This window comes from Microcebus murinus, chromosome 3 (assembly GCF_040939455.1).
Source record: "Microcebus murinus isolate Inina chromosome 3, M.murinus_Inina_mat1.0, whole genome shotgun sequence".
Lineage (NCBI taxonomy): Eukaryota > Metazoa > Chordata > Mammalia > Primates > Cheirogaleidae > Microcebus > Microcebus murinus.
The window spans coordinates 73,570,388-73,631,335 of record NC_134106.1 but is presented as its reverse complement, the minus strand read 5'-3'; the positions used below and the strand labels follow the sequence as shown (position 1 = coordinate 73,631,335).

Here is a 60,948-nt window from a genome sequence, read left to right as displayed (position 1 = left end):
GGATCAGGTGGTCATCCTAATGATACAGAAGAGGCTCAAGGACATTTGGAGTGTAATAAAAATGAAAACACCAATTTACAGTAATCTTATAGACAGCATATATAACCTGGAGAACATAGACATCCATTGGCCCCTAGCTTACTCCTCACATGTGAAAAATAGCACATGATGCAATGATATATAAAATCATAGAAGGCCCCTGTGAGTAGCAACACTTACAGATGATTGGTCTGATCCACACCTGGTATGCAGACATGTTCTATAGCAAATACTCTTGCATTTGAGGAATACAAAGCTCCAGGGCATCATTCACTGAAGACCTTGGTTCCTTTGGACCTTTACTAATTTGTGCTATAGAGGGCCTGATGGACTGAGAGAGGAGAGATTCCAGGGGGCAAATAATATTCTTAGAACTATGCCACCAAAGATCACAACTGCAGCTAAAATAGTGGGGTGGGATGTTTCTCTGTTGAGCTGCTTTGGGGCTGATATCTTCTGACTCAGCAAATGCTAAAGGGCAGTGGCTGCTTCCTGAAAGTGCATCTGAAGACACTGTCCCATAATTCATGAATAATTGGGTATGGGAACAGAAGATGCCATCCCCAGAGTGCTGAGAACAATGGTTGTAATTAGTTCATGATAATAAAATATCATCTCACTTCTTAGACTCTTGGAAAAGTTTAGAAAAATAGATTCTTACTAGAATAATGCATGTCTATGGTTAAAGACATTCTTTTGCACTAGTCTTATTTCCATTAAGCAACTTCTAACTCTTTTTCTGCTGTTTTCCTATGTGTCTAAATATATACTATATATGCTTTTACTTCTATTTCTTGAATTGTCAATTTTGGACATTATCTTTTCAACCAGACAGATGCCATTTACAGTTCTATTGAGAAAAAAAATCTATGTTCTTTATATATTATATTTCCTACAAGTCAATAGTAAGTCAAGCAAAGTTGTATTGATAGGGAGTCAGAGTATACTTAGATGGGTCTGTTAGACAATGCTGTAGGATGGCATTGAAAAGGCACACAATATTCTTTTTGCCTTTTCCACAAAGATTTAGATAATTTTTCTTAATAAAATCATATCCTTCAGCAGTTTCATTTTATGAGTAAGGAAAGGGAGGTACAGGGAGGGGGTGTTACTTGGTGAGAGTGGCACCAACATTTAGTAGCCAAACTGGAAATTATGATACTCTTGATTTTTAGTCTTTCATTTTCTGTCTCCTGAAATTGGGATGTTATGAAACACTATGAGAAATCAACAACAACTACTCTCAGCATGACGGCAGAGCAAAGTCTGAGTCATGTCACTCCTATTATTAAGGTTGTCCCTATCTAGCAGGGTGTTGGCAGATGACTCAGCCCCAAGTGGAACTCCTGCAGCCACCAAACATTGTCATGAAATGACCTAAGTGCTGAGATGTTTTGCACATCTCTATTTCCCAAACTAGAAACATTAGAATCATTTGGGTATGCATTGAAAACCCAGGTGCTTGTGATTACCCCTCATGTAGTAAATTAGAACCCTCTTCCCTAAAAATTACAGCTTACTAAGTTTATGGTGAAAATGGAATCAAAGGTATCCAAATAGGGGCAGAAGAGATCAAACTTTCACTGTTTGCTGATGATATGATATTGTATCTAGAAAACCCCAAGGATTCAACCAAGAAACTCCTGGAACTGATCAATGAATTTAGTAAAGTCTCAGGATACAAAATTAATACACAGAAATCAGAGGCATTCATATACGCCAACAACAATCTAATTGAGAACCAAATCAAAGACTCAATTCCCTTCACAATAGCAACAAAGAAATTAAAGTACCTAGGAATATATTTAACCAAAGAGGTAAAAGACCTCTACAGGGAGAACTATGAAACACTGAGGAAGGAAATAGCAGAGGATGTAAACAGATGGAAATCCATACCATGCTCGTGGATCGGCAGACTCAATATCATCAAAATGTCTATACTACCCAAACTGATCTACAGATTCAATGCAATACCTATTAAAATCCCATCAGCATTCTTCACAGATATAGAAAAAATAATCTTACGCTTCGTATGGAACCAAAGAAGACCCCGAATATCAAGAGCAATTCTAGGCAACAAAAACAAAATGGGAGGCATTAATATGCCAGATATCAAACTATACTACAAAGCTGTAGTAATTAAAACAATATGGTATTGGCACAAAAACAGGAATATTGACCAGTGGAACAGATGTGAGAATCCTGATATAAAACCATCCTCATATAGCCATCTCATCTTTGACAAAGCAGACAAAAACATACGCTGGGGAAAAGAATCCCTCTTCAATAAATGGTGCTGGGAAAACTGGATAGCCACCTGTAGAAGGCTAAAACAGGACCCACACCTTTCACCTCTCACAAAAACCAACTCACGCTGGATAACAGACTGAAACCTAAGGTATGAAACTATTAGAACTCTAGAGGAAAAAGTTGGAAACACTCTCCTAGACATCGGCCTGGGCAAAGAGTTTATGAAGAAGTCTCCAAAGGCAATCACAGCAGCAACAAAAATAAATAAATGGGACATGATCAAACTACAAAGCTTCTGCACAGCCAAAGAAATAGTCATGAAAGTAAACAGACAACCTACAGAATGGGAGAAAATTTTTGCATCCTATGCATCCGATAAGGGACTGATAACTAGAATATACTTAGAACTCACGAAAATTAGGAAGAAAAAATCAAATAACCCCATTAAAAAGTGGGCAAAGGACTTGAACAGAAATTTTTCTAAAGAAGACAGAAGAATGGCCAACAAACATATGAAGAAATGCTCAACATCTCTAATCATCAGGGAAATGCAAATCAAAACCACAATGAGATATCACTTAACCCCAGTGAGAATGGCCTTTATCAAAAAATCTCCAAACAATAAATGCTGGCGTGGTTGCGGAGAGAGAGGAACACTCCTACACTGCTGGTGGGACTGCAAACTAGTTCAACCTCTGTGGAAAGCAATATGGAGATACCTTAAAGCGATACAAGTGAATCTACCATTTGATCCAGCAATCCCATTGCTGGGCATCTACCCAAATGATCCAATGACACTCTACAAAAAAGACACCTGCACTCGAATGTTTATAGCAGCACAATTCATAATTGCAAGGCTGTGGAAACAGCCTAAGTGCCCATCAATCCAAGAATGGATTAATAAAATGTGGTATATGTACACCATGGAGTACTATTCAGCTCTAAGAAATAATGGTGATATAGCACATCTTATATTTTCCTGGTTAGAGCTGGAACCCATACTACTAAGTGAAGTATCCCAAGAATGGAAAAACAAGCACCAGATATATTCTCCAGCAAACTGGTATTAACTGAGTAGCACCTAAGTGGACACATAGGTGCTACAGTAATAGGGTATTGGGCAGGTGGGAGGGGGGAGGGGGCGGGTATATACATACATAATGAGTGAGATGTGCACCATCTGGGGGATGGTCATGATGGAGACTCAGACTTTTGGGGGGAGGGGGGAAATGGACATTTATTGAAACCTTAAAATCTGTACCCCCATAATATGCCAAAATAAAAAAAAAATTAAAAAAAAAAAAAGAATAAGTATTTTGCCAAGAACCCTAGGGAATATTGATTATTAACCAAGCCTGGGAAATACTGTTCTGGACCATGCCAGTAGAGTTTTGTGTGTGAAAATTCTCAAGTTAATCATGCTTGGTATGACCTGTGTGCTTCTACAGAAATAAAAGATCCATAAAAATGTATACTTCTTGGGTTTTTTCCAGATTTATTTATATATTTGTTTTTTATTTCAGCATATTATGGGTGTACAAATGTTTAGGTTACATATATTGCCTTTGCCCACCCCAGTCAGAGCTTCAAGCGTGTTCATCCACCAGTGTGTACCATACCCATTAGGTGTGAATATAGCCATTCCCTCCTCCACCATACCTCCTGTCTGACACCTGATGAATGTTACTACTATATGTGCACATAAGTGCTGATCAGTTAATATCAATTTGATTGGGAGTACATATGGTGCTTGTTTTTCCATTCTTGGGATACTTCACTTAGTAGAATGGGTCCAGCTTTATCCAGAATAATACAAGAGGTGCTAGATCACCATTGTTTTTTGTGGCTCAGTAGAACTCCATGGTATACATATACTGCATTTTATTAATCCCCTAATGTATTGGTGGACACTTGGATTGTTTCCACATCTTTGCAATTGTGCATTGTGCTGCTATAAACATTCGAGTGCAGATGTCTTTTTTTAATAGAATGTCTTTTTTCCTTTGGGTAGATGCTCCGTAATGGGATTGCTGGATTAAATGGCAGTTCTACTTGTAGCTTTTTGAAGTATCTCTGTATTACTTTCCACAGAGGTTGTATTAGTTTGCAGTGCCACTGGCAGTGTATGAGTGTTCTTTTCTCTCCACATCACACCAACATTCATTGTTTTGGGACTTTTTGATAAAGGCCATTCTCACTGAGTTAAGTGATATCTCATTGTGGTTTTGATTAGCATTTCCCTGATGATTAGAGATGTTGAGCATTTTTTCATGTTTGTTGGCCATTAGTCTATCTTCTTGGAAAAGTTTCTGTTCATGTCCTTTGCCCATTTTTAACTTCCTCCTAAAGTGTGATGAAAAATCTCTGAATAACATATAAACAGCTCCCCCATAGCTACAGCTCAAGCAACTCTGAAGCATTCTTTCTTAAGCTCACTGATACCTGATGCTCCTCTCACCCCTCCTAAAGTAGTAACAGGACTCTAGGAACCCTTGGGAGTAGCAGGAGATTCCCTAAAGACTGAGATACCTGTATATCCTATCTGGAAGCTTAGAGAGCAATACAAAGGACTTGGATTACCTTGATAATTGACTCCTTCTTGCAAACCACAGGTAACAAAAGAGAGAGTAAACTCAGAGCCTAACATAGTGCCTCCCACATCAACCTAGTGGTTGATAGCAGACTTGCTCTTACAAGAGTGATCTAACCCCTGGGTGTCTAAGCAAGGAACCCAAACCCACTAAACTCTGTAGACAGAAGGTGAAGATATCAGATCAAAGATAACCCAACATGCTCAAATTCCTCTAAGATGATACAGGGCCAGAGCACATATCCCCAGCTCTGCCAGGATCATTCCTTTGGAATCATAGAATTTAGCTCACAATCCAGTCCCAGCACCTCTGGTCCTCAAAAGCACCCAGATGAGAAAGAACCAGTGAAAGATCACAGGAAACATGAAGGATCAGAGAAAAAAGTCACCTCCAGAAGAAAATGCTTGATCTCCATCAACTGATACCAACTTACATGATATGATTAAACTGACAGAAGAAGAATTTCGAATATGAATAGTTAGAAAACTCAATGAAATGGAAGAGAAAATAGAATCCCAACATAGAGAAACCACAAGAACAATTCAGGAAATGAATGAAAAATTCTCTCAAGAAATTGAATTAATACAGAAAAATGAAACAGAAATCCTGGCAATGAAGGAAACATTCAAAGAACTCCATAATACAGTGGAAAGCCTCAAGAATAGGATGGAGCATGGAGAGGAAAGAATCTCAGAACTTGAAGATTATGCCTATGTGCTAAACAAGTTAGAGTTAAAAAGGGAACACAGAAACAAGAGTCAAGACCAAAGCTTACAAGAAGTGTGGGATTATATAAAAAAGCCAAATCTCAGATTGATTGGGATTCTGGAAGGGGGAAGAGGAACATTCACAAGGATTGGAAAATTTATTTCACAGAATACTAGAGGAAAATATGCTGGGCATGGCCAGAAATCTTGATATCCAGATACAAGAAGCACACAGAACTCCTGGGAGAATCAACATGAAAAGGCAATCACTTCATCACATGGTTATTAGGCTGACCAAAGTAAACATGAAAGAAGCAATCTCTGTGCAGTGAGACGAAAACAACAAATACCCTATAAAGGAAAGCCTATCAGACTAACAGCAGACTTCTCATTTGAAACCTTACAAGTAAGGAGGGAGTGGGTGCCTATCCTTAATCTTCTAAAACAGAGCAAAGCCCAACCTAGAATTCTTTATCCAGCAAAATTAAGTTTCATCTATTTAAGTTTCATCTATGAGGAAGAAATAAAGTCCTTCTCAGACAAGCAATCACTGAAGGAATTTGCAAAGACCAGCCCAGCCCTATAGGAAGTTCTCAGACCTGCCTTACACACCGAACAGGGCAATAGACACTCCTCAAAGTAAAATATTCAAAGAGTTAAAGGCTAGAACTTGAACTGCATGTTGGCTCAAGGAGTAAGACAAAGCAACAGGACTTCACCCAACAATATAAATGGAAAAAACTATATGCTCCCAAACTACATAACGAGGAGGAAATGGGCAAATTGCTGAAAACATACAACCTCCCCAAGTTCACCCAGAAGGTAACAGAATTTCTGAATAGACCAATCTCAAGCTCAGAAATTAGAGCAGTAATTAATAACCTCCCCAAACGGAAAAGTTCTGGACCAGATGGTTACACTTCAGAGTTTTACCAAACATATGAAGACGAACTTGTACCTATACTACAGAAATTATTCCACAACATTGAGAAGTATGGTATACTTCCTAAATCATTCTACAAAGGCAATATCATCTTAATACCAAAGCCATAAAAGGACACAATTAAAAAAGAAAATTACAGACCAATATCCATCATGAATATAGACGCAAAAATCCTCAACAAGATTTTAGCAGATAGAATTCAGCAGCACATCAAAAAAATAATTCACCATGACCAGGTGGACTTCATTCCAGGGATGCAAGGCTAGTTCAACATATGCAAGTCTATAAATGCAATTTGCCTCATAAATAAAAACAAGAACAAAGACCATATGATTCTCTCAATAGATGCAGAACATTTTTTTCTTGGTATCTCTTCAGATACATCCTATACTTTTTTTTATTATAGCAAGAACAGTTAATATGAAATATACCTGATTAACACATTTTTAAATGTATAATACAATATTTAACTATAGTCACACTGTCATATAACAGATCTGTAGAACTCATTCATTTTGCTGAACTGGAATTTTATCCCCATTGAAGCGTATCTTTCCAGTTCTCCTTTCTCCCATCCCTAACAACTACCACCCTGCTCTCTGTTCCTATGAGTTTGACTAGTTTACCTTACATATAAATGGAAGCATGCAGTATTTGTCTTTATGTGACTAGCTTATTTCATTTAGCAAATGCCCTGCAATTCATCCGTGTTGTCCCAAGTAGCAGGATTTTATTTTTTTTAAGGCTGAATAATATTCCATTGTATATATATATCATATTTTTTTACTCATTTATTCATCATTGGACATTTAGGTTGTTTTTATAATTTGGCTATTGTGCACAATGTTGCAATGGACATGGAAATGTAGAATGAATTAAAGATTTTAATGTAAGACCAGAAACTGTAAAACTCCTAGAAGAAAACATAGGGGAAACATAGGGGAAAAGTTTTATGACTTTGGTGTAGGAAAGGTTTCTTGGATATGCCACCAAGGCACAAGGAACAAAAACAAAAATAGACAAGTGAAGCTGGATCAAACTGAAAACTTATGCACAGAAAAAGAAACAATTAACAGAGTGAAATGTCAAACTATGGAATGGGTGAAAATATTTGGTTACTATGATTAAAAAAAAGGATAAGTATGGGCGAGAATGTGGAGAAATTGAAAGATTTGTACACTTTTGTAGAAATGTAAAATGATAATGCCACTATAGAAAACAGTATAATCAAAAAATTAAAAATATGACCCAGAAAACCCACATCTGAGTATATACTCAAAAGAATTGAAATCAGAATCTCAAAAAGATATCAGAACACATCCTGTAATTTTGATATGCAATGTTTTCATTGTCATTCCTTTCACTATTAATCTGTTTTCAGTTACTATTTTCTTTTTAAAATGTTGGTTATATATATTATTTCAAAATATCTAAGTGGTTAGATTATTTGGGGATTATTTTTAAATCATTTATATCTTTTACTGTCCATGGTCAGACAGAATAACTTGTATGATGTCAATTTTGGGCAATTTATTAATATTTTCTTTATGACTTTGTCCACTACAAATTTATAATTTTTCCATGGAAACCTAAAAAAATGAGTACTGTGATTTTCAGGTATGAAATTAGGCATATATAAATATATAAATTTATTTATACATAATATTAATGTACTATATTATATTATATAAGCATATTACATAATATATTTATATATTATATATTGATATATTAATATTTTAATATTAAAAGATATATTATGTATTATATTGTATATATAGAATATATTTATATATACATTGAATTTTGTTAATATTTACTTTTTTAATAGAATAAAATGCTGTTTATTAAAGAATTCTTTCTCTTTCTCCTCCCTCCCTCCCTCCCTCCCTCCCTTCTCTCTCTCTCTCTCTCTTTTAAATAAAACATCTGTAATCATGTTATGTGAACTGTCAGCCTGTCTTTATTTTTCTATTTTCTTTATTTTTGAGTTGGGGGTCTCACCATATTGTATAGGCTGGTTTCAAACTCCTGGGCCCAAGTGATTTAGCTGGGACTACAGGTGCATTTCACTATGCTGTGCTAAGGACTTTTACTTCTAAAACATAGGACCTGAGAATGATTAAAAATAAAGGAAATGGAAAGTAAAATTTAAAAATAAAGAGGGAAAATATAGACAATAAAAATACCAATCAGAAGAAAACTTGTATAGATATAATATCTGACAAATATAGGTTTTGTTTTTGTTAAATAAAAAGAGGGTTATTACATAATAATAAAATAATAAAGCAGGAAGATAAATAATTATGAATTTATATGCAGCCTTAAAATACACAAAGCAACATTGATAGAATTATAAGACAAAATTGACAAGCTCATAATTATACTGAAAAGCTAACATTTTTCTCAGTAATTGATAGATCAAATAGGCAAAATTTAATATGGATATAGAAGATTTGAAGAACAAAATGAATGAATTTCATTCGATGGAAATATATAGAACTCTAAACATAATCATTAGAGAACACAAATTCTTTTCAAGAATACCTGGAACAGTTCTAAAATTTGACCATACACTACGCCACAAAGTAAAGACTCATTGTCAAATAGCTACATTTACTGGTCCCATTTTAATAAAATTAGACATCATCAATGAAAAGATAACCAACTAATCCTCATTCATTTATGACTCAAAGAAAAAATAATTATTGAAATGAGATTTTTTTTTTTAGAACTGAATGGCAAAACAAAAACCCAACACATAAGGAAACAAATGCTACAAGTCCAAACTTGTGAGATGCAAGTGAAAAGTGCTTATGGGAAGTTTATAGCCTTATAAGCAAAAATTAAAAAAAGGAAGATTAAAAAATAATGAGTTAAGTGTCCACTGTAAGAAATTGGAAGAAGAACCAAATCATTCTAAAGAAAATAGAAGGAAATAATAAATTATAAAAAAACAAACAAACAAAAAGAGGAGATCTGTAAAACTAAAACTGATTCAGTGGAAAAGCTGACCGGATAGACACACCTCTAATGAGATTTAATGAGAAAACAAGAGCTAAGTCTCAAGTATATATTAGAATGAAAATGGGATTTTTAACTTTAAAAATCATGAAGAATACTCTTAGCAACATCGTTCTAATGTATCAAGCAGCCTGTAAGCAGCATTGACTACTGCGGTAATTAGGAGGGCTTGTCACTTTGTCATAGATTTGGTTGGGAAGGACAAAACAAACTGGCAGTTTACTAATTACATAGACAGCAAAAGCAAGATCAGTATGTGTCAGCTCTCCGTGTTCCTTGTTCCCTAGGATGACATCAAAACAAAGGATGCCAGATGCCAGATGATATGAGCAGTAGGTTGCTCTGTTGTAGGGGAGCCAATTCTAGACGCTAGATAAACAGCTTTATAGCCTGTAGATGTACCCTAAACAGGGTCAGGGATTGGTTAAGGTTGCACCAGAACTAGGCAGTAGATGAGAAACTGCTACAGGGTAACCTCTTGCAAAATAGGGAGTGTTCCTTAAGATAGAGAGGTGGGTGATAATCAGCCTTGTGACAGCTCCTCTCAAGACAGGCTGTTGTACCATGTTCTGGGGAGGATGGCAGGGTGTTCTGCAAAGATTCAGGTTGGGCTGGTTGTGCTTTGCCTCTGTGGCCTAGGTGGATCTGTGCAAGGCCATGGTGGTGCCATGGCAGAGCTGCTCCCCTACATAATGCATTTGAAAATTTTGGCAAAATAGAGAATTAATTACTTAGAAAAATGTGTCATACTCAATATGGCTCAGAAAGAATCAGGAAACTTGACTGGACCTATAGTAATTAAATGAATAAGAACAATAATTAGTAATTTATCTTATTCCAAAGATACTGGGCATAGATATTTTTATAGGAGAGTTCTAGGAAATCTTCAGATAATCCCTCTTAAACTAATTCAGATAATGCAAAAAGAGAGACAGCTACAACTTGCAAGCTATTTAACCAAAAATGGACAAGGATAACACAAGAAATAGATTATAGAGTAATCTTGTTATTAACATAGATGCAAAAATCCTAGGTAAACCAGCTGTTTGTTTTTTTTTTTTATTTCGGCATATTATGGGGGTACAGATTTTAAGGTTTCAATAAATGCCCATTTCCCCCCCTAACTATTTACTTTTTATATTTTAAATTCTTACTTTTTATTTTGTTTGCTTGATCAGTTGAGAGAAGTATTAAATTATTCTACTATGACTATGTTTTTAATCAAATTATCCTATTATTTTTATACTGTTTGCTTAAATTACTTTGACTCTAAGTTTTTTGGTACCTAATGATTCATGTCTGTCATATCTTCTCATTGGCCTATACCTTGTATCCCAGTAAAATATTCATTTTTTTTAACTATTAGAGATATCTTTCTTAAATCCTTTGTCGGCTGTGCATACCAGTATTTCACCATTTAAAAGACATTTGTTTTTCACACATTAACATGTCTGAAACCAGGATGCATCTTACTACAGTGAGTGGCATCTTACAATACTGTCAGTGAGGTGACAGTCATGACATGGTGGTCATTGCCTATTCATGGGCGAACACAGTTGGTTTTCCTGATACCATGGTTGGACAAATGCTTCCCATTTGATGTATCATTCAATAAGTCATAAAAAAACCCATTTGTTGAAGGAATATGATCCTGGATGTTGTTGACAAATCTTCTATTGATTCATCCTGTAAGTCAATAAAGGCATCATCATCAAAAATTACGGAATGGGAGCAGCTGCTTGGAACAATGTCCAGAAACAAGGGTAGAAACTCATTAAGACATGCTGTGTCACCACTAATCTTGTTGACACAGAAGTATTATGTGGGGAGAAAACTTTGATAACTCTGAGTCAAAGAGTGATTCAGCAGAATCAGACTCAAAATGTAAAATAATCTTTAGGATTTCCTTAATCAAGTAATCTCATTTATATTTATCTTTTTATGAATGAAAAATAATACTAGATTATATAATATATGCCTTTAAAAGAACCTTATTTATGCGTACAATTCTAAGAAAGTATTGTAACATAGTTTGATTTGTAATTTTTTTCTTTTTTAGTAGTACATAAAATAAATGTATGTCTTGTAATTAATGGCATCTTGGAGTCAATGTAACATTATATTGTCAACTGCTTTTTTGTGTTAACACTTGTCAGACTTATAACTTCATCAGTCCATACATTTTCAGCCTTTTAAAATTATTTTCCCTTACACTTATCTTTTATTAACAGCATACAGCTAGACGTGTGTGTGTGTTTGTGTGTGTGTGTGTGTGTGTGTGTGTATGGGTGGTTTAACAAATCACCTGATAGTCTTTGTCTTTTTATTAGAATTTAACCTATTTACCTTTATTATGATCATTAGTATGTAGAACTAAATATGACATCTTTTGTGTGTTTTTCAGTTTATTCTCTTTTTTCTTTTTCTTTTCATGTGAATCTGACACATTATATATTGTTGTATTTTACACACGTCTGTACCTGCTAATCAGATTATTACTTGTTAAATAACTAAGTAATTAGTGTTTTAATACAAAAATCATGGTCTGCTACATGACATGTCATTATATGATAGGAGTGTTTTGGTAATATCTGGTGTATTAATTGGAATTTGGGGTGGACTAGGAATGCATTGTTATTTTTTACATTTAATATAATAAAACATATGTTTTACTATCTGAAAATTTTCTATCCAACATGGTTTCTGGAACAGATTAGCCATTTGAGTTTCTGCTTTGTGAATTGCCTGTTCATTGCATTTGCCCACTTTCTTTTACTGTTACTATTGTGTCTCTTGTCCTTTTTTCATTGATTTACAGAAGTTTCTTATATATTTTTAAGTCATAATACCCTGTTGGTTTTAGTTGTTGCAAGTATCTTCTTTCAACTTGTCATTTGCTTTTTTCAATAAGAAGAGAAATTCTTATTGTTTGCTGTCATCAAATCCATAATTTTTTAACCTTATGGTTTGAGCAATTGGATCTTTTTTGTCATTTTTAAAACAACATTAAACCTTACTAAATTATATGTTCAACCTTACATATTGCACCTTCCAAATCATCATTCTGGATTTATTTCTCTTCATTTGGAGTGGTTTCTTCAAATGAGTCTTCAGAGGTCTTTGTGGGACAAATCTTCTGAGACTAGGCAACTTTCTGAGAAGGGCTTTTACATTCTTATATATGCTGATAATTCCTGGGAAGGTGACTTTTAGGGGCCTGGTAGGCTGAAGAGGGAGTAGACTTCTCAAGAATTAAGGAAGCCTATAACAAAAGTGCAGTTTGGGGGAAACAATATTGGAGAAAAGCCAGGGTGAGCTAGGGGCTAGTGGATGACTCACTCAGCATCCAAGGGAAAAAGCAGGAGATATAAATGGATTCCAAGTCAGGTGAGGTGACACTAATGTAGGTGGTCCATGAGCTTTTTCTGCTGTGTGAATAATGTACTGAGCATAATATCCTCCTCAACCACAATATCCACCTGGAAAATTATTCCTATTTTGTAGAAGGGTAATCTGAGACACAGAGCCGTGAAGACACTTGATTGAATCCACATAGCTAGAAGGTGGCAATGCCACATTTTTGACTCATAGCTGTTGAATATAAATGCCACACTTTGCAAACAATAGTAATAATCACAGCTATCTTCCATTCAACATCTCTTTATTTTTAGTCACTAGGAAGTGGGAAAAGAGCACAGGGAAAACCTGGGAGCCAGAGCTGAAGCATTGAAAAGGATGCCTGCTCTTCTGGACTCCCCAAAGAGGGGTTTCGAGTCCATCTTCAGGGACCAGGATGCCTGCCCTGGGCTCTGAGGTGCTGTGGCTTGATAGGCGGTGTCATCTTTGCTCAGTTCTAGAAAGTGTGCTCCCGGACCCCAGGGACTCCCATGTGCAATTGGAATAGCATCCAGGCAGCAGTCCTGACTTGGGAGTATTGCACAAAATGTTGAAGTCATCTCATTTCTTTATTTTTACTGTTCTGGGGTTTTCCCTCACCTTCTTTCCTCGAATAGCTCTAAGCAGTCTGACGTGTGCTGCTGCTGTCACTTCTCCACCCAAGGCTTCACCAGGAAGCAGCTTTCTAGAGAGAGGAGCTTCCTTCACGCAATCCTTTGGCTAGAGGCCAGGAACCCTGCCTGAGCCAGTCAGCATGCAGAGGGTTACACAGTGCCTGGCCACAGGAACACTGAAACCTGGATACACAGTGGTGTTTGGGACCCTGATCCTGAGCTCACTGCTGTGCTCTTGGCCTGGCCCTGGTCATGGACAAGGGTCTTTGCCTGTGTTGGAATCAAAGGAACAGCTGCTTTTCTTTGAGCAATGAGTTGATGCGACTGTCCCCTGTGCTCCTCACAGCTGGGGTAGGGCTGAGACAGGGCTGGAGACACTGTGTTTACTGAGGAAGCAAAAATTGGCTAGGCCATTTGGGAGGCTGGAATAACAAGGCTCGGGTAAAGCCAGCTGCAAATCAACAAGAAACAGTTTTTTCTCCCAATGATATGCCACAGCTGTAAAGTATCATGATGTCCCCCTTCTTTGAATGGCTACTATTTTTTCACTCACTAAAAAATTCTTACTTTGTTCTTCAAAAGCATGAATAATTGGCAATTTGGCTATTTGAAGTATATCAACAAGAATAAAACATCCCAATTTTGCCTGGAGGGTATAAATCCCTGTGACATGGAGAAACAGCCTTGATTTCCAGCCTGGGTACAGAGTTTCAGATAAGGGGCTTCTGGACACAACATTCTATGTCTGTCTTAACTTTGTACTTTTGGAGGACACAGATCCTGGATCCACTAATGGCAGACCCAAGCGCACGTCATGATATTTTAGATGAGTGGCTAAAACGTGTGCTTCTGCCCGAGTGGATGGTCCACCCTCCTTCACCAGTACTGCTGTGCCCATTGGGCCCAGCTGTCATTTCAGACTAAACCCCGATATTAGGTCCCTCTGGCAAGGGACACAGCCATTGATACCAATGACCTTGGTGGTGGATTGAGAATTGGTCTTTGTCATTGTAATTGTTAGAGCTTGAGTGGAGGGGTAATAGATAGCATCCTTTTTTCTCACTTGAGTTATAAACCAATTGAAAATTATGACAAAGGTTCATTTTTTTTGTTTATTGATAAATTCATTACTGATAAAGCTGGTATTGAGTGTGGGTTCTTCCTGTAAACAAATGAAGTACAGAGTAAGACCAGTCGCTGGCTGCCCTGCAGCCACAGGCCTCATCATGGGAGACGGCCCGCATGAAAGTGTAAATCATGAAGGAGCAGAGCAGAATGGATGCTTTCCACCATCCCACTGGCTCTCAGTGGAAAGCAGGTAGGTGGCGGCTGGGCCACACAATCCTACCTTCCCATGAGTAGTGTGACCACGTAATGCACGATATGATGTGTCACTTTTGAGAGGAGAAGGGTGTGCACTAGGATGTACGGGCTTCCCTGTACTTGGGGGGAGTGAGTGAGGGGAGGAAGAAAGCCAGGAGTTTAACAAAAGGAAACATGAAGAGTAAAGAACTGTTGTGCCCCTTTGGTGCTTTATGTCAGAGGGGAAGGGGAGATTAAGGGGCTGCAACAGCTGCCCTCACAGAGTGGAAGGACTTGTGTAGACATGACAGCTCCTTTATTCTCCATGGTGTCAAGGCTTAAGAATAGGAAGCCAGATTTTACTGTGAGCATGATTAGTCTCGTTAAAGAAGGTGGGCTGCCTGGGAGGAGGCCAGTTTCTCATTTCACTTTTAATTTAATTAGTTATTAATTTAATTAGTTATTAATTTATTAATAACTAATTAACTCATTTAATAAAGATTTATTAAGCACAGACACTATGCTAGGGGCTGGGTATATAATAGGTAAACACTACTTCCCTGCAGTCAAGGACTTTGTAATGTGATGAGGGAAGTAAAGAAAGACAAAGGCAAATAAAGTGATGGCGAACCATTGGAGGGAAACAATCAATAACTGGAGACAGAGAATACAAGAGGTAGAGGAAGGAGCTTACTTCAGATATGTGACCAGAAGGTGAATTGGAGGAGCCAGAAAGACAAAATACAAGAATAAACCAATACAGGTACATAGCATACACATATGCTATGTGTATGAACATAGCATATGCAAAAGTCCTGGGGCTGTGAAACACTTGATGTGCTCAAAGAACTGAAATATTGGAATAACTGAAGACAGTATTAAGAGAGAAAAAGTAACTGGGAAGCAGGGTTGGAGGCAGGGGCCAGACCATCCAGGTAAGCCTATATAAATCATGATAAGGACTTTGCATTCCCTTCTCGGGGCAAATGGAAACATTGAAGGAGCCTAAACATTGGAATGGCATGGTTTAGATTTACATTTGTGGAGATAATCCTGGCTGCCACATGGAGATTTACCAGGTACAGGAATAAATGGAAGGAACAAATCAGGAGGCTGATCCACAGTCCAAGGGAGCTGTGGTGTTTGCCTGGCACATGGTGGGTGGCAGGGAAGGTGAAGAGAGATGGGTCTGCTTTGGACACACACTTATTGATGGATTGGGTGTAGAGCTTCAGAAAAAATGGGTATCAAGAATAACTGCTAGGTTTCTGTGTTGAGTAGCTGAGATGGAGAAGACTGGCGTGGGGATCGCAGGCTGGCGGAGTATCAAGAGTCAGAGCCTGGGATGGGCACGGTGGCTCATGCCTGTAATCCTAGCACTCTGGGAGGCCAAGGCAGGAGGATTGCTTGAGCTCAAGAGTCCGAGACCAGCCTGAGAAAGAGCAAGACCCCAACTCTACTAAAAACAGACAAAATTAGCCAGGTATGGTGGCACACACCTGTAGTCCCAGCTACTAGAGAGGCAGGGTCGCTTAAGCCTCAGAATTTGAGGTTGCTGTGAGCAAGGCTGATGCCATGGCACTCTAGCCTGGGCAACAGAGCAAGACTCTGTCTAAAAAAAAAAAAAAAAAAAAAAAAAAAGAGTTAGAGCCTGAATAGCCAAAGCTATCTTAAGCAAAAAGAACAAAACTGGAGGCGTAACATTACCTGACTTCAAACTATACTATAAGGCTAGAGTAACCAAAACAGCATAATATTGGCATAACAATAGAGACATAGACCAATGGAATAGAACAGAGAACCCAGACATAAAGCCATCTACATATAGCAAACTGATTTTCAGCAAATCAGACAACAATACACACTGGAGAAAAGAAGCCCTATTCAATAAATGGTGCTGGGAAAATTGGATAGCCAGGTGCAGAAGAATGAAACAGGACCACTATCTCTTACCACTTGCAAAAGTTATTTCAAGATGGATAAAAGACTTAAATGTAAGGTATGAAACCATAAGAATTCTAGAAAAAATGTAGAAAAAACTCTTCTAGATATTGGCCTAGGCAAACAATTTATGACTAAGACTTCAAAGGTAATTCCAGCAACAACAAAAATAAATAAATAGGACTTGATTAAATTAAAAAGCTTCTGCATAGCTAAAGAAATCATCAACAGAGCAAATAGACAACCTACAGAATGGAAGAAAATATTCACAAACTATACATCTGATAAAGGACTGATATCCAAAATCTATAAAGAACTCAAGCAAATCAGCAAGAAGAAAACAACAAACCCATGAAAAAGTGGGCAAAAACATGAAAGGAAGCTTTTCAAAAGAAGACAGACAAATGGCCAAGAAACATGAAGAAATGCTCAACATCATTAATCATCAGGGAAATACAAATTAAACCACAATGAGATATTGCCTTGCCTCTAGTTAGAATGGCTTTTATTAAAAAATCCTAAAACAGTGGACGTTGGCATGGATGCAGAGAGAAAGGAATGCTTATACACTGTTGGTGGGACTGCAAAATAGTACAACCTCTATGGAACAGTATGGAGATTCCTCAAGGAACTAAAAGTAGACCTACCATTTGATCCAGAAATCCCACTACTGGGTATCTACTCAAAGAAAAGAAGTCATTTTATCAAAAAGACATCTGCACTTGAATATTTATTGCAGCACAATTCACACTTGCAAGGATGTGGAATCAACCCAAGTGTCCATCACTTCATGAGAGGATTAATAAAATGTGGTCTCTGTATACCATGGAGTACTACCCAGTCATAAACAGGATGAATTAATGCCTTTTGTAACAATTTGGATAGAACTGGAGACGATTCTCCTAAGTGAAGTATCTCAAGAATGTAAAAACAAACACCACATGTACTCTCTATTAAATTGGAACTAACCGAGGAGCACACATATGCACAGAGGGAAGTAAAACTCAGTGGAAATCAAAGAGGGGAAAGGTGAGAGAGGTGGGAATGGGCAAAAACCTGCCTAACAAGTACAGTGAACACTCTTTGGGTGATGAGTACACTTGTAGCTATGACTCAAGCATTACAAAAGCTATCCACGCAACCAAAAACATTTGTAATCCCTTAATATTTTGAAATAAAAAAAAATTACCAAGAGAAAGAAAAAAGAGTTCTACTCAGGAAATATTCCATTTGCAAGCTCTGAGACAGTCCAGACTGGTAGCTGCAAATGCAAATCTGGAGTTTAGGGGAGAGTTCTGAGCTGGAGATTAAATTGTCAACACACACCTGAAATTTACATTCATGAGGACAAATAGTATCACCAGTGAGATAGTACAGAGGAGAAGAGAACCCAGGATGAGTCCTGAGGAATGGCAGCCTTTATAAGTCACTTGAGGGAGAGCCCGTAAATTGAAGAAGGAACATCCAGGCAGACTGAGGAAAACCCAGACGTGACTTTTGCAGGATCCCCAGCATGTGAGCGTGGAGATCGGCAGGGTGTGTCCAGTGCTGATTGAGACGAGGACAGCAGGGTGTCCGTGGGATTAGGTCACAGGCAGGGATGGGAACATCACTGATGATGCTCAAAGCAGGCTTTGGTGACGTTAGATGTCATAGGTCAGACTGGAACAGGCTTAATAGCGAATGACTTACCAGTAATCAGGAATGTACAGATTAAAATAGTGAGTTATCCCTCATACACTGAATCAGCAAACCTTTTTTTTTATTTAAAAATAAGTGTTGGGCAGGGAGGAATGAAAACACCATTAGCAATATAAATTTGAAAAGCCAAGGGCAGATAGTGTCTATTGAAATAAAAAACTGCTCTTACTCTATGGTCAAGCAATGTACTTATCTATTCCAAAGAAGGACTTGTATGTGTGCACGGTCAGCATATACTAGAATGTTCATTGCCACATTGTTTGTTTAAAAAACAACAGAAAGTGGAAAGTAACTGTCCATGCATGAATGGATAAATAAACAGTTGACAGTAAAACCTTTCTGTTGGGTATTTTGCAGCGGTTGTGAGATACAGCTGTCCATACCAATGTAGACAGCTATTTGGACATAGCATTGAGTAAAAAAGTGAGTTGGAGAAAAATATGTATTGTATCATACCAATTAGGGAAACGTATGTGCTTAAGCACACACACACACACAGATGCACACACAAAAAATCCTATATATTTCCAATAGGTACCTATGAGTATGTAAATGAATAAGAAATGGACCAAGATGATACCAACACATAACAGTGGCTACCATTGGGGTGGAGGGAGGGGAGCCAAGACTTGGGGGAAAGGAATTTGGATTTATGTGGTATTTTGTAACATTTTTTTACAAGGCAAATATATCAATGTACTAAAAATAGTGAAATATTACCATTTTTTAAGGTGAAAAGAGTGAATGGAATGTGAAGAAAGTAGTTTTATCAGAGACTGTTTCACAAAGGCTGGTTCTCGAAGGTTCCCATCATGTTCTCTGTGCTTGAACATTTTCTGGCACAATAACCAGGTGTGGTGCTGAGCAAATCAATGGACAAAAGAGTGGATGCCCAGGGTGGCCAGTTGGTGCTATAGTAAGAGGCCTAGAAAATTACTGTTCAATTCTGCTCTGATTTGGAGATTCTGCCTTGGAAGAAATAAATGATTGCATTTTCCGTGGGTATGTTCCCTAACTTTTTGTTATGCAGTTTATTGCTGACAACTGGCATTTTGGGGGTGGGAGTGTGCAGCAAGAAGACTCAGTGGGATCCTGTCTACCTAAGAATAGAAAGGCAGGGCTCCACCCATCCTTCTAGGTGGTTGAAGAGCAGCCCACATGGGCACTGAAGGCAAATGGCTGGAGAAAAATAATATCACATAACTCAGCTAGATAGGAAAAACTAGTTTATTTCACCTGTGTAAGATTATAGAATTATTAAGAAGAAATGTCTGTCAATCATTATTAAGCATATGTGTGTCTTTCAAGTTACATATATTTAACAGAAGATTTTAGGTCTTTATTAATGAGTAATTGAACATTATGTAAAGAACTTTGAATTTCTGGCACCACTTCCACAGGACTTTGTCCCCTGTTTGTCAAGGAAAGAAATAATAGGCCAGGCATGGTGGCTCACGCCTGTAATCCTAGCACTCTGGGAGGCTGAGGCGGGTGGATTGTTTGAGCTCAGGAGTTTGAGACCAGCCTGAGCAAGAGCGAGACCCCATCTCTACTAAAAATAGAAAGAAATTATATGGACAACTAAAAATATATAGAGAAAATATTAGCCGGGCATGGTGGCACATGCCTGTAGTCTCAGCTACTCGGGAGGCTGAGGCAGCAGGATTGCTTGAGCCCAGGAGTTTGAGGTTGCTGTGAGCTAGGCTGACGCCACGGCACTCTAGTCCAGGCAACAGAGTGAGACTCTGTCTCAACAAAAAGAGAGAGAAATAGTAGATTGAGCTGTAGTTGCTCATTGCTCTGTGGGAATTCCAGAGCAGTGTTGCCAGATCTTCCAATTTTTCTTAAGAATCTTGACTTCCCAATTTTTGAAACACTGTAAGGACAGATGAAAACACCTGAACAGACTAGGACACCCAAATCAACCCCTATAAATGTCCCCAGTGTTATCTAACTTTACAGGCATGATTTACTGAATCTTTAAGAAACAGACAATGTCCTTGTTTTACAAACTGTAAGACAGAGTCCAAGAAGAGAGAAAAAATTCTACAGCTCTTTCCATTTGAGCATTTCCTTGATCCCAAGATTGTAGCCAGTCCCAAGCCAGTCCAAGATTGTAGAGTTGAGAATCTCCCTCTTCTTGTTTTCACATTCCTTCCTGGCATTCCTACCTTGGTCCACAAGGATGAGAAACTCTGTCCTTCTCCCTGAGATGGTGATGTTGAAGGGAACTCTCCCACTCCTTTCCACCTCCAGAAGAAGTAACTCTCTGGTTAGCAAGACCCTGATATTTGTGAACTAGCAATCGGGGAGTAGTTGAGAAGGCAGATTCCACACTGAAGTTGCCTAGAAAAGCCTGGAGTTTACTTCCCCCTTTGCCTTACTCGCTTGATTCTGATAGGGACGGCTGGATCATCATAGTGCCTTGAGACTATGAAATTAGAGTTGGTGGGCATGTCTTTGATTTCAAAGATCTAGATTGGGGTGAGGATTAAAAGGTACTTCTCATTTCCCTAATGCAGCTGCAACAATAATAAAGGGGCCTTCTCCTGTGCCCCACATCGTTGTGCATAAACATAAATGGATGCGGGGGTGGGCTTGGACAAAGTGCAACTCCCCAGGCTATGCGTGGACCCTGTCATGAGGGATTCTGGCTGGACGCCTTCTGGGGATACTAGGGTTGTGCTTCAATTCTGCAGCCAACTCCTCCTGAAAGGATGTGCTAACATCATCACAGTCCCCTGGGGTCACAATGGGCATATGAGGAAGAAGAGAAAGAACTGAGACAGGGAAGCTCATGAGCAGCCTTTCTGCGTTTTCCTTCTCCATATTCTTTGAGGAGTTTTTCAGCTTTGCCGTTCATTGGACCCTTTTTGAAGTTGAGGGCTTCTCCTGCCATCATAATGCAAGGTCCTCCCTGACACACTTTGGTATCAACAGGAAGATGCTAATATGTGCAATAAAAACTAATTTGTTTCAATAATATTTTGTTGAGAAACTGTTATTTAGGAGGCAAGATTTAGCATCTAAATGAAGTACATAAATGTAAGAGACAAAATTTCTGCCCTTCATGTACCTAGAATTTGGTTGAGGAGAAGAGAGAAAATGGGCCAAGACAAGGGAAAAAAGCTATAGCACAAAGGCTAAAGAAAGATCCAATAAGAAGGCGAAATGCAGTGGACCTCAAAGAAGAAGAGGTGTTGCCTTTGATTGGCAAGATGAAGAGAGGCATCTAAATACTTCAAAAAGATTTAAGACGTTAGTAGGGCATAGGCAGGTGAGTACACAATGATGGAAGTGGTTGAAATGTGTGCAAGGGCATGAGCAGAGACACAGATGGAAGAATCCAAAATGTTGGGGTGGCAAGCAGAGAAGTTTGCTTTGAAAGAATCTGTCTTAGCCTACATGTACACCAGAAAACAGAGCCTGAGACAAGGATCTGCGTGCAGGATGATGAAAAGTGACCCCAGGGAACAGGAGCGGTGGCTGGGGAAATTGAAGTGGGGAAATGAGGGAAGTCAATGCAGGAATGTGTTCTCGACCTCAGCCCTGCCTTGGGCAATTATGGCTCAATACTGCCAGGACCCTCTGAGGAACAATGCAGAATGTACCTCAGAATTGCCCACCTGTGGGATGGAAGAAAGTAGCCATTCACCATCCACTCCCATCCTCCATTTTTCAAGGGTTCCCATGGACCAGCTCCCTCTCACTTCCAGGTTTGCACATATGTGAATGCCAAGTATGTTCCTGCAAGTGTCCATCCCCCAGGTGTCCTGGGATCCCTGGAGTAAGGAAAGGAAGATGCTCAGGGCAGCTGAGATGACATGTTGCCAGATTACACCTTCTCAGAGCTGGGTGCACAACAATAACTGGAGTAAAAAGTGGGCTAACAGATGGGGTTCAAGGAATATCCCAAACAGATTCATGGGCGGTGGAGCAATAGGAGATAATGCCAGTTTGGGGACAGATTATGCCTGGCTGAGAAATTTCAACCTAGCCATGAATACCCATTGCAAGACCCAATACCTCTGCTTGTCATGTACAAAGAAGGGCAAGATCTCTTGAGGGAAGAGAGCCTGTCCTATTTATATTCATGTTCAGAATACTGTAGCATATTGCAATCTACATGTTCTTAGTTAGTGAATTTACAGATTATATTATAGACTTTAACTAAAGTAACCCTCACTACTAAATTCCAGAAAACATGAATAATAACAAGAAAATTCAAAGCTGGTGCTTCTTTTTCCAATCACTTTATAAAGTAAAAACAAGGACAGTATACTCAGTCTCAGAAGTTGTCTGAAAGAAATTCAAACTGATCTGAATGAGTCTTTGAAATATGGATTGATTTACATTCACAACAGTTAACAATCTTAACCAAAGTACAGTTGACCCTTGAACAATGAAGGGGTTAGGGGTGCTAATCTCTTTCTAGTGAAAAATCCACATATAACTTTTGACTAACCTCAAAACTCAACCACTAATAGCCTAATGTTGACAGGAAGCCTTACCGATAACACAAATAGTTGATTAATACATATTTTCTCTGTTATTTGTATTATATACTGCATTCTTACAATAAGGTGAGCTAAATAAAATGTTATTATAAATGATAAGGAAGAGAAAATATATTTAGTGTTCATTAAGCAGAAGTGGATCATCATAAAAGTCCTCATCGTTGTCATCTTCGCTTTGATTAGGCTGAGGAGGAGGAGGAGGAAGTGGAGGGGCTGGTCTTGCTGTCACAGGGGTGGCAGAGGCAGAAGAGGTGGAGGAGGTGGAAGGAGAGGCAGGAGAGGCAGGCACATTTGGTATAACTTTTATTGAAAAAATCTGCATATGAATTGGACCGGTGAAGTTCAAAATTGTGCTGTTCAAGGATCAACAATATATACGGTGTCTCAAATTATTAACTAATGACATTATGAATCCATCATGATTATCAGGATAAGTAAAATTTCTATTTCACATTTATCTCATTCATTAACTGTATCATTTGGGATACATACTATAATGTTTATAGTAAGCATGCACAGAATTAATAAATGACATTCTTTTATCAATAGGGTCATATAAACAAAAATGTTTGGAATTCATATCTCTAGAACATGGGTTGGCAAAAGGAACAGGAAGGGTAGTTGTATGCAAGAAGCATTTGGAGAATAACAGCTGAATAGATCAAGAAAGAATGAAAAATGATTCTTAGGTTTCATATTGGGAGGATGACATCCATGTAGGGGACATGGTGCAGAAGTGGATGTGTGGAGGAGGAGGTGGTAAGAACGAGGTGAGTGGGGGGGCGGGGCTAAAGTGCCGATAAACTCAGTGCCTGGTGGTTTCTTAAGATGGCTTGGTGTGTTTTCAAACAGAAGCTTCTATGACAGCTTGATCCTCTGTCCTGGAATCTGCCACCCACAGACCAGGCTGGATTTATTTTTTAGGATCTAAGTAGAAGTTAGTGTTGGTAGTTATGTCCCTCTTCTGGGTGAGAGTGATGGGCTGTCCTGCTGTGAGGAAGGTGGCTATGAACCAGCCAGGGTAGAAGACTGACTCAAAGACAGAGGTGGAGCCCTCCTTATTGTGGAAAAAGAAAAATGGCTTTGGTGCTTTCTTCTCCAGGTACAGGTTCATAATCTTTTTCTCCTGGGGGAGGGAAAGAGGTTTGTTAGAGAGGAGGCTTAGGAGGAGAGAGCTAAACTGTCTCAACCCTGAGTGCACAGCAGGGGAGTGACTACTGATCCCAAAGGCAAGGAGAGAGGCTAGGGACACAGACAGATGAATGGGGGGGGGGGTCATCCAAACAGGGAAACCATTAGTTTCCAGTAGCCTGGCTCCACCCCAGGATCCCCTGACACAGGGTGCTTCTGATTCTTTAAGGCATCATTTTCCCTGGAACGCAGGGAGGTTTAAATCCCTTTCTTAGTGTTTCTGGTTTGCATTCACCTACAGGTTCAGGCCAGTCTCACTGCATTCCCAACCACCATGTGGGTTTATACATTACAGCTTCCATCATCAGCAGAAAGATTAGTTTCATAACTAAAAATCTTGCTTTTAGTACACACACCATAAACATGGAATCTACAAAATCCACACTGACAATCTCCCTCCATTTGTCTCCCGCCTTTGCTTATGTGGGAGCATCCCCTCATCTCAGAGCATTTCCAGGAGGCAATTAATCAGGACTGAGAACGGAGACACCACCATTCCTTGGCTGTTCTGAAACATTCCTATGGGTGTATTCTCTGTCTTTCAGAGGATCCGTGCTCTGACAGTTAAGTAAGTATTCTACCCATTCAAAGGCAGCGTTTACTGATTTGGGAATCATTCAGGTCACGTTTCCATCCTTATATTGAATCATCCAGGATTGTAAGAATATTATTTTTATCCAGTAACATACAAATGAAATTAAAAGTCTTTTTGACACTACTTCTCTCTTTAGCTGTACAACCACTCACCTTAAGCTGCAAAGTAGGCTTGCCCTGAAATTCCTCACAGAAGATACACAGATCTTTGCCTTGGATTGCCAGGTAAACCAGATTACCTTTTTCTTCATTGTGGAATTCTGTGTCTCTACTTGCTACTAACTCAAGAAAGACTGGAAACACAAGGGAAAATGGAGACAATGTTAGGCCCCATGCAGGGGGATATTCGACCTTTCTGGGCTGACATCCAGTTACTCCTCCCAGCCAGGGGACACTGAGTGTCCAGGACTCCCCCAGACAGGGTCCTCCCATTAGCCATTTGTCACCATTCTGAAATCCATTTCATTTTTCTTCCTTAATTGTAGAACTCCAACTATTACCAGGACACATTGCTTCCCAAGAAATAAAAATAGGATTTCCCACAGCTAAATGTGGTCAAATGCTTAATTTGTGGTCCATGAGCTATCAGTGGAAGTGTTGTATGGGACTTCTAAGAATATTCCTTAAAAGGAGTAGACACAGCTGGCAGGAGTTGTTTCTTATACCCTGTGTTGTTTTACTGCCTACCTCAAACACTTGGGCATTGACCTTGAGGTTGGTGAAGAAGAAGGCTAGAATCCTTGGCCCCTGGTGGCATCATAGAGCCACCATACTAGCCTGGGCTGGCCTACTCATGCTTCTTTGACATTAGAAAAAAACTACATTTAAGACTTGATTATGTGGGTTTCCTGTCACTACGAACTGAACTTAATTCCTGACTAATTTAGCAAGTAATTCCCAGGAGCTTGGGCATTCGGCATCTATCATTCTGGGCAGGGGAGACAGAATGAATTCATTCAACAACTATTTGTTGAATGCCCACGTAGAACAAGGCAGTATGTGGGCACTGGAGATTTAGTCGAGGAAAACACTGTCATTGCCCCCATGGAACTTATGATCTTTCCAAGTGAGATGAAAAGATGTAAACAGAGAAATATTCAAAACTACAATAAATTGCAATACCTGCTTTGGAAGAAGTGACCAAAGCTTGGGACAGTAGGAGAGAGACCATAGATAGAGGTGAAATTCAACTCAAGACCTTAGAGCTAGGAGAAAGCTCTTATATGAAGAAATGGGAGCTCTTTGCCACATGTACTGTGAGAATGAAGACCATTCTCAGCAATCAGACTGTCGGCATTCCAGGAAATGTCGACATCACTCTTAAAGGATGTGCAGTTATTGTGAATGGTCCCAGAGAAACCCTCAGAGGAAGTTCAATCACATCAAGGTAGAACTCAGTCTCCTTGGAAAGAAAAAGAAGAGACTCCAGGTTGACAAATGGTGGGGAAATAGAAAGGAACTGGCTACCGTTTGCACTATCTGTAGTCACAGACAGAACATGATCAAGGGTGTTACATCTTCTGTTACAAGATGAAGTCTGTGTACTCCCTTCCCTGTCAACATTGTTATCCAGGGAAATGGGTCTCTTGTTGAAATATGAGATTTCTTAGGTAAAAAATACATCTGCAGGATTTGGATGAGGCCAGGTGTTGCTTGTTCAGTATCTCAAACCCAGAAAGATGAGTTAATCCTTCAAGGAAATGATGTTGAGCTTGTTTCAAATTCAGCTGCTTTGATTCAGCAAGCTACAACAGTTAAAAACAGGGATATCAGAAAATTTTTGGATGGTTTCTAGGTCTTTGAAGAAGAGACTGATGAGTAAGATCTAAGAGTTGTCCAGCTGCATCAACATCCCAGGTGACTCCTAAGACCTATTTGCAATTTTACTGATGCAGTAAAAAAATATTGATTTGAGAAGTGGGAAAAAAAAAAAAAGAAGTGGGGAAAAAAAATAAAGAAATGGGAATAGGGTGGTGGAGGGGGTTTGAAGGGAGAGTATTCCAGTGAAAGGAAAAGTTTGAGTAAAGGCCCCTATATGGAAAAGAGCTGGCAAATTCAAGGCTCTAGAAGAAAACTGGTGCACCTGAGGTCTCCCCAACTTACCCCACCCACAAGCACAAACACACAGGCATGATATTGTTCAATTAATATATTAAGAAGGTCACTCCTGATTCTATGTGGAGAAAGGATGGGAGACTACAGAAACAAAGTGGCAGGGAGGCCAGTGAGAAAGTGATGGCAGTGGTCTAGGCAAGAGAGGATGTGATCCTAGAAATCATCAATCTTTGGTGATGGATTGAATGGAGGGTGAGGCAAAGGAGGAGACAAGATGTCTCCTGTATTTCTGGCTCAAGGAAATGGGGAGGACGCTAGTGCCACTCATGGAGACCATTAGCAGTTTTGAGGAGACAGATCCACAGTTCCAACTGGGATATAAGAAGTTGGAGATGTTTGGGAGGACACCAAGATGACACAGGTCAACTGTTTAGAAGGGAGATCTGTGTCGCAGGCATGAGCGGCAGACATGAGCATAGAGGTGGTACATTAATCCAAGAACCCAGCTTATTCCATGGGGCATGTGAATGATTGCAGAATGAGCCCTGAGGGACCCCATCATTTGGAAATTTCAGGGAGAAAGTGGAGTCATAAAGAAAATGCAAAAGAGGAGGCAGTGAACCATACAAGAATGAATGCTATTATAGAAGGAGAAGATGGAGAGTGATAAAGAAGGAAATTATCAATTACACTAACGCAGCTGAGGGGCCAGATAACATGAGGGCTGAGAAGTGTCCTCTAGGTCTGAGTATTTGAAGGTCAATGGTGACCTTGGGAATAGGAGCACAAGGGGATTAGTTGAAGAGCCGTCTGGAAGTCAGAATGTCTTGATGTCAGGGCGAAGTGGAGGTGAAACAGGTGAAGTGGAGAGAGGTTGCATAGTCAACTCTCTAGTGAAGTTTGGCTACAGTTGGCCCAGGAAAATGGATTGGTAGGAGTAGAATGTAGAGCTCAAGAGAAGGTTTTTAGTATTAAGATTACAGATGTTAGATTATAGCATGTCTGTCAGCAATAGAAAGAAGCCAGAACACAGATAAGAGTGGAATGTGGGCCGGGCCAGGTGACTCACTCCCATAATCCTAACACTCTGGGAGACCGAGATGGGCAGATCGTTTGAGCTCAGGAGTTTGAGACCAGCCTGAGCAAGAGCAAGACCTATCTCTACTAAAAAAATAGAAAGAAATTGGCTGGACAACTAAAAATACATAGAAAAATTAGCCAGGGATGGTGGCACACGCCTATAGTCCCAGCTACTCGGCAGGCTGAGACAGTAGGATCACTTGAGCCCAGGAGTTTGAGGTTGCTGTGAGCTGATGCCACAGCACTCTAGCCTGGGCAACAGTATGAGACTCTGTCTCAAAAAAAAAAAGTGGAATGTGCATGGAAGCAAGGAATTAAATCAACCATTGAAGTCCTACAGAAAGGGAAAGAAGCTGAGCTGGACAGATGTGATGGGAGAAGGAATATTACTTTTTATTAGAACAGAGGATGCCAACTTAGAAAGGTGTATAGGTTTGGTATTGGAAAGATGAAGGTGCTTGAATCTGAGGACTTAGGTAGTGATGGTTGGAATCTAAAGGACAGAAAGTTTAAGAGGAAGGTTAAACTTTCCATTTCCAGAATGAATAAGCCCTTCTAATCTGAGGATATTTTCTTTTGACGAGGGGAGCTGCCAACCCCTCATTTCTAGGCATGGGTTTTCCTTTGTGGGAGGGAACCATCCTGCCCCTTGTCACCCTTCCTGTGGACATAGGCTGGTGCCCAGGAGTTGGCAAGGTCCAGGACCAGGGTCAGGCAGGCTCGGCCCCAGCCCCAGTGGAGCAACAGCGGCTTAAATTGTCACTCACCAGGCTTGACACTGTTGTTAAGAGGAGCTGCTATTAAAGAATTTCCATCCAGGACCCACACCATCTGTAGAGAATCACGAATACCATAGACTTCGGGACTTTTCACCCCTGCAGGATGACAGAAAAGCACAAAACATACGTGGGATTGTTGTCAGCATTAGGACTCTAGTTGCATCCTGGTATTAATGGCTTTAGAATCCCTTGGTGTAGGCTTGCTTCTCTCAGGAGAGGCTACTTCTCAGAGCAAGAGAGGGGAAATAGGCAGGGGACGGTTTATGAATGAAAACATCTGGAAGGATCCATGCATTCAGTGTCCCAAGAGATTCTCAAGAATCATCTTTGTCTCCCCAGGGCTATTAGTGACTTATCTTTTCCTGACTGATAAAATCTCTGGGTAGTAATATTAATAAAACCCCAAAATATTTAAATTGGTCGTCAGCAATTCTACATAGAGACAATAACAAAAGAGCTAGCTGTCCTGAGATTTTCAGATGCAGGCTTACCATCTGTGTTTTAGCAAGAGCAAATATATTTATGGCCGAGCAAACGAGGGGGGCCTTATATCCTATTTCTTTGGTGAGGAGAATGGATGATACTTCCAAGCTGGTTTTCAATTCATTACTTACTCAATGGGGTGCCCATGATGGCTTCAGTGCCTCCTATGAAGGTAGATCAGATGATGGAGAGGAGGTTGCCACCAGCTGGCTACGTGAGGGAAGGAGAGAAGGAAAACATGTTACCTACTTTTCCCCCTCCCCAACCTGAAATTTTGTTATAAAAATTCTTTAGAGAAAGCTATCCTGAGATCCTTTAGAGAAAGCTGCCTGAGACCTTGTCCAGATGCATATTTGAGAATAAGGATGGGAAGAGCATATTTCAAGGCGAGCAAACCCCAAATGGAAGCTCCCACTGTTGCCATGGCTGGCGAAGTCCTGGTTCTCAGGGTGTGATGGTCTTGGTATATCTTCCATCCATCACATCTAGCTAGGATTGTTAGCAGATTCCAGACCACCATCCCAGGCACCTTCTAATGCTCTGAGTCTTTGGGTTTAGAGGAAGGAAAGGGAGTGTGTTTCTGTCTCCATTCTAGCCCTCCACACAGCTGGTAAGCTACCACTTTTCCCAACTTCAAGCCAAACACTCCCAAGTCACTGGAAGCAAACCTGACTCTTTGACTCCATCTTCCTCCATTCCCCAGCCAAAGAGGCATCTCTAAGGATCCTGTACATGGCCATCCATGGGCCCCATGAGATGTTTTTACTATTATGTTATATCTGCCTCTGATTTTCTGGTTAGAGTGCCAGAACTATTCCCCAAGAAGATCACAGACTCTCCACAATGAGAACAGTTGTTCACAATCCTCCCTGCCTCAGGACCCCTCGTGCCTGACTCCCTAGTTGTTCCTAAACAGGGAGAAAGCAATCACCAACTTGCACTCTTTAAGCAGCCCCAGCTCCTCCAAAACCTGTACCTTGGACCAAGACTCCTAGAGGCACCTTAAGGCTAGATACAGAGAAGTGAAAGACAGTTCCTCACACACAGCTTCTGAGCAGCAGAAGTTACCTTTTTCCAGAGATGCTCTTTCCCTGGGTTCAAAGTTAATGCTCCAGCTGCATCTAAGCACTCTGAAACTCTGGTCTAAGACTCCCAGTCCTTAAATGAACAAGGAAGGAGCATCATCTGGCCCTGGGTACACCCACTCTGGCAAGAAAGCTGGTCTGGCAAGGAGGTCTCATGAGACGTTGGATGAGAAACCGGGAGCAATGTGGCATGATGGGGCCGGGCTCTCTAAGCTACTGGAGCAGAGCCAACACTGGGAAATAGCACAAGGAAATGCAGACTAGGCCTGCCTCTGGGTAAGGAGGAGAAGCCTTTTCTGGGCTGCCTTGGAGGCAAAGGTGTGGCTATCTTGACTCTTTGAACTGTAAGAAACTAGCTCCGTTTGCATCTGATCTTGGACAAATCACTGTATCCATTTAGGAGCTTAACACACCCACTGTGCCTCATTCATACTGTACAAATAGTGAGAGCTTGTTTTTATTTCTGATAAAGTTGTAACAGCTTTACCTAAATAATCTTTTAATCCTCACACCAATCCTTTAAGGGTCATTAATCTTTATTTTTCATGTAAGAAAACAGAGGGCCTGGGGGATGACAACATGTATCCAAAGTTACACAGCTACACATCTAGATCTGGCCAACTTAGAAGCCAAGTCTCTCTGTTCTTAACCACTATATGATGTGCTCCTTTTGGGACGTGGTTTCCTGCACACTGCACTAGCTGAAACAAAAAAGGGTCTTGTATTTAGTTGCGGATACTGAAAGCCTACAATATGTCCAGGAGAGGAGATTCACATAGAAGGAGATACCTTGGTGGTCTTGTGGCTTCCTAACTCTGAATTAGGGATTGGACTCAGCCTCAATATTGGGAATGAAAGGGAATTGTTACTCCTGAAACCTAATATTGTTGGTTCATCTTAACTGTTAAAAGAAGTTAAAAGAATCCCACTTATTCTGTGCCAAATTTTCTTTCACTTAACTCCCAATCACTGGCCCTGGTTCTGCCCCCTGAAATCCACCATTGACTTTCTCCCCTGGAGTAGCACAATAGCCCCTATCTGGTCTCCCTGCTTTCATTCTTACCTCTCTAGGGGCAAATGTCCACCCAGCAGTGACCAGGATCGAAGATGTCCATTCTGTCATCTGACCCTCCTGCTCAGCATCCTCTGATGTTCTGCTTCACACCCAGAATAACAACCAAAGCTCTCACTGTGGCCCACCCAATCTCACATTATCTGGTCCCATTTGTCTCCCCACCTGCCCTCTATCTCTGCCCATCCAGCTCTTCTGCTCTATCTGCTCTGGGGTCCTGCTGAGTCTCCCATTCTGCAAGCTGATCCTTGCCAGCTGGGAGCCTTTCCTGTACCTCTACAGGCATGGGCTTCCCCAGGTCACCACATGGTTTCCCCCCTCACTTCTTCCATGCACATGTAAAAAAGCTACCCCTAACTGAGATCTTCCTTGGTTGTCCTATCTATGAGAGCCCCTTATGCCCGCCCTAGCCCCTTCTGCACGATTATTTTCTTCATAGAATGTGTGTCTCCATGGCTGTGGGCAATGTATTTATTTATTGTCTTTACCAACTAAATGCCAGCTTGGTGGGGCCAGGAAACCCTCTTCTGTCACAAGGCCAGGGAACTATGCCTTCATGTCTGGAACACTTTCATAATTCCCATAATGGAATTCCATCATGGGAATTAATAAATATTTGAAAAAACAAATAAATGAATGTCATAGTCCATGAATCAAATGAAGATAGGGAAGACAGAGAGGGAGAGGGCTGCCTCATAGTGGGGGCATCACTTGTGGTGAGAGGCCAGCTCCTGCCTGCCCCACGGAGAAGGACCAGGAGATGCTCTCTCATCCCACATTCAGGGAGGAGCATCGCAAGAGAATGATTCACACAGGCAGGAAGTCTGGAAGCTTTGCCCCCAGTGGATGGCTGATGCACTCACCTGGCTCCTGCTCACCTGGCTCCTTAGCTGGGGCAGGTTGTGGCAAGGTGGTCCAGGGAGAGACTGACATGGGTCCACCAAAGTATGGAGTATTCTGAGATTTATGAAGAGAGAAGACTCTATAGCCTTCCCTGCATCCACAGAGCCTAAAAGGAGTGTGGGTTAACATTCCTGGGAAGAAGTTGGCAGAAACTCCCACTCCAACTCAGAACGTTGAGACGCCTTGGAGTATAGAAGCCCTAAGGCTCTCATGACTCCACGTGAGGAAGCCAGTGGTTGGCAGAAGGGTTGGAACCATGGGATTTTGCCCAAGGGATGGATGTATGAAGCGAGGTGATGTCCAACCCTGAAAAGAACTTCTAATGCCAGGGAAAGGCAGGGTAACATTGATAATCACGCTCTCCAAACAACTACACACACCACCTGTTACAATCCATGAAAATAGACTGTACCAGAGCGTAAGGGAGCCTCTCCCTCTGCAAACCCAAAGCCAGGGCCATAAGAAGAGCCTGCCTTTCCCGCCCTTGCTCCGGGCCTCCAACTTCTCAGCACTGGGCCTGGTAAAAAGTAGGGGAACCTGACCCCACCCACCCTTCCCCCCACTTCTGAGCAGCTCTTATCCTGAAAAAATGACAGGACAGTTATGACACCTGGACTGGGATGCTGTCAGGGACCCCGATATCCAGTGGGAAAAGGCATGTGAATACAGCAAAATCTAAAGTAGTGATTGCAGAAGAGGAAAACGAAAAAAACAAATTTTTTTGATGTTTGTACCTAGATGGTTTGATGGTCCTTTATAAATGGGTGAGAAAGAGGACAGACCAAGAAGAGGGAAATCCCAGGAGTCATGGAGGCCTGAGGTTTCCAGGACGATGCTGTGTCTCTGGCATAGACAATGTCTCTCCTGACCGGTCTCAGCACTGGGCTAGAAGAAGAAAATTCATCGCCCCAGGGGAGTAGGGTTTGGGGGGAAAGATGTGGGCAGGGCTGTGTTGTTTTGTTTCCAGTCTTGTACTTTTTGATTCTATCTGATGTTTTAAGGCAATGTGCATGTATTATTATGAAAATTAAAATTAATTAAAATAGTACTATTCTGTGCCCACAATTTACTCATTTGAAAACATCTTGCTTTTTTCCCACTGGTGTGGGTGCTGAGTCCCCTCTAAACTGAAATATAGGAAATCCAGGAGAATTTATTCAAATCACAAACCATAGCATCTTTCCCCTTTCCTCTCAGAAACAAAAGCCAAGTATTTGATGAATGCCAGTTGAAGACATCCAACCCTTGACATCAAGCTTATTTTTTATTCCCAGGTTGAAGATTCTGCCTCAATCTCTGTCCTTCCTGGTGACAAAAATCAATGACAAACAGGAACTTCTTCCTCTTGCACCCACCAAAAGCACATTTCTGTAGGTGCTCAAATAGCTCCGTTACTGGACAGGCCATACTCAGGTTTCCAGAGGCCTTTGAGCCACAGAAGGAGGAAGCACTTGATCCTGCCCAGAATGCTGCAAAGCTGAGAACCTCAGAGTAAGGTGGATGATATCAGCCTTGGTGAGTCAGCAGTTAGAAAAGACTATAATGTGGGCCAAGCAAAATCTAGGGCTGCTCTGCCCTGTGTAGATTGCCACCCTGCCTGCATTCCACCTGTGGGGAATTTGCCCTTCCCTGTTTCTGCAGTCTGGGAAGTGCTGATTCAGTTGACAAGATAGAGTTGGCGAACCCTGGCTCTGGATTCCTGCCTCTGACTCTTGGGTGCATTTAGATGTGATTAATAACAAAGAAGAACCTCCCTCTGTTCCTTCACATGATGAGCATGTGTCTGTGTGGCTCTGCGACCACAGGTGGAGGTACCTACAGATCTTAGCATCCATGAGGCTGTGTGTCCACCAGCCATGTCCTTTCCCATCATGAGCCCCATGGATGTTTCAAGCATCAAGCCAACTTGCTGTTCCTAGGAGTTCGCTTGACACTCCCTTGTGGATTCTCTGCGACAGAGCAGGGTACGGTCCTTGCAGCCTGGGGTCCTTTAGGAGACCCAGTTCCTTTAGAAGACCCAATTTGCTGGTCCTTTCTGTTCATGTACATTCTTCATATCATTATATGAATGATAGGATTCCTCTATATCCTAGTGGCTGTCTTTTTATGTCTTGCTTAGTTTGTTTTTATTTCAGAATATTATGGACATACAAATGATTTGGTTGCATGGATTGCTTTTGTACAGCTTGAGTCAAAGTGATAAGTGTGCCCATCACCCAGATAGTGTAATTGTAGCCATTGGGTTTTATTTCACCCATTCCCCTCTCCCTCCCTCCTCCCACCTGCATGATTTCTGTTGAGTTTTACTTCCATGTGTACTCGAGTGCTGATCGGTGAGTTCCAATTTAATAGCAAGTACATGTGGTGTTTATTTTTCCATTCTTGTGATACTTCACTTGGGAGAATGGTCCCCAGTTCCGTCCATGTTGTTACCAAAGGCATTAATTCATCATTTTTTTATGGGTGAGTAGTAATCCATGGTATACATAGACCACATTTTATTAATCCACTCATGAATTGATGGGCACTTGGGTTGATTCCACATCTTTACAATTGTGAATTTTGCTGCTATAAACATTTAAGTACAAGTATCTTTTTGGTAAAATGGCTTTTTTTTTTCCCGTTGGGTAAATTCCTAGTAGTGGTATTGCTGAATTAAATGGTAGGTCTACTTTTAGTTCTTTGAGGACTCTCCATACTGTTTTCCATAGAGGTTGTACTAGTTTTCAGTCCTACCAATAATGTATAAGCATTCCTTTCTCTCTGCATTAACACCAGCAACTGGTGTTTGGGGACTTTTTGATAAAAGCCATTCTCATTGGAGTTAGGTGATATCTCATTGTGGTTTTGATTTGCATTTCCCTGATAACTAGAGATGTTGAACATTTTTGCATAGGTTTATTTGCCATTAGTCCTTCATGTTTTGAAAAGCTTCTCCTCATGTCTTTTGTCCACTTTTTAATGGGGTTGTTTGATTTTCTTCTTGCTGATTTGCTTGAGTTCTTTGTAGATTCTGTTTATTAGCCCTTCATCAGATGTATGTAGCATGCAAATATTTTTTCCCATTCTAAAGTTTGTCTATTTGCTCTGTTGATTTTTCCCTTGACTGTGCAGAAGCTTTTTAATTTAATTAAGTCCCATTTATTAATTTTTTGTTGTTGCTGTGATTGCTATTTATGTCTTCTTCATAAATATGCCTAGGTCAATATCTAGAAGAGTTTTTCCAACATTTTCTTCTAGAATTCTTATGGTTTCACGCCTTAGGTTTAAGTCTTTTATCCATCTTGAGTTGATTTTTGTGAGTAGTGAGAGATAGGGGTCCTGTTTCATTCTTCTGCATGAGTCTATCCAATATTTTGTCTAGTTTTGATTACAGTTAAGCATCTCTTTAGGCAATTGTATTTAATAACTGTTATATTTTATGCTTTAGAGGTAAATTTTTGTAAAAATTATAAATAAAATTTTAGGTGCTGATTTGACCTTAGGTCAGATCAGTTAAAGGAGTGGATGGTTGGTACTAGTAACTTTGCATAGATAATTTGTATTTCCTAGTCTAGTTTAATTTGTACCTCACAATTAGGGTAGATCTGCAATGGGAGAACTTCTCTGGGCATTTCCTTCCTCCAGAGAATGACTAACAAGAGTGTTTGCGGAGCCTTCTATGCTGACGTTTGAAGTCCGGTAGTACGGCTCCTCCTTAAGCTAAGTTATAGCTTCAGAGGCCCCTCCCTGGAATTTACAAACCTTTAAGTGGGACTGAGATATTCCCAGAAAAAAAGACTGTATTGATAACTTTGGACAGGCGACAGCTTGGAATCTGGGCTTTTATTTCCCAGATAGGGAAAATGCTTTTCTCCTTGCCACAAGTTGTTAGAGGGGAGGCCTTCTGAGAATAGGGCTTTGTACCCCACTCAGAATCCCAGAATCCCACTGGAATACCCATCACTGAGGCTGGGCTCAGGGATCTACCCAGTGTCCACTATGGTCATTCTGGACCAGACTCCGTCCTGTGGCACTTCTATTTTATTGGAGATAGAGAGCTCTTCATGCTAGGAATGACTGCCATAATTCTGGGCATGCCCATTTTCTTTCAGTCAATCTCTGCTCCATGCATCTTCTCTAGAAGGTCCAGTTCCTATAAGAAAAGCAGTTTCATGGTCGGATACCTCAATCCCAGCATTGACCTCTAGTTGCTCCATTGTGGAAGTTCATGAAGAGTGAGATGTGTGGACCTGGATGCATCCCTGAGTCTCAGTTCAATTTGGCCACACATTGCAGGTGATGGTTAGTGTGGGGGAAGATACAGAATAGTGGTGACTTCAAGCCTAAGCCTCAGATAGGAGCCTGTGGGGTTGTTTATTTGGGAAGGGCATGTCCTAGAACACTGAGAGAAGATGCAAACTTCATGGCTTCAAGGACTAGTGGTAGGAGAGGGACACAAAGAGACAGAGATGAGGACAAAAGATTGAGCTGCAGAGAGTTTATGAATTCAAAGTCAGGCTGGAGAGGCCCACCCTCTCAATTGCTTAAATTCCATCTATGCGGTATTTCAGTTGAATTACTCAATAGTGAGAATGACTCAGTGGGAGACTGTTTCAGACCCAACAAACCACACCCTTTTGTGATCCACTCCTCTTTCCACAAGACTGAAAGGATGTAGTCGTGGGTCCTGTACTTTAAGTTCAGGGAGGAAGAGGAAGGCAGGGTGGGGTGGCCTTGGATTTCTGCTTTTAGCCTCCTCTCTAGGTTGGGGTATCAGCATAGTCCAGATTAGTCCCTGGATGCCAGACTCATTCCAGTCATCCGTGGAGTCTAAAGATGTAGTTAGTGCCTGCTGGGAGGATGAGACAGGCACCAACGTTGAACCCTACTCTTGCTTGCCCCCTCAGTAAGGCTGTTACAAGCCAAAGGATGGAGACTCCCACTCTGCCTTTGTCACAAAACTCAGGAAACACCCAGAGAGGGAAAAACCAGGCACTCCAGGAAGTGGGCACCATCCTACCTCTACAGTCACCCTCACCACGGCACAGCTGCCCAGCTGATTGACTTTATATTTAGTTAGGTCAAGAAAGATTGTTAAAATAGAGTGACTACCAAATCCATAGAGAATATATAACTTCAAAACTATAAGGGAAGATTAACAAAGAAAAATCAACAAAGTAAAATCACCTCACTCAATCTAATTGAAGATAAAAAAAAAAGAAACATTAGAAAGAAAGCAAAGGGAAAACATGCAGAAACAAATCTACATATTTCAGAAAACACAGTCAACTTAAATGAAATTAGTTCTTTAGTTAAAAGAGGTTTGACAAACTAAAGGGGAAAAAACAATCCTGCAATGTGCTAATTACAAGAGACATTTTTTTTTTTTTTTTTTTTTTTAGACAGAGTCTCACTCTGTTGCCCAGGCTAGAGTGCCATGGCATTAGCCTAGCTCACAGCAACCTCAAACTCCTGGGCTCAAGCAATGCTACTGCCTCAGCCTCCCCAGTAGCTGGGACTACAGGCATGCGCCACCATGCCTGGCTAAGTTTTTCTATATATATATTTTAGTTGGCCAATTAATTTCTTTCTATTTTTTAGTAGAGACGGGGTCTCACACTTGCTTAGGCTGGTTTCAAACTTCTGACCTTGAGTGATCCTCCCATCTCAGCCTCCCAGAGTGCTAGGATTATAAGTGTGAGCCACTGTGCCCAGCCACAAGAGACATTCTTAAAACAGAAAAGCACTTATTTCTTTTGGTGTCACTGAATGGGCTCCTATTGCACCAAGACTTACAAAAACAGCTATAAGATCTGGGTCAGGCTGGGGAGGAGGGAACCTGTCAATGCTGGTGAGTGAGCACAAGACAACACCTGCAGGTGGACCCTGGAAGGCAGTAGCCACTTGAAGAAATGATCTGCATGGGTCAATTTCCCATTCTTACAAATTTTAGACTGACAGCAGGCTGAAGTTGCACAATGTGAAACAGCTAAAACTCTGATAGAAAATCGTACATTCTTGAGAATGAGGGGACAGATGTAACCCTGCATCAAGAATACAATCAATAAAGACCAACTCTGAAATTGCCCAGATGTTAAAATTAGAAGGTAAGAAGTGTAAAGCAAAGCTATATTACAGAATAAAGGAGAAATAACACATGATTTCTTTCAATAGATAAAGAAAAAGCATTAGGCCAAAGTTAAACCTACTCAGGACATAAACTCTCAGAAAACTAGGAATAGAAGAAAATTTCAATATGTTAAAAGAGCAGCTACTAAGGAAAAATAAGCTCACATTTAATGGTAAAAGACTGGATATTTTCCCCTGAGATTCATAACAAGCCAAGAATATTTGTTCTCTCCATTTCTGTTCAACATTGTACTGGAAGTCCTAGTCATTTCAAGAAATCAACTAAAAATGTACAGAGGGAGTAAAAATCAGAAAATAAGTAAAACTGTCTCTGAAATGATATGTTGTTTATATAGAAAATCTTAAGGAATCTACATAACAACTACTAGAGCTAATAAGTACAAGGCTGCAGGATACACTGTTTTTTGTAGAAAGTTAATTGTATTTTTATATATTAGCAGCAAGCTATCAGAAAATGAAAGCAAAGATCTATTTCATTTACATAGTATCAAAAACTTAAAATACTTAGGAATAAATTTAACAATGGATATAAAAGATCTGTGCACTGAAAACTATAAATCAATCCTGAGATATTAAAGAATATCTAAATAATTGAAGGTATATACCATGTTTATGGATTGGAAGATTCAATAATTTTAAAATGTTAGTTCTGCCCAAATTGATCTATAGATTCCATGATATCCCTGCTATTTTACCAGTAGCCTTTTTGGGGGTAGAAATCGCCAAGCTGATTCTAAAGTTTATATAGAAATGCAAATAACTAAAGTATTTAAATCAAGCTTGAATAAAAACATCCAAGAAATTAGTATCAGTACTGTAAAGTGACAAAACCTAAGACAGGGTCTTACTGGCATAAAGACTGACAAATGACATAATCAAATTGAATAGGGAGCCTACATACAGACCTATACTTTTCTACAAAGGTGCCAAAGTGATCTAATGGGAGAAAGAAATATCTCTTTAAATAACAGTGCCAGAACAATTAGATATCCACATGGAAAAATAAATCTCAAACTCTGCCTCATGCAATAGTAGAAATTTAATCTGAGATGGGTCACAGACCTAAATATGAAAACTAAAACCATAGCACTTTTAGAAAAAAATATAGGCTATCTTTGTAACTTGAGGATGATCAAAGGTTTCTTAGGTCACAAAAAGCAATAACCATCAAAGAAAATAAATTATAAACTAAACTTTGTTAAAATAAAAGCTTAAGCCAGGGATGGTGGTGCATGCCTGCAGTTCTAGCTACTCAGCAAGCTGATGTGGGAGGATTGCTTGATCCTAGGAGTTCAGGGTTGTAGTGAGCTATGAGCATGCCACTGCACTTCAGCCTGGGTGACAGAGTGAGACCCTGTCTCTAAAAATAAAAATAAAAACAAAAATAAAAAACTTAGGTTTGTCAAATGACATTGTTAAGAAAATGAGAAGCAAGTCACAGACATATCTGACAAAGAACTGGAATTCAGCATGTATAAAGAACTTGTATAATTAAACAATAAAAAGTTAAAGTTTATTTTAACTTTTAGTTAAAGTTAAAGTTTATTTATTTATTTATTTATTTTTAAAGAAACGAGGTCTCACTATGTTGCCCAGGGTGGAGTGCAAGTGACTATTCACAGGCACGATGATAGCACTTTGCAGCCTTGAACTCCTGGGCTCAGCTGATCCTTCTGCCTCAGCTTCTGGAGTAAGAACCTAAGTCTTAAGATGGGCTGGCTCCCTGGGATAGTGGTGAAGAAGGCCCAGCCCTTGAGAGAGGGGTGGCTTTGCCCCCAAGGATGCTGGGAGGCTTTTCTCAGGGAGCTGAAAGCAGTGACAAGGGACATTTGATCTGGAACACGGGGAAAAGAGAGCAGGGCTTCATCTCATAAGTACAACCACTAGGAGGCATCTGATGCCAGACATGAGTTTCACATCTAAAGTGTCTTGAGGGATGTTTCCGAGGCACTTGTTCACTCTCCTGGCGCCCTATGTGTTATATTCAGAATGGAGACTCTATTAGGGCGGGGGTCCTCTTGCCTCTCCAGGACCTCTCAATACACAGGGACACATAAAATGTCATCCCTAGAAAGCCTTGGACTTTCTAACCCTCCTTGATCCCCTAATCTCACCCTCAGGGCTTTAAAAAGTCAACTTTTTGGAGAAATAATTAGCACACAATGAAATGAACATATTTAAAACATGCATTTTGATAAGTTTTGACGTATGTATATGATTATAAAACCATCACCACGGTTGAGATCATAAACAGGCTCACCAACCCCCAAAAGTGTCTTCATGTCTCCTGCAATTTTTTCCTCCCTCCCCTCCCTCCACCTTCCTCACCAGGAATCTACTGATCTCCTTTCTGACACTACAGGTTAGTTTTCATTTTTTGTAATTTTATAGAAACGAGATCATACAATATATAATCTGTTTTGTCTGGGTTCTTTCACTCAGTGTAATGTTCTTGAGATCCATTCAGTTGTTTCAACAGTCATTCCTTTTAATTGCTGTCCATTCAGCTTTTAATAAACACTTGGTTTGTTTACATTTTGAGGCTATTGCAAATTAAGCTACTATGAACATTTGTGTACAAGTCTTAGTATGGACATATGGTTTCCTTTCTCCTGAGTTAATACCTACAATGGAATGGCTAGATCATATGATTGGTGCGTGTTGAATAAAAATTGCCTTTTTGTTCCATTTTACATTCCCATCACCTTTGTATAAGAGTTCCAGTTCTCTCATATTCTCACCAAGACTTTGTATAGCCTATCTTTTAAATTTTAGCCATGCTAATAGGTGAGCAGTAATAGCTCATTGTTATTTTATTTGCATTTTCCTAATAACTAATTATACTGTAATATTTCTATAGGCTTTTTAAATCATCTGTATATATTATTTGATAAAAATATCTGTTCAAATCTTTTGACAATTTTTAAATTGCCTTTTAAACTTTCTTATTATTGAGTTTTGAGAGTTCTTTATGTTAATATATTCTGAATACAAGTTCTTTATCAGATATACACATTACAAGTATTTTTTCCCTTGTCAGTGGCTTGCCTCTTCAGTCTCTTAACAGAATCTTTCAAAGAGCAGTCATTTTTCATTTTGATGAAGTCCAATTTAGCAATTGAAAAAATCTTAGATATCATGATTTGTCACCGTATTTAATAAATCTTTGCTTAACAAAATCACAAAGATTTTCTACTATGATTAATTTTGATTATAGATTGTTGTAGATTACATTTTCCATCCAGGTCTATGATCCATTTGAGTTATTTTTGCATATATTGCAAAGAGTGGACGGGCCATAGTTCACCTTTTGTTGTCATTATATGGATAGCTAATGGTTAGCCATGTCATCATTTGTTGAAAAGACTATTTTTTCTCCATTGATTGTATTTGCACCATTGTTGAAAGTCAGTTGTTCATATATGTGTGGGTCTATTTCTGTACTCTATCTGTTTCATTGATCTATTGTCTGTCTTTATGCCAATGCCACATGGACTTGATTGCTAGAGCTTTAGGATAAATCTTGAAATTAGGCAGTGTTAGCCCACCAACTTTATTCTTTTTAAAAGTCATTTTATTTTATTCTAGGCACACTGCATTTCCATATGAAGTTAAAAATCAGCATGCCAATTTCTATTTTTAGAAAAATGCCTGTGGGAATTTTTATTGGGATTACATTAAATCTATAGATTAAATTGGGGAAAATTGACATGTTAATAATAATGAATTTTCTGACCCTTACGGAAGACATATCACTCCATTTATTTAGGTCTTTCTTTTACTTTCTTTCAGCAATTCTTTAAAATTTTCAGTGTATCAGTATATTGCTAATCATTGTGAAATAATTGTCTTTATTCTTGGTAACATTCTTTATCCTGAAATCTACTTTGTCTAATATTAATATAACTACTCCAACCTTCTTTTTATTGGTATTAACATGGTACATATATTCTATGTCCTCAAATTCACAAATCATTTCTTCCGCATGTTAATCACATGCAGTGTACATTTTATTCCAGACATTGTAGTTTTCATATCTTGAATTTTAACTGGAGTCTATTTTTATAATCTTTTATGTCTGTACTTAAAATTGTAAACATAGAATTCAGGTATAATGTTTAATTTTTTATTTGTTTGCTTTAAAATCTGTGTCAGTTCTAGATTGGTTTTGCTTTATTTTTTCCCTCATACTGTTCTCTTACTTTCCTGTTTCTTTGCCTTTCTGACAATGTTTGACTGGACATCAGACTTAGTAAATTTTACTTTGTTAGAAAAGTTTCAGATTTAAGAAAACTTGCAAAGATAGTACAGATTTTTCATGTATCTCACACTCAGTTTGTTCTATTATCAACATTTTACATTAGTATGGTATATTTACTACAGTCAATACATTGACACACTATTACTATCTAAAGTCTATATTCAGATTTCTTTAGTTTTTACCTAATATCCTTTTTATGTTCCAACATCACATCAAGGATAATACATTACATTTAGTGATTATGTCTTCTTAGGCTTCTCTTGGCTATGACAATTTCTTAGACTTTGTTTGTTTTAAATGGCAGTTTTGAGGAGTACAGGTCAAGTATTTTGTAGAATATCACTCTTTGGGATGTGTTTACTGTTTTTACCATAATTAGACTAAAGTTATGGGTTTAGGGGTGGGAGATAACAGAGATAAAGTGCTATTTTCATTATATATCATATCAAGGGTACATCACATCAAGGGTACATTCATTATATATCACATTAAGGGTACATCATATCAAGGGTAGTATGTACCCAGTCAAGATAACATTAACTTATCACTGTTAATGTTAATCTTGATCAGCTGGCTGAGGTAATGTTTATTAGGTTTCTTCACCATCAAGTTAGTCTTTCCCATCTTTCCATACTGTACTCATTAAAGAAAAGTTACTATGTGCAGTCCACACTTAAGGCATGGAAGTTATGTTTCAATTCTATGACAGTGGAATTATTTGGAATTATTTTGCATGGGATATTAGCTGCCTTGTTCATTTATTTAGTCAGTTGGTGCTCATCAATACTTGTTTTATACTTTGAATTATAATTATAATCCAATGCTATTTTATTTTGCCACTCAAATTGCTCTATCTTTGGTCATTGGAAGCACTTTATCATTGTGTGTGTGTGTGTGTGTGTGTCTATGTTAGCATTTTCTTACTTTCTGTCACTGCAGAATGCTCTAGGCTATCCTTGTGTATTTCCTGCCCTAGTCCTAAATTCAGCCATTTTGCCAAGGGAATAGGTTGAGTTTCCCTTATGTGAAATGCTTGAGACCAAAGGTGTTTAGAGTTTCAATTCAATTTTTTGTATTTTGGAATATCTGCATTATACTTACTGGGTGAGCATCCTTAATTCCAAAATCCAAAACGCTCTCCAATAAGTATTTTCTTTGAACATCATGGTGGTGCTCAAAAAGTTTTGGATTTTGGAGCATTTGGTTTTTGAATTTTCATATTAGAGATGCTCAAATGTATTATGAATATTCTTGAGCTTTATTCTGGTGTTTATCTAAGGCACTTGGGAAAAAATAGATCCATTTGGGTCTTGATTTTAAGATTTGATAGGTGGGAATAAAGAAGCATTTAGTCTAGGTCTAATTATTTTCCATTAGTTAAATGAGGTCCTTCTGAGCACTGTACTTAATACCTTGTGAATTATGATGTTGTCAGCTGGAGATGTCCAACTACTTTCTTTTTCAGTACATACAGGGCATTCACTAAAATGAGTCATATTCTGGGCCAAATCTCAAGAAATTCTTAAAAAATCAAACTCATATAATGTACATTCTCAGACCTTAACAGAATTAACCAGAAATCAGTAACAAAAAGACCTTTGAAAGAACTCCAAATATTGAGAAATTAAACAACACACTCTAAACAATCCATGAAACAAGGAGGAAGCCTTAAGGGAATTTAAAATGTTTTGAACTAAATGAAAATAAAAATAAATCCTATCTAAATTTGTGGCTTAGAATGAATAACATTAAATGCTTATATTAGAAAAGAATAAAGCTGTCAAATCAATAATTTAAGATTCTACTTTAAGAAACTAGAAAAAGAGGAGTAAAATAAACCCAAAGCAAGTAGAAGGAATAAGAAAATTTAAAAATAGGAGATTTAAAAAGTCGATGAAATTGAAAGCAAAAACCAATAGAAACTGTTAATGAAGCTGAAATCTGGTTATTGAAAAACTAAGAAAAAATGAGAGAAGACAAAACCATGAATGAATCACTACTGATTACACATACTTTAAAAGGATAATAAGTGAATACTACAAATTTATGCCCATAAGTTTGACAAGTTAGATGAAATGGACCAACGTTTTGAAACTCAAACTACCAAAACTCACACAAGAAGTTGATAACCTGAATAGTCCCACATCTGTGAAAGAAATTGAATTTGTTTTAAATGTGTAAGATGCTGGCTATTCTTCTTCTTGACAATGATGATGATGAAGAGGAAGGATCACACAATAAGGACGATGGTGATGATGATGATGGCAATTATGGTGGTGGTGGTGATGATGATAGTGATGGTGAGGTTGTGGTCATAATGGTGATGGTGGAGATAACGGTAGTGATAGTGGTGATGGTGGTAGTGGTGGTTGTTATGGTGTTTATGGTAGAGAAGCTGCTAGTCATATGAATGGCAATGATGGAGGGGATGGTGGAGATGATGGCAATAATGGTGATGATGGTGTTTGTGGTGACGTGGTTATAGTGGTACTGGTGGAGGAGGAGGAGGATGGAAGTGGAGATGGTGATGGTGGTGATGGTGGTGATGGTGGTGATGGTAGAGGAAGTGATGGTGGCAGCAGATGTGTGAAAGTGGTGACCCAGGTTCCTGCCCCCAAGAAATTCTAAGTCTAAAGCTGTAGTGTCCTTTCTTTCTCCCCAGTTGATCTCAGTCCTTCAGTTATGCTCTAATAAACTGTTGTTTATCTCTCAGAAGCCTTCTTAGCCCCTCCTCAAATTTGCCCATTCCTTCCCAGCACCCAGATGATTCTAAAATTTATATTAAAAGGCAGAGAAACTAGAAGATATACCATCTGTCAAGCCCAAGTAAATTTTTTAGAAAGTAACACTCTTCTTCCAGGACACTGTTTGAAAACTACTGAAAACAAATGAACTGTTCATCAGTTTTTTAAGCACTAACCAAAAAATATTTGTAGTGTTCATCAGCTTTCTCATCATCAGAAACAGAAGTGGTTGCCAAACTTGGTGATTTCTTATACTTAAGAGAAATGAAATAAAATATAATGAAGTAAAATTAGTCTTTCATTGTTGGATATCCTGCTATATGAATTTTTTCAATTTTCAATGATAAGCTTTTATTATCTTTATGATAAGAATAATATTAATACAAACCAATCTTGAAAAGAACAAAGTTGGAGGTCTCACATTTTCTGATTTCAAAACTTTTGAGAAATCTAGAGTAATCAAAAAAGTGTGGTACTGGTATAAAGATAGACATATAAACCAATAGAATAGATAGAAAGCCCAGAATAACAAGTGTTGATGAGGATGTGGAGAAATTAGAACACTTGTGTACTGTTGGTGGGAATATAAAATGGTGCAGCCACTATGGAAAACAGTATGGTTGTCCCTCAAAAAAATTAAAAATAGAATTACCATATGATCCAGTTATTCCACTTCTGCTATATACTCAATGAATTGAAAGCAGAGACTTGAAGAGTTATTTGAACACCCATGTTTATAGTAGCATTATTCACAATAGCCTAAGGGGGGGAAGCAACCCAAATGTCCATCAACAGATGAATTAAAAAAATTTTATTCCATCAACAGATAAATTAAAATCCATCAACAAATGGATTAAAAACAGTTTTAAAAGAAAATAAAGTTCTATACATGCTACAACATGGATGAACCTTGAGAATATTATATTGTGTGAAGTAAGCTAATCACAAAAGAAATGCTGTGTAATCCCACTTATATGAGGCACCTAGAGTAGTCAAATTCACAGGAATGCAAAGTAGAACAGTGGCTGCCAGGGGCTGGGGTAGAGGAGGGTGGGGAGCTACTGTTTAGCAGGTACAGAGTTTCAGTTTTGCAAGATGAGAAGAGTTCCAGAAATGGATGGTGGTGATGGTTGCATAACAATGTGAATATAATTTATGCCACTGAAATAATTTTCATGTTATGTGTATTTTAACACAAATAAAAATAATAGTAATTTTAAAATATATCAAAAAAAGACAAATGTGTAGACACAATAAATAAGTTATCAAAAACAGAAAAACAAACTTAAAAAATAGCTTTTGTTTTTCATGAGAAGCTCATGAAGGGGGACGATCCCACACCCTCGGGGCCGCGCGTCACTGACGGAGCCAAGGAGAGCGGGGACTTCCCGGGGACAGCCCCTGGAAGGCGCCCTCGCCCTGCCTATTGTGCCATGCGTGCTCACTGCCGGGCGGGCGGCTTCACACCCTCGCTGAGAGCGGGAGGAAGAGCAAGGCAGTCCCGCGCGTGTCCGGCGCAGCCTGGCCGCGAGCGCCCCCTCTGGCGAGGTCGTGCCGCACACCGCGCGGCGCCGTTCTCGGGCTGCAGGCGGGGCGCCCGGGGCCAGGGAGCGTGGAGCGAGCTCCCTTCCTCCCCTTTTGGCCTGGTGGCGCTTCCCTTTCACGTTCGGCTTATCTCAAATTTCATGCTCAGCTCCTCCAGCGCGGGTCAAACTGCACAACCCCAATCCGTGGCAGGGGAGTCCTGAGCCTCTGGAGGCCGCTGAGGTTCAGACGAGGGAAGTGTCTTGACCCTGGATCTGAGGTAAGGAGGTTGCCGGTGGCTCTGGCCCCGCCCTTGATGACTCAGCCAGGAGAAACTGCCTGTGGGTGTGACGCACATCAGAGCTCACCCGCCTTGTGTTGCCCACGCGCTATTCCTGGTCCCGGCCTATGGATCTGGTCCCTGCCTAGTCCCCGCACCCCAGGGGATGTCGCGGCACCAAGCGAGGGCACAGAGCCACACGCCTGTGTCTTAGCGCCGAGGGCCCACAGCCTCCCTCTGACCTCACCTGCGACCAGGGTTTCTCCAGTGTTGACAGGAGCCCAATGGCTCCTTCCCCTCTGATGTGCCAGGGTGGGGGAGAGCTTCCCCGGCCACAGTTGGAGGTCCCCGTCTGCTCACCGCTCCCTAGAGGCTTGTCTTTGCATTGCCACCCTCTCTCCTATGCCAGGCAGGGCCTTCAGGGATGTCCCAACGCACCAAAAGTCACCTGAGGGAGTGAGGAATCCCCTGACATCCCAACGTGTGCCACACTCAGCTGTGGTGTGGCTCTTTGTTTCTGGACTTTGTTTCTGTTGGTTTTTATTGTCTTCTCAAAGCCCCCCTTGGTCCTTTGTGCAACTGCAGCCAGGGTGATCCCCTGGCCTCCATTTCTGCCCCAATCCTAATATCGCTGGAAGCTGTCAGCAGTACACAGTTTATTTTTTCACACTGGGGAGTAGGGGTGAGTTAGTATGGAATCGAACTGCCAGAGTACCAGTACCACAGCCATCTCTTACTAGTTTTGTGACTTTGAGCGATTTAATCTCTCTAAGCCTCATTCTGTCTTATCAGTTAAATGGAAGTAAGAATAGCACCTACCTTACAGGAAGGAGTGATATGACAATGAGATGGGACAATAGCTATACTGCTGTTGGCACATTGCCCAACACAGCGAACAGGTGGCAGATGTTAACCTTTCTTGCCAGCAATTTGAAAACCCCACGGCACATTCTGCAGTCAATCATCCAGGCTGTTGGGGCTGAGTCCAGGCACTTCCCCCATCTCTGGGCTGGGGAAGCCGTGCTAGCACACGTAAGGAAGTATTTGGTCTTGAGCCAGCCTCAGATGTAGGTCAATGTAAGTTTGCCCTCTGCTGTCTTCTCAATGTCCTCCTTACATAACCAGGAAAGGTGCAGGAGAGGAGGAAAGACAGAGGGGGCAGGAACAGGTGATTGGGTGTTTGTGCTCGGTACTGACACAGCCCGTCTCATCTAGTCCTCACAACACCCCAGTGACAAGGGTATTACTCTCCTCTTTAAAGAGGAACAAAATGAGCTGGGATGAAACATCCAATCAGAGAGATGAAGCAAATTTACCAGGACCACAAAGATGATGGTGGTGGTGATGGTGATGATGATGAAGCTAACATTTAAGCACCTACTATGTGGCAGATACTGTTCTACATGCTACAAATATATTAACTCATTTAATCCTAACAGGAATAATAAGTACTATTTTTATCCCCATTTTGTAGATGAAAGCTCCAAAACACAGAAAGGTTAAATAACTTGACCAGAGATACATGCTAGTAAGTAGCATGCTTAGGACTTGAACCAAGACAGTCTTGACCAGAGTTCAGCAAACTTTTTCTATAAATAGTCATGTAGTAAATATTTTAGGCTTTGCAGACTGTACAGTCTCTGTCACAAATATCAACTCTGCCATTGTAGTGCGCAAACAGCCATAGACAATATGCAAACAAATGAGCATGGCTGTGTTCCAATAAAACTTTATTTAGAAGACAAACAGTGGGCCAGTCTTGATCCATAGGCCACTTGGCCAGCCCACGGTCTTAACTTCTACATCAAGAGAATGAGGACCCTAAGCATCAAAGCTCTCTGAGAAATAAAATATGAATCATGAACAAAGTGTTAGACAATTCCCTGGACTTTCTTAAGTGGCATAGTGTACAATTCATTCAGTGTTATTGCAACATCTATTTATTGAAGACATACTGTATACAAGGTACCACCTTAAGTGTTTGGGAGACACCAATCAACAAACTAGACAGGAAACACCTCTGAGTGGAGGAATCCAATAGTAGTACATGGATGAATTATACAGTGTGCCCAAAGGTGGCAAGTGCCATGGAAAGAGATGGAGCATGGTAAGGGGAATGTGAGAGCAGAAGAGGGAAGCGTGGATTGGTGTATGTGAGCCTCATGGAGAAGAGGACATTGCAGCAAAGCCCTAGGGAGGAAAGGGAGTGAGTCATGCTGACATCTGGTGAAGAGTTATCCAGGCAGGGAGAACGGCTGGTGCAGAGGCGCCAAGGCATGAGTGAGGCGTGAGCATGCTGGGCGAGTTGAACATGCTGGAGGCACAGGAGGGGGCCAAGGCAGCTCTAGGGGGTGAGCAGGCATCTCAGAGACTCTCCTTAAAAGAGGCAGTGGTGGGGCTCAGCCTGTTTACCAGAGGCGTTGGGAAAGCCGGGGGTGTCCCAGCGGGAGCATGCCTGACTTCTCCAAGGAGGAGCAAGAGGTCCGTGTGGCTTGAGTGTACTTGATAGGGCGGTGAAAGGAGGAGACCAGGAGTTAACAGGAGTCCAATTGTACGGGGCCTTAGAGGCCTGGGGAGGTCTTGCCATCTACTATCAGAGATGTGGGGACCTGAGGAGTAACACGATCTGACTCAGGTAGTAAAAGGATCACTTGACTGCCATGATGTATGTTGGAGTCAATAGCTTTGGACTCAAGTTTTCTGGATTTGATCCTGATTCTAATACTGATTATTAATCCACTATCAGGCAATATAATTAATCTTCCTATGCCTGATTTTCACATTCATAGAACATAGATAATAATAGTAGTTATCATGGAGGGCAGTTAAGAGCTTAAAATGAAAAAATTCAGGTAAACCACAAACATAATTCCAGAGACTTATGAGCACCAAATGAATATCAGTTATTTTAATTATTATTCATCTCTTCAGCAATAATGTATTGTCTTACTATAATAAACTATTCATTCTTATACATTCATACTGGTGAATTTACCTGCACTGTTAAGTCCTCATTTGTAAAGCAAGAACAGGGGTCACATCTACCTCTGGGGTACTGCCATTCTCACAAAGGTGTGGATAAGTCACCATGGTGAACATTGCCTCTCTGCAGGCTGTGACACTTTCTGGGGTATATAAAGTCCACAAAGAATTGAGATGTTTTCTGAGAAGGGAGGGTACCCACTGAAGATGGTGAAGAATGAAAAAACAACAGGAATAGAAACTGTCAACCGTGATGACAAGGTGTATTCATTACCTATTGCTGTGTAATCAATTGTCTGCAAACCTAACATCTGAAAATAAGAAAACATTCATTGCTTCACAAAGGCTCTGATAATTAGGAATCAGAAAACTGGCTTTGCTGGGTGGTCTGGCTCAGGATTTCTCATTAGGTTGCAGGAAAGGTGTCAAATGTGGCTGCAGCCATCTGAAGGCTCGACTGGGGCTGGAGTATCTGCTTCCAAGATGCCTTATTCACAGGCTAATTGGCAGGAAACTGCAGTTCCTCACCACGTGCACCTCTCCATGGGACTGCTTGAGTGTCCTTATCACATGGCAGCTGGCTGCCTCCATGGGAATGATCCAAGAAAGAGTAAGGAGGATACTGCAATGCCCTTTATGACCCGACCTCAGAAATGACACACTTCCACTTCCACTATGTCACACGTTCATTGGAAACAAGTCACTAAGTCCAATCCCTACTCAGTGAAGGGCAATTAATCTCCACTTCTTAAAAGATGAAGTATCCAAGAACTCATGGACATATTTTAAAACCACCACATATGGTGTGTGAATTTGGTGCATTGTCCTTAGGACATGCCAGAGTTTGCTTTTTGAAAGTCCAAAACTTGACTCTCATACAAACTTGTATGGTGAGTATGTGTCAAAGACTTACTAATTACTAATACGCAAGGGACTCAGCAAGATGATCAAGATAATTCAAGGAATGGAGGTTTACAAGATCAGTTCAAGAAAGAAATGCTGGAAGTGACTGTCTACATTACATTTTTAAAAACTGTTTTATGACTCAAAAGGCATTTATTGCACCCCTTGCAGTTATCTTTTGCAATTTATCAATCTTCTCTTAGTTCACATCTAACTTTGGAGTTTGGGGCCTAATTAGTTAAGTCAAACGAAGGGGTATGCTCTCTAGGGAACTTATTGTTGGTGGGGCCTGTTTCCCGTTGAAAGCACTCATAGTCATAGTTTTGTCTTATACCAAGTCTATAAAACAAATTTGTATTATCTTTCTCACTTTGACCTGCTTAGCTCCTTCCTGCATCCCTCCATTCATTTGTCCTGTGTCGAGCCCTCTCCCTGTACCTTCAGCAAGCTTACCGCATCTCTGGGGGCCAGCCACATGCAGGCAGCATTTCCTATTAGGCAGAACATGCAAAGAGCTTTATTAGCCCCACAGCAGTGTCCTGTGGGTGCACGGCTGCAATTCACTGGGGTCAGGGGATCAAGGAAGGCAGCCCGGGTAGGTGGCATTTAGCATTTTTTTTTAGGTGAAACAATATCTACTTCTTCTACAATCACTTTGCAAATAAAAGCCTGTTTGCTTAAAATCACTTTGCTTATAGGCCAGCTATTTCTGGAATTTTGTTTTGTTTTTTGCATCTGTTTCAGTGTCATTTCTATTTGGTCAGTTTATAGTCAATTTAATAATTTTGCATAAGGCAGCATCTACATGAATTTTATTTTTCTGAAAGGTGTTTGTCATATTAGTGGCATGTAAATCATGGGTTATTTTCTTTCTTTTGACCAACTTGATATCTTATTTCTTCTTGAACACTTGAAAGGCTTTTTGGCCCATATATCTGAATGCTATTTCTTTAAAATTTATGTTTTAACAATAAATATTTATCAGTGGAACTCAAGACATATTTAAGTTGTTTGTTATGCACTGACCTTTCTTTTAATTCAAATCCATGGCAGAGAGTGCATGGAGGTATTAAAACTGCCTTAATTGTTTTACCATCACATATTATTTTACCAATTAGGTATTTAAAAAAGGTCAGATATGGAATCATAGAGAGCATAAACTAGATTTTATTTCCTAAGGCAATAATCACACACAAGCAAAGATGTTGATAAAAAGATGTTTATCGCGACATGGTTATCAATAGCAAAAACAAAAAGAAAGAAAGAAACAAAAGAAAACAATAAAAAGGACCAATGATAATAGATTGGTATAAATGATGTTGTAGCTATACAATGAAATACTATATAGCTATTCAAACTTATGATGTCAATATTCATATGTGGTATGGAAAGATATCCTGTTATTCTGCTACATTAAAAAAAGGTTGGAAGGAGTGTAGGTTCTATGATGCAGCTGTATGAGAAGCTGCCTATAGTTACATGCATATATGCGTGTGCAGGAAAAGCTGTTGTTATTGGCTTTCTGGTGATGCACTCACAGAAAACAAGTGCTCATGTTTTTCCTTTTGCCCGTCTGGATTTTCAGGTTTTTCCACAGTGAACATGTAGCCTAAACATTCCCTAAGCAGGAGAGCCCCACCTCTAGCATCTTCCGTAGGCCTGGCAAGGGCAGGAGGAAGGAGGGACAGAAATAAGGAAGGAAGAGGGAGGGACGGAGGAAAGGAGGGAAGGGAAGTAGGAGAAAAGGAAAGAAGGTTATTCTAAAATCTGCTTTCCTTGAGCTGCTATCTGCACTGGCTGCATTGGGTCTGGAAGCCTCTGGGGTACAGGAGCTGGGTGCTCATAAATATCCAGAAAGCCCCACAGGAAGTTCTTCAGAATTGCTGGAAGGAAACTCTCCAGAAGCTTCCCTCCCTGAGAGAGAGAGGTAATGAGCAGCAGGTGTTTCTGGAGGCTTGGGGTGGTGTGAAATCACCCCTGGAAACCGGTCCTCCCCCGGCTGTGGCGGTTTCAGGGCACCTCCCTCAGTGCCTTACTTAAAAGGCTGAGGCATCCTTAGAGGAGCCGGCAGACTCTGCAGTTTTTCCCCCAGGAGAAAGCAGCATTCCCAGGTATCCTCTGTGGCACTGGCAGGCGCTGGCTCTCTCCTCACCCCACGTCCACAATCTCCTGCTCTGTGGAGGCTCCTCATGCGCTGGGTGCTCAGGAGGCTGCTCAGGTGGGGCTGGACCTCTGTCCTCACCTTAGATTTTCTGTTATTTATTTCAAAATAGGGGCATCTACACACTGTGGAGCTCAAGATGGTCCTGAGTGGGGCTCTGTGCTTCAGGTGAGTATATGAGGCTCTCGTTTGGCGAAGACACATGGGGGAAGTGAGTTCTGGGTAGACCTGTTGTCCAGCTTTTCGAGGGAGGGAAGGGGGAGGGGCCGTGATTGCAGCTGGGGTTTGGGACCAGCCCCGTAGAGAGATTCTTCCAGCCTTCTTCAGATTGGGCAGGACTGGGGCAGGCTGCCTCAGGAGGGGTCCCTGATACTAAAGGGGACAAGCGAACCACCCAGTCTAGAGCTGCAGCCTGCTCTGTCTGTAGCGAGGAAGGGAGTCAGGGATCCTCTCTGAGCTCCGCTGTTGCCACCCAGCACAGTGAATTGATGTCATCCCACCTACTCTGTGCCCCTACCTCCTCGCTGCTCATTGGGGGAAAAAATAGAACAAAAACCACTGTTGAGTCCGTCTGTCCATCCACTGGCATGCCCTAAGCAGACGCTCTGCATTGCTCTGGACTTTACAGTAGTGGATGAGAACGGACCTTTCTCTGAGTCTAGTATAACATTTTTCCCAAAGTGTATTCCAAGGGACTCCAATCCTTGGAGATGCTTTAGCTGTGGAGCTTTCTGATCAAATAAATGCAGGGCACGCTGCTTTCTATGTCCCCTTGTGAGAGAGCCGCAGCGCAACTCGGCGTGCTAGTGACGCTGAGGCTTTCTGAAGTCGTGCAATCTGTTCAATCCTGTTTGGCCACACATAAAACAAATTTTTACACTGCATACTTTTCTCCCATATAATACCTGCAGAAACCCACTGTAGGATACATCTTTCACTTCACAGCATGTCAGAAAATCAACTGAGATCATAGATGAGAAGTAATTTTGAAAAGTAAAATAAAAGATTAAATTACAGAAATTAAATTTATAGAAATTCCTCACTTAGCAGGGACTATATGGCCATGTGGAAGTACATGTACCTTGAAGTCTTCAGTAATAATTGAAGAATCAGATTTTAATCTGGAAGAGGCCTGGTATTACCTCTCCCATCATCTGAGTCCAGCCACGGGGAGGCTCAGGCCCAGAGAGGGTGAGGGCTGTCTGCTGTGACTCGGCAACCAGGATGGGAACCAGGGCTCTGACTCCCAGTCCGGATTCTCTTCCAGCGGCACATGGAGGAGATTAGTTGGGATAGAAAAGGTTGAACAGGTGAAGGAGTAAACCCCAGACTCAGATGAGAGGGAGTTTGAGAGAGGCTGGGAGAGTTTGAGCAGGCTGGGAGAGAAGGTTGTGCTATTATTTCCAGCACGGTGGGAAGAGAGGGGACAACACGCCCAAGATGAGGGGTCCTTTGGAGCCAGGGCACTCTGGTGTGCCCACTCCTCCCCTAATGGAGTCTCACCCCTTCCCCCTGTTTCAGAATGAAGGACTCTGCATTGAAGGTGCTTTATCTGCATGATAATCAGCTTCTAGCTGGAGGGCTGCATGCAGGGAAGGTCATTAAAGGTTGGTGGCAAAATGTGACCTGACTTTCCTGGGTCTCTACACACTCTGAGGGGAGGGAGCCTGAAGAGGGCTTGGAACAGTTATGGGAATTAGCACAGGCCTATGGCCCCTCATCCCTGAGGCATTAGATAGTGTGCTGTAATCCGGGCTCCCAGGAAGGAGGATAAAATACTACACCTCCCAGCAAGGTCGAGATAAAGCCTGGTGCCACGTGAAGCTTCTGTGCGGAGGTGGGAATGTTTTCTAAGAGGAATGGCTTGTCGTTCCCTCACAGATAGACTCGGGTCAAACATTCTACTTTCCTGGGAGCTGGTGCTGAGGAGAGAACTAAAGCAGTTTTTCTATACTTTTATTTCCTTATGAGGGTGGGTTTCTGTCTCCTTACTCACTCTGCCCCCAACACTGTGACAGGCCCTTTGCTCTAAAACAGTGCTCACGTGTCCATCTAGAGCACCCTTACTGAGCATAGAGGCCAGGAAGACCCCTCTGCTAGACCATGTGTCCATGTGTGTGCATGTGTGTATACATGCAAGCATGTATGTGTGAGCACGTGCACGTGTGTGTACCTGTGTGCACGGGCAGGTATGTATGTATGTATGAGGGTGTATATGTGAAGTATATATTTGAGTGTGCATGCAGGCATGTATATACAAGCATATCTATGTGTGTATGTATCTATGTGTATAAGCATGCATGTGTGTGTGCAAGTATGCATGTGTGTACACATGTGTGCATATGTGTGTGGATATGTATGTGTGGGGTATGTGCGTGTGTGTATCTGTGTGTGTATTTCCATATGCATGCGTGCATGTATGTGTATGAATGTATGTGGGGGGATGTCCAGAGAGAAGTGAGGTCCTCTTCTGCTCTCAGGAATCCCTCAGGGGTAGAAAGATGTCCAAACAACTCTAATGGGAATCTTATCGAGACAAGTTGCAGAAAAGAGGCCTGAAGCCAGGGGCATTGAAGGAGTGGGTTGAATCCACCTTGGAGTTTAGAAAAGACTTGAAGGTTTGACCCTGAACAAGAGGTTGGGATGGGAGGTGGTACAGTGAGCTACAATGTGGTACAATGTGACTCGATGTCCACTCTAGGCCAGCTAGCAGGAAACCACCCTTCCTTCCCCTTATAATAGCCACTAAGAGGCTTTCCTTCTGCACAGCTGGGGCAAGACAGCTCTGACTGATTCTGCACCCTAGGGTGCAGAATGGGGGAAGAGGGAGAGAGGTAGCCAAGGTTCCTGCATCTGGCCTCCTTCCTGTAGGTGAGGAGATCAGCGTTGTCCCCAATCGATCGCTGGATGCCAGGCTATCCCCAGTCATCCTGGGCGTCCAGGGAGGGAGCCAGTGCCTGTCGTGTGGGACGGGGCAGAAACCGACCCTGACAATAGAGGTGAGTCCAGTCGGGGCATCCTTGCCATCGGTCAGCTAAGCCAACAGACGAGGAATGCACTGGGGCTGGGCATCCTGCACCTCTAGACGATGGCCTGGCAGGGTTCCCTTCATGGCAGCTCTGCCTACCCCCTGATGGCCCTGCCCAGCCCTCCCGCTGCCCCTTCCAGCTCCTTACCTGCCCTGCTTCTCTGCTGGCAGCCGGTGAACATTATGGAGCTCTACCTCAGTGCCAAGGAATCCAAGAGCTTCACCTTCTACCGGCGGGACAGGGGGCTCACCTCCAGCTTCGAGTCGGCCACCTACCCGGGCTGGTTCCTCTGCACGGCACCTGAAGCCGACCAGCCTGTTGGCCTCACCCAGATTCCTGAGAATGCTGGCTGGGATGCTCCCATCACGGACTTCTACTTCCAGCAGTGTGACTAGGGCTTCGTGCCCCCCAGAATCCTCAGGCGGAGCCAGCTTGGGCAGGAGGTTGGTGGAGGAGGAGACCCATGGACAGCCACCACTCTGCTCTCGGCGCCCCTACCTCTGTCTTACTGGGCACTGGCCACTCTCTCTTCTCCTGGTTCCTAGTTTGGGTAAATTCTGGTATTTGAGCCTCAGTCCACTGGGTTACCTCCCCAACTGGGTGGTGCTACCGGTATGGAAACTTGTAAAAACAACATGAGATAAACTGGGAGAAACATAAAGAGATTTCAAGTGGGTGGGGTGGGGGGTGCGGTGGGAATTATTCATGTCCAATTATTCACTAATCCAGTCAGTGGTAACTAACCCAGTTAGTTACCCAGTGGTAACTAACCTAGACCCTACGGGCCAGCCCAGCCCTAGTTGAGCCTCATAGGGCCACCAGCCCTCAGACAAGGTCCTGTCATTCACTGCTGTTCAGGAGAGCGAGGTGGTCACAGAATTAGGGACCCAAGGTACTCAGCCCAGCCCCCTCCCCATCCATCCCTTTAGTTCTGCTGCCATCACCGTCATATGCTACCTTTTCCATCTCTACCTTCCTCCTCTCCCCATGGGCATGAGAGGGTGCTGGTCTCAGAAGAAATGGCTCCAGCTCAGAAGACAGAAGATGAGCAGGGCATGTCATCCCTTGTTAAAACCCAAGGTGCAATAAAAATCCCAGGGGCTGGTCCCTGCTCACATGAAAAGTTGCTCATGACATATTAAGGGAAAAGATTAAGTTATAAAATAGCATATCTTGTAATTTCATTTTCATTTAAAAAATACCTATCTCTATTTTTCTGCATAGGATAAAGTCTAGAAGCGTTTACTTCAATTTTGGCAATATCAGGGTGATGGCAGTATAGGTGATTTTTTGCTTTGTTCTTTTTATTTATCTGCATTTCCTAATTTACCTACAATGAAGATGGATTACTTGTGTAACAATAAGAAAAGAAATTAACCTTGGGGTAAGCAGAGCAGACATGGTTTCTGGTTGTCCCTTGGCCTCCACTTCCCTAGAGTGAAATGCAAATTGCTGCTCTGGTTGGTAGCAGCAGGGATCAAGAAAGAGATCTCAGCGAAGCCACTGAGAAGAACGATGTGATGGGCTTGTGTGGCTGGAATCTCCCGGGTAAGAAATTTACAGAAAAAAAAAAAAATCAACCTGTAATTCATTCCTGGAATGGAAAGCCCTTTAAGAAGGCTGCTGTATTTCTTGAATAGTGTCCCCCAAAATTTACATGCTTCCTGAAACCCCAGACTGTGACCTTATTCGGAGACAGGGTTTTGCAGACACAATCGGTTGAAACAGGGTCATGCTGGATTGGGGTGGACCTAAATCCAATATGTGGAAAGGACACAGAGACACAGGGGAGACACAGAGAAGAAGCCTACATAATGACGAAGGCAGAGATTGGAGTCACGCTGCCCCAAGACAAGGAGCACCGAGCACTGTGACCACACCAGAAGCTGGGGAGAGGAAGGATTCTTCCCTAGAGCTTTCAGAGGGGTCGTGGTCCTACTGGCACCTTGGTTTCACACTTCTAGCCTCCTAAACCGAGGGAGAATAAATGCCTGTTGTTTTAAGCCACTAAGTGTGTGGCAAATGGTTACAGAAGCTTTAGGAACTTAATACAGCTGCCAACAGTCTCTGCCTCCTGGTGTTTGCATCCTGTGGGTCCCTCCCACGTTGTACCAGAGTTGTCTCTGTGACCAGCAGAATATGCAGCTTCCAAGATTAGGTTATAAAAGACACTGTGGCTTCTACTGGAGCCTCCGTTCTCTCTCTTTTTCTATCTATCTATCTATCTATCTATCTATCTATCTATCTATCTATCTATCTCTATCTCCCTCCTCCCCCTCAGTTTCTTGGCTATCTCACTCTGGGAGAAACCACCTGCCATACTGTGAGCACCCTATAGAGAAACCCATGTGGTGAGAAATGAAGCCCCCTGTCCACCACCACATGGGTGAGCCTAGGAGTGGATCCTCCAGCCCAATCACGCCTGTGCCGCGTGCTGCAGCCCAGCTCACGGCTGGACTATAGCCACCCGAGAGACTGAAGCAGAACCTCCCAGCTGAGCTGCGCCAGATTCCTGCCCCTCAGACTCTGTGAGATAATGACTCCTTGTTGTTTTACATTGCTCAGTTTTGAGCTAACTTGTCATATAGCAATAGATAACCAATATGTAGGGAAACATAAATAAATGCATTTGTTTTATTATGATTGCAATTGTCTCCAATATTTTTATTTTCCTTCTCCAAATGAACAACAACCCTTTTATTTACTCAGATATTCTATTTAAAAGCTGATCATACTTACTAGCTCTGTGAACTTTGGCAAGAAAGAAAAAAGAAAAAAAGAAAGAAAGAAAGGAAAGAAAGAAAGAAAGAAAGAAAGAAAGAAAGAAAGAAAGAAAGAAAGAAAGAAAGAAAGAAGTAAAGAAAGAAAGAAAGAAAGCTGATCATACAAAATTTGTGGAATATTCTGTTTCGCAAGGTTTAGATCTTCCTTGGCTGTCTTTGCACCTCTAGTCCTACGTGCCAGGGACTGGCTCCAGTATCCCCACCTAAACCCTGGGGGATGAGAGCAGAAGCTGGAGGAGGGGCCTATAGCTGAGCCTTGGGTATTCTACCTGCACCTCACCTGTTGGACCAGCCTGGCAGGTTCAGAGTCTGCTGAGGGACTGGCAAGGAGGTGGCCAGGACATAAGGGGCTACCTCTAGGGGCCTCAGCAGCTCCAGCCCAGATGGAGTTGAAGTCCTTGGACACAGGCATCATAGCTCCTATGCCAGGCCTCTCAGGGCTGCCAACAATATGTGCTCCAGGTGCCAGGCTGTGGTTCAGACCCTGCTCATACTCATTCTCTCTGTCCATGAGCCCAACCAGTCTCATGTTGCTCCATCTAATTTGGCACTCTCCACCCATCCTCTCTGCCTGGAGAAATCCTTCGTCTTTCAATACGGTGCTAAGATGTCCCCTACCCAAGAAGCGTTTGCTGAGTTAAGATCCCTGGTCGCCTGCTCTGGCAATGCTTTGTGTACATTTCCCTGCATTGTAGTAACTTGACTTGGAGTCTGTGGTCCCTGGGATGACCCTAAGGTCAGGGCTGCATCAGTTTGTTTCTGAGCACTTAGTTTGATGCCTGGCACATCACTGGAGCCCAGTGAGTATAGAATGTGGAAACTATTCCTCCACCCTGGAACATTCTCTCCCTCTCTTCCATCCATCTAAATGGGGCCACCATTAAGGGAGCAGCTTAAATCCCACCTCATCCTTAAAGGTTTCTCCAGCCTGAAGTGATAGTGTTCTCATTTGTAGAATGACAGAATTCAAAAGTGCTTATCTAGGATGAGTTAACACTTACAAGTCAGTAGTAAAGGGAGGAATATAAAATGCTACGTTTAGGAACATACAAGCTGGCAGCTGGCATCATGATTGTACAAGATAAAAGATCTAGTGGTTTTAGATTTCTGCAACTTTGGTATAAACCAGGGGTCTGGGCCTATATTTACAGAGGAGCAATACCCACATCATGTGTGGGTTGTATCAGTTGCAGACATTGAGGAGCAGAGAATGTCCCAAGACCAGGTCATAAGGGAAGAGGCTGAGGTGCTGAGGGTGTTTATCCTGAAGGAGCAATATGCAGGGAGCCCCCTTCCAGCACTCAAAGACCTGCCACATGGAAGAATATGCTTGCTGCTCTGTGTAATTCCAGAAAGCAGATGCAGGACCAACGGGTAGAAATTATGTGGAAGCTCATTTTCCCATAGGACCCCCAAATTTTAACCTCAAGGCCCACAAACACTGTTGGTGCTTCTTCAAGAAGTTGTGAAATCCCTGACGCTGGGGGTGTTGAGGCAGAGCCTAATCGGCCTGTTTCTCAGGGAGGCTATAGCATGGATCGCTCCCTTTGGAGGGAAACTAGGATGTTGTGTACGAAGTCCTTTCAATTCTAAGGATTTTTTTTTTTGCCCAAGAAGTTTCTCTAGCACTATTGTCTCCAACATATCCTTGGCCCACAGCTTAGAGAGTCTGGTCTCCTTAATTACCGTTTCAAGTGCGTGTGACTTTGCTCCCTAGCTGGACTGTAAAGCCACTTAACAGCAGGGGCTGTGTATTCAATGTCTTTGTCACACAGCAGTGTGGATGCTTGGTAAACACTCATTGATTGTCTGATATAATGACCCACGCACTGGCTCTTCCCATAGAGGGGAGAGAGATTGGGAGAGGGGTGAGCACTGGCCT

At 41.2% G+C, this 60,948-nt stretch overlaps 2 protein-coding genes and 1 pseudogene across 3 annotated transcripts; 2 read left to right on the top strand and 1 right to left on the bottom strand.

Annotated features, from left to right (window-relative positions):
- Positions 1-20,675: 20,675 nt before the first annotated feature.
- IL36B (interleukin 36 beta) lies at positions 20,676-28,814 on the bottom strand. Of its 2 annotated transcripts, XM_076000481.1 has the most exons (4): positions 28,713-28,814; positions 24,965-25,103; positions 22,164-22,297; positions 20,676-20,758 (listed from the first exon to the last, which is right to left on the bottom strand). In XM_076000481.1, the coding sequence occupies exons 1-4, from the start codon at positions 28,774-28,776 to the stop codon at positions 20,676-20,678; spliced, it is 420 nt and encodes a 139-aa protein (XP_075856596.1). In that variant the 5' UTR covers positions 28,777-28,814. The 2 variants fall into 2 exon arrangements, with proteins under 2 accessions (XP_075856596.1, XP_012598224.2); XM_012742770.2 differs by lacking the exons at positions 20,676-20,758; positions 22,164-22,297 and adding an exon at positions 23,399-24,151 and having other exon boundaries at positions 24,964-25,103.
- LOC109730622 (large ribosomal subunit protein uL6 pseudogene) lies at positions 26,073-26,605 on the top strand (annotated as a pseudogene).
- Positions 28,815-53,165: 24,351 nt separating the features above from the next.
- Positions 53,166-57,319, top strand: IL36RN (interleukin 36 receptor antagonist). The gene is made up of 4 exons (XM_012742775.2): positions 53,166-53,422; positions 54,776-54,861; positions 56,126-56,253; positions 56,454-57,319. The coding sequence occupies exons 1-4, from the start codon at positions 53,394-53,396 to the stop codon at positions 56,676-56,678; spliced, it is 468 nt and encodes a 155-aa protein (XP_012598229.1). The 5' UTR covers positions 53,166-53,393; the 3' UTR covers positions 56,679-57,319.
- Positions 57,320-60,948: the final 3,629 nt, after the last annotated feature.

Excerpts from the sequence above, each read along its gene's own strand:
- IL36B (XM_076000481.1), bottom strand. The coding sequence starts at position 28,776 with ATGGTGTGGGTCCTGGATGGAAATTCTTTAATAGCAGCTCCTCTTAAC. Across the intron at positions 22,298-24,964 it reads AAGCCTACTTTGCAGCTTAA|ACTCCAGGGATCCCAGGACA; the intron begins GGTGAGTGGTTG and ends CTTCCTTTCCTT. Across the intron at positions 20,759-22,163 it reads ATGGAGGATGGGAGTGGATG|GTGGAAAGGAGTGGGAGAGT; the intron begins GTGAATGGCTAC and ends CTTCTTCTGGAG.
- IL36RN (XM_012742775.2), top strand. The coding sequence starts at position 53,394 with ATGGTCCTGAGTGGGGCTCTGTGCTTCAG. Across the intron at positions 54,862-56,125 it reads TGCAGGGAAGGTCATTAAAG|GTGAGGAGATCAGCGTTGTC; the intron begins GTTGGTGGCAAA and ends TCCTTCCTGTAG. Across the intron at positions 56,254-56,453 it reads AACCGACCCTGACAATAGAG|CCGGTGAACATTATGGAGCT; the intron begins GTGAGTCCAGTC and ends CTCTGCTGGCAG.